The sequence below is a fragment of the Hevea brasiliensis genome, chromosome 13 (genome assembly GCF_030052815.1).
Source record: "Hevea brasiliensis isolate MT/VB/25A 57/8 chromosome 13, ASM3005281v1, whole genome shotgun sequence".
Lineage (NCBI taxonomy): Eukaryota > Viridiplantae > Streptophyta > Magnoliopsida > Malpighiales > Euphorbiaceae > Hevea > Hevea brasiliensis.
The window spans coordinates 8,177,211-8,249,299 of record NC_079505.1 but is presented as its reverse complement, the minus strand read 5'-3'; the positions used below and the strand labels follow the sequence as shown (position 1 = coordinate 8,249,299).

The 72,089-nt window shown below is 31.9% G+C and overlaps 1 protein-coding gene, 3 long non-coding RNA genes and 1 other non-coding gene across 7 annotated transcripts; 3 read left to right on the top strand and 2 right to left on the bottom strand.

Moving 5' to 3' along the window:
• Nucleotides 1-22,398: 22,398 nt before the first annotated feature.
• On the top strand, nucleotides 22,399-23,220 carry LOC110633959 (histone H4). The gene has a single exon (XM_021782809.2). It carries the CDS (start codon nucleotides 22,701-22,703, stop codon nucleotides 23,010-23,012), a length of 312 nt encoding a protein of 103 aa, XP_021638501.1. The 5' UTR covers nucleotides 22,399-22,700; the 3' UTR covers nucleotides 23,013-23,220.
• Nucleotides 23,221-24,536: 1,316 nt separating this feature from the next.
• On the bottom strand, nucleotides 24,537-25,300 carry LOC110633955 (uncharacterized). Of its 2 annotated transcripts, none has more exons than XR_002490914.2 (2): nucleotides 25,096-25,300; nucleotides 24,537-24,991 (listed from the first exon to the last, which is right to left on the bottom strand). It is a non-coding gene; the product is annotated as an uncharacterized LOC110633955 (long non-coding RNA). The 2 variants fall into 2 exon arrangements; XR_002490915.2 differs by having other exon boundaries at nucleotides 24,537-24,979.
• LOC110633954 (uncharacterized) lies at nucleotides 24,970-25,811 on the top strand. The gene is made up of 2 exons (XR_002490913.2): nucleotides 24,970-25,141; nucleotides 25,300-25,811. It is a non-coding gene; the product is annotated as an uncharacterized LOC110633954 (long non-coding RNA).
• Nucleotides 25,812-40,173: 14,362 nt separating this feature from the next.
• LOC131172332 (small nucleolar RNA R71) lies at nucleotides 40,174-40,281 on the top strand. Its single transcript, XR_009142814.1, has one exon. It is a non-coding gene; the product is annotated as a small nucleolar RNA R71 (small nucleolar RNA).
• A 25,328-nt stretch (nucleotides 40,282-65,609) lies between these two features.
• LOC110652005 (uncharacterized) lies at nucleotides 65,610-71,351 on the bottom strand. Of its 2 annotated transcripts, none has more exons than XR_009142451.1 (4): nucleotides 70,828-71,351; nucleotides 70,024-70,144; nucleotides 69,772-69,836; nucleotides 65,610-69,624 (listed from the first exon to the last, which is right to left on the bottom strand). It is a non-coding gene; the product is annotated as an uncharacterized LOC110652005 (long non-coding RNA). The 2 variants fall into 2 exon arrangements; XR_009142450.1 differs by having other exon boundaries at nucleotides 70,028-70,144; nucleotides 70,828-71,342.
• Nucleotides 71,352-72,089: the final 738 nt, after the last annotated feature.

Sequence of the window (72,089 nt, the reverse complement as noted above, 5' to 3'; positions counted from 1 at the left end):
TAGTCACGGCTTGAGTAATTCATTGGGACCCTCGATTTGGTTATTAAGTGGAAGTCCGAGCTTGAGTAATTGGCCGGCACCAAAGTTGGATTTAAGAGAGTCGATAGGGGATCGACTCCCATATGTTATGATTGATACTACAGGTGTGTGAGTGCTCCAAATTATCTTTACGATGCTATGATGTGAATTTATTCGATGTTGCACTTCATTCCACATGTTGCATTAGTTTTAGATAGTTATAGAGATTATGGTTAAAATTGATATTTTACTCTGAGTCGAACGCTCACTCTGTTCAAAAATTTTCTGCCACGGGAGGATACTTTTTTTGAGGTTAACCTGCTTTCTCCCTCGCAGGTCAATTATTACTGTTTGTATAAACTTGTTAAATCTTAGAATTTCCGCATGTGTTAGGAATGTTTATTTGAGTTGGATCTGTAAACTAAATTATTATTTTTGGACCTGTAAACTTAATCTTCTATGCATGTTGGATGGATTGGATGAGGAGCCGAGCTCCCATTTATTTTATCTTGATGAGTATGTGGAGGGTGAGCCGAGCTCCCAATTGAGTATTTATTGTGTTTACAGTCGGTGAGTGAAAACTCCCGTTGGAAAGTCCATTTTATGGCCGGACTTTGTCCGTTTGTTTTCTTGAAATTGGGCCCAAATGGGCCTTAGAATTGGGTAAATGAACAGTTAGGCTTACTACGGGCCTCGGGGGCTTTAGGCTGGCCCAGGTCCTAGTGCCGGTCCGGCCCATAGGTTGGGTCGTGACAGATGTGGTATCAGAGCTTAGGCTCCAGATTCATAGGGAAAAATTATCTAAGTGTTGGGAAGAGTCTACTAGGAGTCACATGTAGAGTATAGTATTCTGTTTCGTCTTTTCTGTAATTCTTTGTTTCTAGATTCTACGTTATACCTCGGAAATATAAGATTACCTCGCTTAGTGTCTTGATTTTCGTGGAGTACACAGAAATGTGAAATAGAGTTAGTAGACATGTGAGATCTATCATGAGGATACGTACTCCAAGAAATATTATATTTTTGTCAGTATGGGTTTAAATGGTGTGCCCATTTCGTGCAAGGCACGAGTACATAAAGGTGAGTCTTGAAAGTACAGTTGCCCTAGATAAGGATGAGGATACCACTGCTAGCAGTCATCAGTGGATGACCCAGTCAGAATGAGTTTATGATAATAGAAGATTCAAGAGAGATAAGAAATCAGGAGGCCTAGTAGGTCTGGACGTATCGTAGTAACTATACAATGTTCTCGATGTCTACTGCGTCGCAGACATTACGATCGACATGAGATTATTGTGTAGAGCTGCGTACTTCCTATAGTGCTTATGATGAGGGTGTTGCGCGATCTGCTTTGGTACATAATACTGAACGAGTTCTATATTTGCAGAGGAGTTGGGAACTCCTGGTTAAGAGTCTAGAGCTAGAATATCGAAAGGTCACAGTTGGGTGGTAACTAGAGTCAGTGACTCAGTTACCCTAGCATGAGCTAGAGTTGCCATCAGACCAGAGGTTTCGGATTAGTTGCAAAGTAAAGGTGACACTTATAGAGTGAGAATAGTATACCTTTTGTGTATCAGTATGGAATAAAGTACAACCCTACTACCTAGAGAAGGTCGAAACTATGAATTGATGATTTTTAGAGCTATGATATGATAAAAGAGTCATTAAGTTGACATGATTCTGGCAATGTGGTAAATGTAGTACCTTTGTTGCTGCAAGTTAGGGTATAGTCCTATCTTTTCAGAAGGGATCGAAGGTTATTATTGATAATGATGACTTGTGGAATAATGTTCTAGATGGGACTGTAGAGTGTGGTAGAGAGTAGTTGGCTCGAGTATCCTGCAGAGGATACAAGTTCCATTATAGGAATCATATGTAATCAGATCACGATGGATGTAAATCCTTTGAATTTGATGACGGGTTTGGATGCCCAGAATCTTAAGTTGTGGCTAATTTAGTAAATATTAAAAATAATAATAACAAATAAATAAAATTACTGCAGAATCAGTTCTCGAGGTAGTAAGGGTATTATGTAAGCTAAAGGATAAGAATAGACATCATACGATAAAAGTATGACTGCAATTTCCTGAGTTCCTTTCTAACTTCATATTGTTCAAAACAATAGTATAATCTAATTATAATAGTGTTAAGAGAAATAAATTAGCAAAGATAAATAATAGAAGGCCAATGGACAGAGAAAGTGCAGGATGAAGGTTTGGACAATTGATTGCAGATGCAATATAATCTAAATGCCAGTGGAAGTACTAGCTAGAGTGGTCAAAGGACCAAATCTGAATAGCACAGATATGTGATAATATGGTATAGACTCTGAAAGATATAGTTAGCAGGTACAGCTGTCATGTTAGGAAGAAGAATGGAACCAGGGATAGAATAGTCAAGTTCTATTTTGGGTAAGACAAAGGAAATAAATGAAAGGACAACCTGAAGGACGCGTAATAAAAGGAACAAGTTAAGATATAGAGTAGGCTAAGTGTTATTATTGGCAAGGTGAATGACAATGATGGAGAACCCAAAATGGGACCACATTAGTGAGAACAGTGATGGAGGTATGGAATACAATAATAATGAGTAAATGCTAGAAGGTGTACGATGGTATTGCGGACTACCTAATTAGGTAGAGAAAGAGAAGTTAGTAAGCAGTAAGTTGAATAAAAGCCAGTCTAAGGGATCAAATAGGTATGATGAGAGGAAAAGAATGATAGATAATGACACATAGGTTTTAGGTTAGACTTTTGAGATAGTGAGAAGGTAGTTAGAGGTTCGTTATGAATGTCAGGCAAACATTTTTAGTGTGATCAACAGAATCACTTTGTAGTGAAGCAATAACGACAGGACAATAGTAGGGGTAGAACGAAAAGTGACAAGTCTGGGTGGTTATAAATCACTAGAAAGTTCAAGGATCAAATTAATGACCATAGATAAGGTGGAATTAGTGTTGGAAGAATTTATTAGTGAGAGAAATCTTTCAGGAATCAACAAAAGTTAAGGGCACAATATAAACGATGATAGATATGAATCATTGGTCGAGTATAAGTAAAGTTAATAAATTATAAAATATTATGTCAGGAAGGACAATGGTACGGTAAAGTGTTCATGCAGATGATATCTTATAGGTAGAGCACAATTGTGCTAAGAGATGATGAAATTTGAAGAGAAAGACCAAGAAACATAGATTAAACGTTATTATATGGACAATCGGGCGTAGTTGAATATAAGAGGATATTTTCTTTCTTTTCAAGTTTAGTTTGTGCTATTGGTTCTAGAGGGTTATATAAGGAGCAGTGAGTCAAGGAGACCTAGTTATTTGAGAGTTTGGTAGGCACCAATTCATATACAATTTCGTGATATGAGAATGACAGTAAGTGCATACCTAATGTTAAGTATGAAAGGACGATCAGAGTAATGGCAGGAGTTAAATTGAGTTAGCTACCAAGGCTTGCGACTGTTTTAAACCATGAGCTAGATGAAGTACAATTTATGGATGAGTTTCAATAGATGAAATTGTTGCTGATGGATAATTTGAGGTTGAAGTTTAGAAAGTTATAGGCAGTATATGTGATTATATTAAGGAGAATGAACACATGAAGTATTTTGTTTAGAATTAAGGCATGACACACATTTCCCACAGCCGTGTTAGTTCAGATGGAACTTATAGTTTCAAAGGCTCCTATCCATCCAGATGAGCAATTTCCCTCGAAATTTGGTAGAGAATGATAATGTTCTGATAGTTAAGTTGGAAAAAGGGGATACAAAAAGAATTTTCTATGGTTAATTATAAGTGTTACAAAGGGTGAAGAATGTGCCGGTAGGAGTAAATTGTAAGGTTAGAATTCTCGAAGTAATAGAACTAGTAATCAAGATAAGACTAAGAAATAAAATGAAAGTTGAAGTTGATGATGGGATGGACATCCTTGAAGGATAAAGTATAAGAATGAGAGAAAACAAAGGTTCAAGAATAAATGCGATGAGGTTGAAAAGATATCGACAATACTAGAAATAGGAAAAAGGAAGTGGATAAGATCCAAAGGACAGGAAGAGAGCTCGATAGAGTCAGTTATAATGATGAGGATAAGGAGTGTCTAACCACTGCCCCTGTGTTAACACTACCTATGAGCGGTGAAGGATACACCGTGTACTGTGACTCCTTCAGAGTTGGCCTAGGGTGTATTTTGATGCGGAATGGAAAAGTAGTGGCTTATGCTTCAAGGCAGCTGAAGAGGCATGAGCAGAACTATCCCACCCATGATTTGGAAATAGCGGCTGTAGTCTTTGCACTAAAAATCTGGAGACACTACCTGTATGGTGAAGTGTGTGGGATATACACCGACTATAAGAGTTTGAAGTACATCTTCCAATAGAGGGATTTAAACTTGAGACAGAGGAGATGGATGGAGCTTCTGGAAGACTATGATTGCACCATCCAGTACCACCCTGGGAAGGCCAATGTAGTAGCAGATGCTTTAAGCAGAAAATCTTCCGCGGTTTGGCGCACATTTGAGAGAAGAGACCGTTGATTCGAGAAAGTACATGAGTTGATGGATCAAAGTTTAATCCTAGATCTTTCGGATGAGGGGTCTTGTTGGCTCATTTTTGGTGAGGCCAGACTTGCGAGATAGAGTTAGAGTTTCCCAACACAGAGACCAACAATTAATGAAGATCATAGAAAGAGTACAGCAGGGTGAAGGTGGTGAGTTTGGATTTGCCAATGATGGCGCCCTAGTGCAAGGTTCTAGGATATGTGTGCCCAATGTGGACAACCTCAGAATGAAATCATGCGAGAGGCACACTATACAGCATGCGGTGTCCACCTGTGTTCCACCAAGATGTACAATGATGTGAGAGATAGCTATTGGTGGAATGGCATGAAGAGAGGCATAGCAGACTTTGTGTCCGAGTGCTTGACTTGTCAGAAGGTGAAGTTTGAACACCAGAGACCGTCAGGGAAGTTGCAAGAGCTCCCTATCCCAGAATGGAAGTGGGAAATGATTTCTATGGATTTTGTGACTGGGTTGCCTCGTACCACGCGAGGATATGATTCGATATGGGTAATTGTAGACCGCCTAACCAAATCAGCTCACTTTTTGCTGTGAAGACTACATATTACGTAGCACAGTACCGGCTCTACATTCGAGAAATAGTCGATTGCATAGAGTTAAACTTCCATAATATCGACAGAGGGCCCCGATTCACTTCTCGGTTTTGGAGAAAATTGCGGGAGGCACTTGGCACACAGTTGAACTTGACGGCTTTCCACCCTCGAGACGGACGGTCGAAAGGACAATCCAAACACTGGAAGACATGCTTCGCATGAGTGTTTTGGATTTTGGAGGTCAATGGGATGAGTAGCTAGCTTTGGTGGAGTTTGCCTACAACAACAGTTATCACTCCAGTATAGGGATGCCACCCTATGAGGCACTATATGGAAGAAAGTATATGTCTCCTCCGTGTTGGGCGGAAATGGGGAAGCGAAGGTGCATGATGTAGACCTAGTGCGGTACACTTGAGGTAGTTCCTTTAATCGAGGAACGACTTGAAACTTTGATGGCGAGAAGAGTTATGCGGACCCAGACGGAGGATGTGGAGTTTGCGATGGGCGACTATGTATTCTGAAGGTTTCTCCAATGAAGGGAGTCGTGAGATTTGGAAAGAAGGGCAAGTTGGCGGCTCGGTATATTGGACCTTTTGAGGTTCCGATAGAGTTGGGCGGTTGCCTCACTGGTTGGAGCTACCACCCAACCTTTCTCACGTTCATCCCATGTTTCACATCTCCATGCTCAGAAATACATTCCCGATCCTTCTCATGTACTACAACCGGATGTAATAGAGCTAAAGAGAACTTGACATTTGAGGAGCAACACAGTAGCCATAGTGGACTACCAAGTGAGGCTAAGATCAAAGCAGATCCCTATGGTTAAGGTTTTGTGGAGGAGCGATCGGTGGAAGAGTGCACTGGAGTCGAGCGGGACATGCGTAGCAAGTACCATATCTGCTCAATGTGCAATCATGTACTTTATTACGCCTTGTGTAAAATTCGAGGGCGAATTTTACGTAAGGGGGAAGAATGTAACACCCACGATTTTTATATATTATTATGGGCTTCGTGTAGGTATCCTCGATTCGGAAATTCGACGATTGGCCAAGATGCAAATTTCGGGCGAACGGACCGTGACCGAAAAGTCTCGAATTGAGCCGAGGTTTTGGCTAGCCCCATTGTCGAGCGTCGAGCGCGTTCAAGTCGGAATCGGCAAAGGTAAACCCGAACCTTGCTTTTCGTAATTTTCTAGTGCTTAAATAGGATTAAAAATCCATAAAATATTCGTGGTAGCTTAGAAAATTACGATTCTTTTTGCAATAGCTTAGTAATATTGCTCAGGACCGCGGGACAAAGTTTTATAATTTTTAGAGCTTGTTTGGGCGGTTTTGCAAAAATGATCAATAATAAGGACTAAATTGAAATTTCACGTATTGTGATGGATGATTGATTTGATGGGCCCGAGGAGGCTGTGTGATATGATTGAGCTGTTGATGTATGGATTGTGAGTATAGAAGTGTGTTTTAGCCCTTTTGCGAGTTGGGTAGGTCCAGGTATAGGAAGATTCAGCCGGATTTTCGCGACTTAGGGCGTATTGGTCTTTTTCTTTGTTTGTATTGAGTCGATTTATTAAATGATTGTAATAAAATTGTCGTGAGGGATGACCTTCTTCCTCCGCCCCACCGCCACGGTGATTGTCGTCAAGTCCGTGAGTAGAATATTAATTTTAATTGTAATTTCGATATTATTATATGTTCAAGCATGCCCATGCATCACTTATATGCATATTTTTTTGTAGTTAAACTCTTGGCACGTTTTTTGTTGCATTAAAAACTGTTGATGTGCCTTGGATGTTGTTGTGGTAATTTGGAGCTGTGTGCGTGCGTTGGCGTGCGTGTGATGTGTTGTGGACTATGGATAGGACGTGGCAGTCAGGGCTTGAGTAATTCGCTGGGACCCGATCATTCGAGGGGTAGTCACGGCTTGAGTAATTATTTGGGACCCTCGATTTGGTTATTAAGTGGAAGTCAGAGCTTGAGTAATTATTGGCACGGTTGGATTTAAGAGAGTCAGATAGGATCGGCTCCCATATGTTATGATTGATACTACAGGTGTGTGAGTGCTCCAAATTACCTTCGATGCTATGATGTGAATTTATTGCTGATGTTGCACTTCATTCCACATGTTGCATTAGTTTTAGATAGTTATAGAGATTATGGTTAAAATTGATATTTTACTCTCTGAGTCGAACTCTCACTCCTGTTCAAAAATTTTTACAGGCCACAGGAGGATACTTTTTTTGAGGTTAACCTGCTTTCTCCCTCGCAGGTCAATTATTACTGTTTGTATAAACTTGTTAAATCTTAGAATTTCCGCATGTGTTAGGAATGTTTATTTGATTTGGGTGCAATAAACTAAATTATTATTTTTGGACCTGTAAACTTAATATTCTATGCATGTTGGATGGATTGGATGAGGGAGCTGAGCTCCCATTTATTTTTATGCTGATGAGTATGTGGAGGGTGAGCTGAGCTCCCCAATTGAGTATTTATTGTGTTTACAGGTCGGGTGAGTCGAAAACTCCCCGTTGGAAAGTCCATTTTATGGCCGGACTCTGTCCGTTTGTTTTCTTGAAATTGGGCCCAAATGGGCCTTAGAATTGGGTAAATGAACAGTTAGGCTTACTACGGGCCTCGGGGGCTTTAGGCTGGCCCAGGTCCTAGTGCAGGTCCGGCCCATAGGTTGGGTCGTGACAATAATTAAAATTAAGATTAAATATAGGTTTGACACTTGGCACAATGTGATTGGGTCACTTAAACCTAGAGCTAATCAAAAGGTGACATGTGACAAGGGTTTAATGTGTTAACCTAGCTATATAAGTGTTGTTATGAGAAAAGCCACACTCCTTTGTCACGCCATTTTGAAGCTCTCCCTCTCTTCCTCTTCATCTCTCATCAATTCAAAGAGATTAGCCATCAATCTCTTGAATTAAAAATACTAGAAATTGTTTCTAGTGTCCTATTTACATCTCTAATCTTTTAAAAGGCAGAACTTGAATTTCTAATTAATAGAAAAAGCTTTAAAAGCTGTTCAAGGGCTGCCATAGGTGTTCTTGGTGTGGATAAGCTAGAGGGACGACATTTAGTGTCCTGAAGATGAATCTCAAAGGCGCAAATACGCTACAGCACATCAAGAGGTTAGTATAATCGTTCTTGATTTAATCTAGGGTTCTAAAATTAATCTGATTAATTTTAAAATATTAAATGGCAAATATATATCTAAAGACATATTAAAAGAGTTTTAATATATTGTTTATCATTGAAATCAAATAGATAAAAATAAATCTTGCATGATGCATGTGACCCTAGGTGAAAATTTTTGAATTCAATGGTATAAACTTGTGTTTTTCACGCTTCCGTTCCTTCAATTGATATCAGAGCCACTATATTTGCCTTTTAGATTGTTGATTATATGATTTAATTGTGTGTTTTGATTATGAGATGATTTATCCATTGCTGGTTGCAATGGAGGTGTGGCAGCATGCTTGAAAAACACCATCAATGGTGCGCATGGTTTGGCTTCCATGGGTGGTTGAAGGTTTGGCTTTTAATTCTACAATTGTTGTATGATCTAAGGCCTATTATTTGACAAATTAAAGTGTTTAATTAGTAGTTTTAATCACACAATTAAATTATGATTCAAATCAGAATTTTAAAAATTGTTTGAATGAGATTCAAATCTGAATTTTAAAAGTTGTTTGAATGTGATTCAAATCTAAATTTTTAAAGTTGTTTGAATAATATTCAGATCTGATTTTTTAAAAAATGTTTGAATGTGATTCAAATATGAATTTATAAGATTGTTTGAATGTGATTCAAATCTAAATTTTTAAATTTGTTTGAATGAGATTCAAATTTGAATTTTTAAATTTGTTTAAATCATATTCAAATCTGGATTTTTAAGTTAAATATGAGATATTCAATTTAATTTAAGTATGTATGTTTTATTTAATTGTTAAATAGTGATATGCATGATGGATGATCATGGACTATAAAAGACCAATGTGATTGGATTTATTTCTTTTATGTTTCTTTAGGATTGTAAATTAATTAATTTATTTTAATTTATTTTGGGCATGTATTATTAAGTTTGTAATAATTTTTGGGTTGTAATTTCATTTATTTAAGTTCTTGTAAATTCGTCTTGGTATGCCAAGGATTACTATGTAATATTGGATTACAACAAGTTCAAGGAGGTCGAGAGTATTGCTACCCAAAACTAAACACAATCACTATTCGCAACCTCACTCAAAGATGAAGAGGGAAACCCATACCCTAAGAATGAGAAGAAACCTTCCCCTACTCAGAGGGCAGGGAATGACTTTGAAGAAACGAGAGAAAAAGGTCTTTGCCTCCAAGAAAAAGAAGAACTTTGGGAGAAAAATCTATTGAGAGAGAAAGTGTTATGCCTTGCATAATCAATCTTCCTTTTTATTTTTTTTTCTTTTTCTAAAAAAAAAACTTAATACTTAATAATATATTTGGAAGTAAGTTTTTAGATGTAATATATGAATTTTTAAAATATTAGGTTCGTTTGGAAGAAAGGTTTTTTTAAAAGATATAAGATTTTTGAAAGTTTTAAAATCTTCACTTCCCAATTTACCAAATTAGAATGTTTGAAATATTTTGTTATTTTAATTTTTATCACCTTATCTTATTATAGAAAATTACCATATGCTGTATCTAAATATATTGTGAAAGTAAAAAAAAAAAAAAAATACTAATCATCTTTGAAAATATTCTCGCAACTATGTCAAGTACTACTAAAACAAACAAATAATGGTCTAAGTTAATGTTATTTATTTTATATATATTTTTAGAAAATTTAGATGGGGAGAGACTCTCTTAGTCAAAGTATGCATTAGCAGGACTCAAACTCTTAATTTACTCTTAATTTATTGAGAGTATTAATTAAGTCTTATCAACTGAATTAATTCTTGTTGATTATTTTTTATTTTCAATATCATTTCTATCACACCAAATTATGTCCAATCTTTTTCTTATACTTTTATTATATTTAGTTTTTTTTTCTTATATTTCATTAACATAATTTTTTAATTTTTATAACTAATTAATTATCAAAATTTTACATGATTCTCAAATTTTTATTACATTTTATAATTAATTCTCAAATATGCAATTTATAAATGAAAATCTACATGTATTTAGCTTTCTATGCAATAAACAGAATAAATTTTAAAACTGAAATAAAGAAGTTATGAATTTTTTATTGAGCATATATCAAGTTGATAGAAACATAACTTAATGAAAGGATCAACTTTAAAAATTTCACAAACTACTAGAACTTGTTTATGAACCTAAAATTTTTATGGCAAATAGTTATATAAGTCTAGTTTCATATGTAAAAAAAGACGATTGATTTAGAGCCTATAAAAGAGAGATATGGTTTATGGAATGAATTTACAATAAATATATTAGCCCTTTTGTTGTGTGGTGTGCAAATTTTTTATTATTTTTTTAATAATAAAATTTAATATCTATATTTTATATTTTCATAATCATATTGTAAATTTTTGTTAATGACATAAATTTCAATTAATTATAATTTTATTTAAGTGTTGATAAATAAATAAATAAGTTGATTAATACATTATTTTTATTTTTTTAAAATTAGTTAACATAGTCATATGCCAATAAAATGATAAACAAGTAAAAAAAAAAACACATATGTCATGTGATAATTTTTAAAGTATCATTATTAAAATTCTTAGACTTTAAATATAAGAAATGTTTTAAAAAATTTATTATTAATTTTTTATTAAATAAATATATATAATTTTAAAAAAAGTTAATTCACCATCATTCTAGTGTAACACCCATCATTTTTCAAAGTTGAAATTTCTATCGTAGATGGAATGTTCTGGCAAATTCAAATATCCCACCGATAAAGGAATGGTGGTAAAAGTGTATGTGTATATATATGTGTATGTGTGTGTGTGTAATGTGTTTAAAATATATTTAAAAATGAAAATATTGTGATGGTTTTGATCAAAGAAAAGTTTTAAGTGTGTTTTGGATGAGAAAAGAAATTCGATGGTGAAATCCCTTTTCTGCTCAAATCCCTTTTTGTGAATGGATTAGCGCAATGGAGATGAGGGTATAAAAAGGGACCAAGGTTTGCTTTCTATCAAAAGAAACTTGTTTCTTCCTTTCCTCTTTTTCTCTCAATTGCTAGAGCATGCAAGGAGGTCCTTAAGGAGATTTCCTTGACATTTTAAGGATTTGAAGGTGGATTCTTCCATTTAGAAGCTTGGGGGAGATAATTCAAGCTTTGGATCTTTGATTTTCTCATTTCCAAGCTCCAAGAAAAGAGGTAACTTTATTTTTTTCTTGATCAAATAGGAAGATCCAGGCATGTTAATGAGGAATTTGGTTTTTATAGCTTCAATTTCATGTGAAGTTGTGGTTAAGATGAGTTTTAGGAAATTTATACATTTTATAGTTAGGGTTTTGTGATTTTACATTGAAAATTCATGTTTTATTGTTAGTTTAGTTATATTTAAATATTATGGACCTTAAATGACTAGTTTCTCTTAATGGATTTGAGGGAATCCTTATTTATGTTACGTTAGTTTTGGGAAAAACCTAGGTTTTTGAGTTTTTGGATGATGTATATTGAATTTGAGTGTCATTCCAACTTGTTTTAGGCCTTAGAGACATATTTATATGTTTGGTTTGTGTTTTGGTACTTTAGGATGAGTTTTGAGGTTTTTGGGAGAAGGATTATGCAAATTTTCGATTTGATAATTCTAGAAATTCCTAAGTTGGGCTACCAAAAGCTATTATTTCGATAGCTGAAGCTTGCAGTGTCAGAGAATCAAAATTTTGAGTTCAACGGCTAAAGTCCAAGACTTCAATAGTTAAAGTTGGTTTTGTCAAGCTTATTCTCCCTTCCCTTCTAAGGTTCCAAAACATAATTTTGTTGTTCCTAAAGGCCTATAATAAAATATTTAAATGTATATAGAGTTTTAGAACCTTGTATAATCCTTTAGGGTCTGATGTTATAGAATCAGGCTTGAGAAACTCAGAAAGTTAAGGATTCGAGGATAGCTTTAGTTCGAGTTAGATGGTTGATAGGCTACAAGAGGTGAGTAATTCTAACCTTAATGAATATAAAATATTTAAATGTAATTCATGATCATCCATATGTATCATTTCTTTTTTTACTAGGTAGATGTATCTAGAGCATGAATATGTTACATTTTTGTATAATCGTTGTTGATGCATGATGGATTCTGGATGACCCATTGTGTCACTACCCAACCTATGGGTCGGACTGGCACTAGGACTTGGGCCAGACTAAAGCCTCCGAGGCCCGTAGTAAGCCTAACTATTCCTCAATCTAACTCTAAGGCCCATTTGGGCTCAATTTCAAGAATTCAACCGGACAGAGTCCTGCCATAAAATGGACCATTTATCGGGGAGTTTTTGACTCGACCGACATGTAAACACCATATATAATAAACTGGAGAGCTCAGCTCACCCTCCATATAATCAAATGTCATAAAAACAAATGGGAGCTCGGCTCCCTCATCCAATCCAACTATACATGCATTTAATAAGTTTACATATCCAACATGACAATTATATTACAGACCCAATCAAATAAATATTTCTAACACATGCGAAAATTCTAGGAGTTAACAGAATTATAGAAACATTATTAGACGACCTGCGAAGAAGAAAAGCAGGTTAACCACAATAATAATCCTCCTGTAGCCTAGAAAAATAAATGAACAGGAGTGAGCGTTCGACTCAGAGAGTAAAATATCAATTTTAACCATAATCTCTATAGCTATCTAAAGCTAATGCACCCTGTAGAGTGAAATGCAACATCATCATAAATTTCATACAAATCACATCAAAAAGGCAATTTGGAGCACTCACACACCCGAGAGTGTCAAACAATACATATATGGGAGCTGATCCCCTATACAGCCCTCTTAATCCAACCTCTGCCAGCGAAGATCTCAAGCCGGACTTTCGCTTAATAAACCAAATACGGGGTCCCAGCGAAGATCTCAAGCCGTGTCTACCCGTCCTGTCCATATCCAACACTATACCACACGCACGCCAACGCACGCACACTGCTCCAAATTACCACAAACAACATCCATGGCACTTTAACAGTTGTGAATGCAACATAAAACGTGCCTAGAGTTTAACTACATAGATATATACATATAAGTGATGCATGGGTGGCTGGGCGGAGGAGGAAGGCTGTCCCGGCTCTCCTAACAATTTTATTATAATTATTTAGTACATTTGACTCAATACAAGCTAAGAAAAGACCAAATATGTCCTAAGTCGTGCCGAAAATCCAGCAGAGTCCCTCCTATACCTAGGACCTACCCAACCTACAAAAGGGCTCAAAACGCACTTCTATATCCACAAATCATATACTCACAACTCAATCACATCACATAGCCCCTCCTGGGCCCATCCAAATAGTCATCAATCACAATATGTAAAATTATAGTTTAGTCCTTATAATTGACCCTTTTGCAAAAACTACCCAAATAAGCTCTAAAAATTCTAAAACTTTGCTCCGCGGTCCTTAGCAATATTACTAAACTAATGCAAAAGGAATTATAATTTTCTAAGCTATCACGAATATTTTATGGATTTTTAATCCTATTCAAGCACTAGATAATTAAGAAAAGTAAGGTTTGGGCTTACATGCCGAGCCTCGAACGCTACGACGTCTGACTACGATGGGGTAGCCAAAATCTCGATCCAATTCAAAGACTTTTTCAGTAGCCTGTCTATCTGGTCGGAAATTTACAGACCCAGACAACTATTGAATTTTTGTGAATCAAAGGTAAATACACGAAGCCCACAACACGATGGATTTTGCTGTTTTTTGTGTCTATGGAAAGCTTTCGAGGTGTAGATGAGTTTAGACACAAGACCCGGCCCAAACTAGGGGTGTGCAAACTGTCGGTTCGGTTCCGAATAGAACCAGAGCAGATAAAATCAAAAGCGAAAATAAAAATTTTAAAAATCGAACCAAATCGATTAATAAGAGAAAATCGAACCAACCAAACCCATAAATATCGATTTGATTCGGTTTTAAACCAATCAAACCGAAATTTATAAATTGAGCATTTGATTTTCAACTGGGTTTGGTTCGATTTTAAACCAATCAAACCAAAATCTTAGATTTCAGTTCGGTTTTCTTTGATTTCCTTGATATATATATATATATTAATAATTTTCGGTTTGGTTTGATTTTTTTTATTTTTTATGAAAATAATCGAACCGAACCGATTAACTGAAATTATAAAAAAAATTATAAATCGAATCGAACCGATTGAATCGAATTGACTGGGTTTTGTTCGATTTTTTGGTTTAAACCGAAATTTGCTCTCTCTTAGCCCAAACAGTGGCCGGATCGGCCAGATTTTGGCCGAAGCAGTGCGCTCGGGCAGGTGGGTCTTCGCGTGCATTTTCCGGTCGCCTAGAGCGTCGGTCGGCCGTGGGGAGGCACTAGGGCGGCTCGCCGGCGAGGTGGAGTGGCGGTGGCGCAGCGTGGGGAGGAGGGAGGAGAGAGAAAATAGGAGAGAGAGGAAGAGGGACGGGAATGCGGAGGTAAGGAAGGAAGAAGAAAAGAAAAGGCCGGTCCGATTTGACCTATTTGATTCGACTGGTTCGATCCAAGATACAAAATTTTGAATTTTTACTCTACCTTGGGATCGAAAATGAGGCCCAAAAATTCCAAAAAAATTCTAGAAAACTCAGAAAAATTCGTAGAGTCCAAATATATTTTTAGTTTTGCCACGTGGTCTTTAAATTAATTTTTAAAAATCATCAAAGTTTTATATTTTGAGAAAATTGAACCTGATTTATAAAAATCAAAAAATTTCAAATAATTTTCTAAAATTTAAATAAAATAAAATATTAATATTTACCCACAAAATAGTAAATTTAAAAATTAGGGGTGTTACATATTGGTTTCCGCTACGTTATGTATATTTTATATTTATGATATGATCATGCATGATCTTTGGTGGTAAGACCAAGCGAGGTCTAATAAGCCCTTAGCACACTGCTTTTAAGCGAAAGTCCTAAGGAGCCTCTGTATGAGCAAGGCAAATTGGATTTAAGGAATCACTAATGACAAGCACATCTTATGTGGAATGTTTTTGATGTGAAAACTCATTAGATGATGCATTGCATATGTATGAATGATATAATTAAATTATATAGGTTAGTTTACTCACTGACTGTAACACCCTCACTGTAGCAATTCTGCACATTCTATTATTCCGGTGATTAGTGTTGGTTCAGACAGCTAGAACATCTGAAAAAATATTTAGACTAGAGTAAGGAATTATAAATAACTCAAATAATAGTAAGAAAAATCTAGGAAAAATTTTACAAAAAAAATACAACCAAGTTAAATGAGCCGGTGCCCTAACGATGGGTAACCCAGTGGGAAGTTGCGGTCTTCGCAGGTAGGAGCCCTAAACCTGGGGGAAAATTCATGAAATAAAATTTGAAACTCTAGAGAAGAGTCATTGAGGTTTCTATGGCATTAGAATGCCAAGAAAAGGCTTAGAAATTTTTTTCGATCGGTACAGACGATTTTGGCTCAATAAGCCAAACGGAGGGCATTTTGGTCATTTTGTCTTCGGAGATGATTTTTGACCTACTTGTCCAGTTAAGTAAATAATTATTATGACATAAAATATGAATAAATATTGTTAAAAATTGAATTGAAAATGAGTAGAAAAGAAAAGGAAAGAAAAATGAAATAAATTGGGAATTATGACATCACATGATGTCATTAACATGCCCCCACCCAATCACAAATTGACAAATTAAATAAAGAGATAAAAATGAGATAAAAACAAAGACCAAACAACCATCTTCCTCATTTTTCTTCTCATTGCTAGAAATCTCTCATCTCTCTCTTCCATGAAAAAAATTTCTTCATCTCTCTTAATTTTCATTAATTTACCTCCACAAAACCCAAAACCTCCTTCATTAAAACTTGTCTACACTACTTGGGAAGGTGTTTGGCTGCTAAGAAAATCAAAGAAAGTGAAGGAAATTGAAGGGAAAATTCTGCCCTCCTAAGGTTAGTGCTAACTCTTAAATTTCTCTTTTTATTCTATGTTAGGAAGTTCAAGTGAATGAGAAATTGTTAAGAAATTGAATAAAACACTTATGTAGGAGTATGTATGAATTGTGGCAGCCAAGAGAGGGTTAGGGTTTTGATGGTTTAGTTGCAATTAAGTTTGTATATCAATGTCAATTAATGTATACATATGAATTGGAGTGGAATGGAGTTGAATCTTTTTGAATTTGTATGAGAATGAGATTTGATCAAGTATGGTTAGTATGAAAATTGGAGATATCGTGTTTGAATGGTTAATTGAAGTTCTAATGGTCAATTAGTGACCATTTGATGAAGTTTGACCCAAAATTGGAAGTAATTGTGGCCTTGAAATTGAAATTGGTATGTTGTCCCCATTCTGCCAGAATACTAGACTTGAGTCCAGTGTATTCCTAGGGTTATAACTTGAACTATGTTACTCCAATTGGTTCAAGGGCAATTGAAAATGAAGCTAGACATAAAATGGCATAATTTTGATGAAGGAAACATGCCCAGAAAATCAAGTTATAATGACCTAGAAATTGCCCCAATCTGGGTGACCAACAAGCTGTCCCTAGAAAATGATCAAATGAACAGTGTTTGTTTATTTGGTCATAACTCACTATAGAAATATCCAATTAACCTGAAATTTATATCAATATAAAGCTTAGACAATTTAGGATAGCTTTCATGGAGGACACAACTCCAAATTTTGACCAGAACTTAATGAAATTGCCCACCAAACTCAGGACACCAAAACTGGCAGAATGGATTCTGCCCAGAAATTTTGGGTATTGCCCTATCCAGCCAATTATGGTATTTAGGCCATAACTTGAGCTATAAAACTCCAATTGGAGTGATTCAAAAAGAAAATTAAAGAAGACACATAAAAGAACAACTTTCATGAAGAAAAATTTATCAAATTGTTACTGTAGCAAGGTCCAATGGAACAGTGAATTTGGACCTCAAATTCTGAAAATTTGAAATAAAACCTAGGAGGCTAGGAATTGACTTTGGTAATCAATGCCAACAAAAATAAAATGCAAAATGTGGTATCTTGGTAAACTTAGGCTTCAAAAATTTATTATAAATCAAAAAGTCAACCTTTGAATGGAAATAGTCAAGTGAATAATAACTTATAGGACATAAGTAAAAGATTAGTTGAAACTTATTGATAAATAGAGCTTTGGGATTTTAGTCTATCATAGTTGTTGAAGAGCTAGAATTTTCTCTAGAAATGTGATATTATGGGCTAGAAGCTCTATATTGAATTAGAAGTGAGTTAATTATTAAATTATTTTAATTAAAGAATGAGTTTAGAATCATACCATATTGATGGTAAATGGAAGTTCTAATAGTCAATTAGTGACCATTTGGCTGAGTATAATGAAGAATTGAAGTGAATGATAGCTTGGGATTTGAGGTTGGGTATGCTGTCTAGTGTGCACTACAGGTCTTGATGTGAGTCCAGCATGTTTGGACAGCTGTAATTTGAGTTGTGTAGGTTCAATTGATACAAGGCCAATTGGACATGAAATTAGACACATAATGACACAACTTTAATGAAGGAAACCTGTCAGAAAATAAACTTAGGATGCCCTAAAAATTGACCAAATCCGGATAGCACCAATATTACCTGGGCAAAATGACTAAATAAACAGTATTCATTCATTTGGTCATAACTCAGTATAGAAAAGTCTAATTGACCTGAATTTTATACCGAAAGAAAGCTGAGACATAGCCCTACAACTTTCATGAAGAAAACAAATACAAATTTTGACCATAACTTATCCAAAAACTCACCTGCAGTCAGTGTACAAAAATTGCAAATATCCAACAATTGCCCAGAAATTCTGGGTAAAGGCAAACCGACCAGTTATGGTGCAATAGCCATAACTTGAGCTAGAAAACTCCAAATGGGGTAATTCAAAAAGTGAAATATAATTAGACACAATAAAGAACAACTTTGATCGAGAACATTTGGTCAAATTCTCACTGTAAGATGGCCTAATGGAACAGTGAACTCTAGCACCCAAAACTGAAATTTTTAATTTATTTTCCATTGGTTAGAAGTATGGATTGGCAACTAATGCCAACACTTTTTGGAACTAAAATGTAGTAAATCTATGTAATTAAAACTCATGTAACTATTATTTATGAGAAAGTCAATATTTTGACTTAAATGATCAAATGAATAGTAACCTTACATGTTAAGTACAAATATTCAAGAAATAACTTTGTAATATGCCCTAGTAGGCCTAATGTGATTGGTTTGGATAGGTTACCATGCCAATAGAGTTCTGATAGCAGTATTGCGTATGGCTTCATACCATTCTGTGATATGATAGCCTATGGCTATACTGATTATGATGTTATACTTGGCTTTATGCCTTATTGCTTTTATGGCTTATTAGCCATTCTGTCTGCACACCGGGGGACACATTATGACCGATGGTGTGACGGCCAGAGGTACCTGGTACCCAGTGCTAGTTTACCTGTTTATCCAGTCCGATCAATTTGTATAGGTTACTTGGGCATGGAGAAGTATAAATGTAATTGAATTGATTATTAAAGGAAGTAAGGAAATTAAATATCAAGATAAAGAACAAGTATGATTACAGTAAAAAAAAAAGGCTCAAAATCATCAAGAAAACGATTAATAAAATGCTAGAAAGAGTTAATATCATAAGATGTATTAGCCTTCGACTAAACAATAAGTTAAGAATATTAGCAACTGAAAATATTAGCAATTAAATAAATGAGTAAGAATATTTAAAATAAATTAGATTAGTTATTTAGCCGAAAAAAAAATTTGAAATGAATTGGAACAATATTAATATTTATTTATTATGAAAGAATTGAGCTTTTGAAGAGGAATAAATTAGAATAAATGATAGTTAATACTAGAAGTGTTATATGAAATTAAATTAAATTCTAGAGTATCCAATATTTGATCAATTTCTTTCTTTATTTGTATATTATTTTTTTGTTATATTATTGCACTACTAAGCAGAAATACTTAGCGCGATGGATTTGTTTCCTTCGCGCAGGTACTGAAGGTGAAGCCCAGCGAATATTAAACAAGGATTTTGGAGTTCGATCTACGTATATCTAAAGTATCTGTGGTTGTCACCTCCTTAGCAATGCATGTAGATAGGGCTCATATTAGTCATATTATGTAATTTGTGCATTATAATTATTTATTATATTATATTAAAAATCAGGAAATTGTATGTAATAAGCACCTGATGTAAATTATGAATTTATGCAATCAGTTTTTAAATTATATAAATTAATGGAAATTTGAAAATTTTGATATATGAAATGAGCATGAATGAATATGCATGGTAATGAACAAGAATCGAAATGTATGGACACTATCAGAAATGATGAGCATGAATGAGATATTTATTTGAAAATATTATTGTAAATTTTAAACATGTGAATAGTAAATCACGTCAATATTTAATAAAATAGGAGAAACTCCGTTAGTTTCTCCGTCAAAAAATAATTGATATTAAAATATAACGAAATCAAATTATTAAATGAATAAAGTAAGATAAGATAGAGTGCTCCGACACCGAATATAGTACACCTCGCTCGGTTACACTGTAGACGGGTGAGGGGTGTTACACTGACCTTGTGTGAGCTCACCCCTTTCCCCTAACTCTAGATGCTAGTGTGCAAAAGTATAAGAGTCTTTTAGAGTTTGAGCAACAGGAGCAGCTGTAGAGTGTTTACATGTATGTTGTATTTGTTAGCAGACATGTAATATGTAAAATAATAGTTATTGTGTTGATATTCAATATTATGATAGATGTTATATCTTAAGTATAAGTAATGTAATTATCAATGGTTGAAATCTAAGTTAGCTCCTTATGTGAGAATATATGTATGAACTAATCACACTTTAGTAATTTTATATATGTGAATGTTTAAATTTTGAGTCAACCTTATATTAATTATGAATGAGAAAATTAAAGTGTAATAATTTAGAGTATGCTTAAATTGTGAAATACAAGAATGTATTTATGTTTAATAGGTTTTTATGCTTGCTTTGAGTTTCGACAGTTTTAAGCTGATTCGATTCTTAGTGTTAGTAATAGCCCCTGATTTGAGTCGTTACATCTAATATGATTGAAAATTTAATTAAAAAAGATTAATTTTGGGAGTGTATAATCTGATGAATAAATATTTACACTATCCAAAATTATAAACTAAAATTTTTAAAAATTTTAAGAGATATAATAAAAAAAATTAAGATAATAATTTTTTATAAGATTAGCGATTATTAGTTGAAAATTAAAAATATATAAATAAAAAATTTAATATTTAATAAGATAAATTTTTTTTTATATAAAAATATATATAAAAAAAAAGTGATTATACCACATATAACAGACTTCATATATATATATATATATATATATATATATATATATATATATATAGCCCTTTTATAAGAGAACAAAACATGCATTATTTATAGCAGTGGTCTCTCATGATCGATTCTTCCCTTCCCTATTTTTAGTAATTAAAAATTATTAATAAACGAGCTTTGTTTTTACTTTTTCACTTAAAGAATTAAAAAAATTAATGTAATACTTAAAAAATAAATCCTAATTCTACAAACAATTATTATTTTAATTCAAACAAAAGAATAATTCTAATGTTATAAGAATTATTAAACTATTTAACCCTGTATATAATTTTCTATTATTTAAACTGACATTAAAACTATATTTTAATTCAAATAATTAAATTAATTTTTTATATATTATAAATAAAAATAATTCTAAAATATTCAATATATATCTTATATAAGCAAATTAAACATATTTTCTTTAAAATGAAAACATATAACTTGAGCGAATTTAATACCATAAGAAAAGTTGCATGTAATATTAATTTATTAATTAATATTATCATTAGAGTTATTGTCAAGAAAAGTATATTAGAACTTAATTTAAATTTAAAAAATTTTAATTATAAAAATTTTAAAATAATTATATAATTTCTTAGATTAATTTTTTAAACAACATTTAAAATAATATTTTTTAAAATACCCAAGCAGACCTTGTTAGAGTTGTAAAATGAAGGTAACCAAACTAAAGTTTCTTATTCCTCTTGCTTGAAAACTATAATTTTACAATAATTAAATTTAATTATTTTTTTTATTAATTAATATTTTTTTAAATAAATTATTTATAAGGAAAAAAAATTAATTTATTCTTACACAATCATACTTAATTTTATTTTTTTTAAATTAAAATTTGTAAATCAAAAAGAAAAAATTTGAAAATTAATTAAAAAATTTATTGAATTAAATTTTTATAAAATTATACTTTTTAAAGAGAAAAATATATTTAAAATGAATTTTTTTAATTTAAAAAAATTATTAAAAAAATATAAATTAAATATAATTATATAAAAATTTAATTAATTTTTTTTATCGCAAATAATTTATTTAAAATGAAGTCATTATAAAGATCTAAATTGTAGTTCAATTTCACAATAAGAAAAAAGCCATAGAATCAGAAATGCCACAGCATCAATCCGCATTGCCTAAAGAGCCCCAATCTCAACCGTCCGACAGAAAACAACGGTCCAAATTTCTCCTAGAAAACATGCGGCACGGATCGACACCAAGGTACCCTCTTCAGGTCTTTGCATAAATACCCCCAGTTGACATTGTCTGGTTTTCCCACCGAGAAAAGCAGTCTCTCATCCTCTCTTCTTCTCAAATTTTTACGCATCAGGTCCTTAATCTTTTCCTTTTTCTCTACTTATGCAGTAATTTATATGTTTCTTCATTTTCACTTTGATTTCATGCTCGATTTCTGCTTATGTTCTTTGCCTGATTTTTTTTTTTTTTGGGAAATTTGTTTGCTTGGATGAAAATGAAACTTGGGGTTCTTTGGATTTCTGATGGTTTAGCTTAGTTATGGTTAGAATTGCTCAGATTTCGTTAGCTTAGTCTGATTTAACTAGATTTCGTTGGGCGATTTTTGTTTATTTTGATTTGAGCATTTTGTGCATTTGATTTTTAGGTTTGATTTAGATTAGGATTTCATTTACATCGAAAATTTTCTTACTATTTTTGTTAAATTTTTCTTTTTCTTCTTGCTGCTGCTTGTTTCGCGTCAGTCGAACTAACGATTTGGTGTTTTAGAAAATCTCAGAACCCATAAGTAGCTGTTAGCTTTTCCTTTTTTAAAAAAAAAAATAATTTTTATTACCCCTCCTACCGTGGTGGCTGTTTGGTTGAGGAGAAAGTGCGGGAAAAGGAAAGAAAAATTAGCATATATAGTGTATACATTTAAGCTATTAGTGCCCTCATTTGTTTATATTTTTATTGTTAAAGTTTATAGCTCAGCTAAACAATTCTATTCTCTTGGCCCTAATTTATCAATTAAATCAAATTTACAGATCCTGCTTGTGAAGAAAAATGTCTGGGCGCGGCAAGGGAGGCAAGGGGCTTGGAAAGGGAGGAGCCAAGCGTCACCGCAAGGTCCTTCGCGATAATATCCAAGGCATTACAAAGCCAGCAATTCGCCGTTTGGCTCGCAGAGGTGGTGTGAAGCGTATCAGTGGTTTAATCTATGAGGAGACCCGTGGTGTCCTCAAGATCTTCCTTGAGAATGTGATCAGAGATGCTGTGACGTACACCGAACACGCTCGCCGTAAGACTGTTACAGCCATGGATGTGGTGTATGCACTGAAGAGACAGGGTAGAACCCTTTATGGATTTGGTGGTTAGAGCTTTTGATTCTGATTTTAAGTCTTGCTGTCAAGAAATTGTATGGTTTTGGATAGATGTTTAGATAGGGAAGTTATTGTAAGTAATCTGATGGGTTTGGCTAATGGGTATGCTAGTTTTGCTTATTGGTGTTTTGGGTTCTTTTTGTAACTATGGTGAATTTGTAATGGAATGAAATGAAATGAAATGGTGGTGTTTGATTTATTGATTTCTGGTGGTTTTCTGTGTTTGTTGTTTGTGTGTGCGCTGTGGATCGCTTCAGCTTTAGCTTTTGCTTTTCTTTTTAAGGTAATGGATAACAGGTGATAAAAGCTTTTCAAACATGTTATTCGACTTCAATTAAATTTGTAGGCAATTTTTTTTTTAGTTTTTTGTCAATAGTCTTAGTTGATTAGTCAATTATGTCTTGGGTTCTAGCAATAACTTGAAAAATAACTTGAAAATTATGGGGGTTACTAAATAAGTTGTAACATATTGAATCAAATAAATAATTTTCAGGTTTAAAGTTAGCATGTCTCTTGAATTTATTTTATTACAAGCTAATGATATATGCATAATAATTTGGCAATTCATTGTCCCAAAAGCGCTAATAAAATTATAAGTGTATATATATAAAGTGATTTAATAAAATTTTATAATTTATCTTATAATATTTTTTAAAATGATATTTTTATATAAAATAGTTAATTGTAAAATTTTTTATTAATTTAAAGATAATTTTTTTAACATCTTAAATTAGTTTTTTGGTAATATTTTAAATTTTTTTAAAAAAATTATTTTTTTATTAAATAAATAAATTTTTCATAATTGATTATTTTACATGAAAAATTATTTTGTAAAAGTTTAATAAGATAAATTGTAAAATTATGTTAAATACCATTATTTTTCATAATAGAATAATATTTTCTTTATTTTGAATAAGTAATAATAAAATTCGCCTAAATTGTACTTCAATGAATTTGTAAAATTAATATTATTTTTATTGATTTAGATTAAAAAGTTTTGGTTTTATTTAATATTTATAATTTTTAAATATTATTATTATTTTAATTTATTATACTTTTAATATTAATATATTTTATTGCTAGTGAGAAAAAGAATAGAAAGATAATTTCCTTAATTTATTGAAAAGAAAAAAAATAAAAAATTAAATTTTCTTATTGTGTAAAAAAAAGAAAAAAATTATGAAGATTTATGTGAAATTTTATTTTTATTCAAATTAAATAAAAAAGTGAAAAATATGTTTTTTCTCTTCTATTTATTTTTTCTATAATAATTATTTTTTAAATATAATTTTATTTATTTGAAATAAATTTATCTACTTTATATTAGAGAGATTTGAATTAATGTTGAATATTGATTTTCCTTTACTTTCATTAAAAGTAAAAAAAAAATTATTGATAAATTCATATATTAATTTAAAAAAAAATAAAAAGGTGTTTTTATTTGGCGTTCAAGTCCGACAACTGGTTAAGACTATTTGGTTTCTAGTCTAACTCACTCCTTGGGAAATAGGGGCAGTAGTTCATGATGTTTCAATATATATATATATATATTTGCCAAATCAGAGCCAAAGAGTATTAAAAAAAAAAAAAATTCCCTTCCCCGCAATGGGAGATCAAGTGCCTATGACTGGTAGGTAATATTGTATTATTCAAAAAAGAAAAAATATTTTGGCCTTAACTTGTCTTGCTTTATGTTGATGGAAGAGAGGTCGGTTCAGATGTAGCTACCACTTCCTTTCTTCGTTCCCTTGACTCGAAGGCTATGAGAGCCATTAGAGTGTAGCCATGTGTCAGTTGCTAGCCTTCTCAAAACGAAATTCTTTGATGCACCGATAGACCTCATGTCTTCGGGTCGGTTCCTTTTCGACACCAGGAGAGACGAACGGAAGGCGGTATCACAAAAATCCAGTTTGAGTCCCCTCTAAAAGCAAGTTCGAGCTAAATCACAACCAAACCCCCATGCTACAAGCCAGCCTCAACCATCGATTAAGATTCAAAACCCATATACAAAAAGCCAATCAAAGGCAGAACAGAGCATGGAAACTGGGAACATTAAAGGGATTATCGGATCGACTTACCTGTGATGCCATCGCCGCATCGCTGATCTAGTGCCGTCGTTGCCAAGTAAGTCCTCTTTTTCTTCTTCTTCCTCTTCTTCTTGTGAAGCAGTGTTGATCAGTGCTCTCACCTCTCTCTGCCAGCCTAAGCCATTTCTTTTTTTTTCTTAAAAAAAAAACGTGTTTCCGACATCGAAAACGCATTCTCGACTTTCTCAATTTCAGGAAATGGGCCCGAAACGTTTCGTTGGCGTGTCTCTTCATTTCCGACGTGAAAACGTTTCTAAAATGGGGAAACGGCATGACTCAGCATTTTCGTGCAACGTAGGTGATAGGTCAAGTTCATTCCTAGAACAACTAATGGATGTGCTTACTACGTTGTTGGAAAAGTGAGGATTGGCTCCTTAATCCTCCCCCAGTTAGCTGATCTATGGGTTAAAGATAGGCTGTACTTTTCTCATAAATCATGAATGAAGTTCTCACCTTTCAGATTAAAAAAGGTAAAAGGCCATTTTTCACCCTAAATTATGGTCAATAGTCGTTTAAGCTCTTAAAATCTTTGTAGATTCATATAAGCCCCTCTCAAGTATTTAAAATAGTATAAATAGCTCTAAATTTAACATATGTTATGTCTAGAAGAGTGGCCCATATGTTAGTCATTTCCTGCTATTAACATATTGTAACTTATCCACCCATTGTAAAATCTATTGTGTTGAATAAAATTCTCAAATTCTACGCATCTTTCCAAAATTGTCAAGGCATCTGTTATTAACAAATGTTTCATTCGATTGTTGAGAAGGAAGAAAAGGAAGAATACGATATTCAGGTGAAGAAGTTGAAACAGTGAAAGGTGAAATAGTGAGGCAACTATTGTTACAACCTAATTCTAAGGGTTGGATCAGTATTAAGACTTGGACTAGCAAAAAGTCTTCAAAACTCGTAATAAGTCTTATTGCTTTAAAACTCATGATCATAATAAATTTAATACTCAACATGTAATAAAATAAAATAAAATATTATAAATTTATTTGGATCAATTCAATCCGATAATTATCAAAATTCACCATTAGGGAGCTTAGATCTTGATGCCAACATATATAAATCATTTAATTTTTTATTAATTAATACTATATATTCATAAAATAGTGTCACAGTAGAGTTTTAAGAATAAAATAAATAATTAAATAAATTAATAAATAAAATATAAATTACTAGTTATCAATATTGTACCCTACAGGAAAATAGTATAGGTTAGACTTTGAAAATAAATAATTAAATAAATTAATAAATAAAATATAAATTCCTATTTATCAATATTGTACCCTGTGGGAAAATGGTATAGGTTAGACTTTAAAGAAAATTACTTCTCCTACAACCTAGGGAAAAATTATTGAACAGGAGTGAGCGTTCAACTCAGTGAGTTTAGATATTGATTACAGATGCAATTTCTATAACTACTTAAAACTAATACAATTTTACCATCAAATACACATCAAACACATAATAATTTCAATATTCGCACGAGAAGATAACTTGGAGCTACTCATGCATCCAGTGTATCACATCAATGCATAAGTATGGGAGCTAATATTCTATACAACTCTCTTAATCCAAATCCTACCAGCAAGTTCAATTCAAGCCGAATTTTCACTTAAATCCAAGTGCGGAGGCTAGTGAGATCAACTTAAAACTGTGCCTCACCCTAACTTTTTATATCCATAATGTGGGGAGAAGGAGAGCGTGAGGTGAAATATCATCCACTAGAATTATATAAAATGCACCAGGTAATGCCCAGGAAAGATAGTGGAGTCACAATGGTCTCACTTAATTACTATCTCCTTAGACAACATTTTCTAGACATGCACTTCATACAATCCTAATAGAATCAAACCACTGGTAAGTATCATCTTCCCATAATACTACCACGGTACTAAGGATTTATGTCACGAAGGCATAGATAGACAGGAGTCGCCACATAGGTAATAATCGGGACATATTCAGTATTTTTTTCGAGGGTCATAAATGGCAACTTACTCGTTGCAGAGTTTCCACAACCGTTATTACAGTAGCCCAATGTCTAGGTTCGGGATAGTGGGTACGTAAGGGGAAGGTGTTAGGCATCCCTTACGCCTGGTCTAACCTTATTAATTAGAGTGTCAGTCCTCTACTAATGTTTTTAGAAGTCTTGTTTATTATTCATTTATTAAACTTTATCCTAAAAATGCAATTTTAATCCTACACACGCAAGTAATTCACAAAAGGATTGTTATTTACAAACAATTTTCATGCACAAGTAATTCCTATCTATGAGGTTGCTAATTATTTAAATGATATTTACCAGATGACTAAAATTAATTTATTATTGAGAATTTAATTTACAAATAAATTCAATGTCAAATAACTCTAAGTTTCTATTTAACCTAATTAATTAATTTTCACCCAGTTATCCTAAGGATAATTAAACTAAATTAATTATGTACATATGTAATTTATTCTAATATCACATAAGGTCCAAACAATCACAAACTAATAAAGATTTCTAACATGCAGATTTATTTTATAATTACCAAGTATTAAATTAAATTTATTTTACATGCCAATGTTAGTTTAATTTACAAATAAGATTAATTTTTATTTATAAAGTATTTTTTTAAATTAATTACATGCAAAAGTCAGCTAAATTAAAAATAAAATTAATTTTAATATACCAAATAAAAATTATATTATTACTACAATTTCATGCCAATAGTTATTATAGGAATTTAGGATTACTTACTTGTTAGTAATTGCAGTCGCTATTGGGGCAAGTTACTCTTAAAAAATTGTATTATCTTCTAGTATGACAATGATATCCCTGGCTTACTCCTGTTTAGTTCTATATAAATGATGCGTCCCAACCGCAAGTGCACGGGTCGTACAAGTAGTATAGAAAAATATCGATCCCACGAGGAGTTGTGTTAATGATTGAATTTTCGATATAAAAGTTGACTAAATTGAAGTATTTATGAAATTAAAATAATGAATTAATGGGTAATGGAGTATGAAATCTAAATGTGCAAAATTAATATTCTATTCAACAATGTATTAATTAAACTAAAATTGCATCAAATTGAAATAAGCAAGTTCAAATATGGCAAGATTTAAAATGGCAAGTAATTAAATTCGATTAGAAATTAACAATGGTAAAAAGGTGATTTCGGAGTTCGGGATTTCATATTCGAGCTATTTTGGGATTTTAAATTGGTTATCCAATCTTATGAAACTAATGGGTTTTAAGGAGATTAATTCTTAAATCCTTTGAATTCCCTTTCGAGTGAGACAAAGAGTGCCTTAATCAAACTAATCCTACTTTCGTGGAGTTAGAATTAATTAAGACCCATTAAGTTCTTTAATTAATCTGTGAATCCTCTTAATCCTTAGCCTATTTCTAGGTCTAAGTTAATTAAGTCCAATTTCTTGATTATCTATCACAAGGCCTTCTCCTTTCGGTGCTTCAACCATGGATTAAGAACATCACTTAATGGGATCCTACACTAAGCATGTCATTAAGTATACAAGAAATGAATAAAACTCATTAAGACCACAAAATATGGATTACCCAATCAAGATCCACAAAATATCTCAAATATTACAACCCTTACTCCAGAATCAAAAGTAAACTACTCACTATCCATAATGCTTACAAGATATGATGAGTTTAAATGGAAATAAAGCTTTAATCTAAGCTAAGAAGTAAGGAATTAAACACTAGAAATGTAGAAAAGTGTAAAGAAAGAAAGAAATCTGCAAATCTTAGTTGAAAATGGTGTGGAAGGTGAAGATGGCTCTTCAAATTCTGCTCAGCCCCTCTCCTTTTCTTCTTTGCTCCTTGTCTTCTTTAAAATGGGAAAATGAGACTATTTATAGCATTTTTCTGACATGGAGCCCTAAAATGGTATGTTCTAGGAGGAATTATTTGAGAGAATCTCCACACTCATTAATGAACTCTTCATGGGATCGCATAAGTGGATCGCATAAGTTATGCAATCCCTTATGCGCTTACGGTTCTGGGTCACTTATGCGAAGTCGCATGACTTGGTGCATAGGTTATGCACAATTCCGTGAAGGTGCATAAGGGAGGCGAGAATGTGCATAAGCTATGCGCTCCTTATGCACATTTCACTGGTTCTGGAACAGTGATCTTTCTCCTTATGCAGATCTGCATAGCTTATGCGGCAAGTTATGCACAGTTTGGTCAATGCATATTTCAGCTTGAAAACTTGTTTTTGACATCTTTGGCTGTAGAAGACACTCCTCAATGGCAAAATTCTCTTCAGTCCTTCAAAAACACCATTTTTCCTACAAAACAAAGTAAAAATTACAAATTAATCCAAAATCGACAATTATGAAAAACTAACTAACTTACTAATGAAATTAGCTAAAAATAACTAATAATAGAATAAAATGGCTATAAAATTAGACCTAAATGACTATGCAAAATGTATGCATCAAATACCCCCAAACTCAAGCTTTTGCTTGTCCTCAAGCAAACTTTAAAATGTGGTGCAAAGTTTTTAGGGGTGCCTTATCCAAAGAGCTATGAAAATTACCTATTAAAGTAACTAAACACACCTTTAGCCATACCAACAATCCATATACCCATCCTTCAAAATGCAAAGAATTTTATGCTTATCCAAGCTTTCACCGCTTAGCCATCAAGTCAATTATCATTCAAAATCCCCAAACCAACCAATCAAAAGAGAGGGTCATGCTCAAAAGGAATTCTAGAACAATCAATAGTCAAAGTGTCTCTATATGGAATGATGGAATTGAATGAATGAATGAATAGTTCTCCAATCCCATAGGCAAATTCCCCACTCCTATCTCCACTAATGTAGCAAGTACTTTCAAGAGATCAAAGGTCTTTTAGGGATGTAATGGGGCCATGGGGTTCAAAATGAGGCTAAGAAGAAGAATGGGTAAAAAGTATTCAAAGCATGAGAATATGTTGCAATTTTGAAACATAAGGTACATTTTATTATATATTTTTTTTCTCTTTTTTTTTTTATATGAGAGAGAGAAATACACAATGAGGATTGTCAAGTGCTAGCATAGTTTACAAAACATATAAAAATAGAGGGACATTTTGATACTTTAACTTGTATTTTGCATTTTCTTTTGATGATTGTCCCTAAAAGTGTCACCCACAAACTCATTTCTTTTAATACATTGTGTGCATTTCTTTCATTTTGAATGGCAATAATGAAAAGCACATATACTAGCACTTTTACAAGATGACAAGCACTTCTTCTCCCTTTTATTGTATTTTTTTCTTTTTTTTATTTTATTTATTTATTTTTTTATGTACCTAATATTATGAATAATTATCCTCATGAAAAGGGTTGGAGTGTTTGGTTCATTGGCTAGGTAGCAATAAGGGTTTCAAGAAAAATTAGGAATAAAAAGGCTCAAAGGGGTTTGCAAGGGTCAATTTTAATTAGGAAAAAGGCCAAAGGTTTAAAATGAGAAGGTTTAAATCAAAGAATGCCTAATCATCTCTCTTTTCAAGTACAAGCTGGTATTTCGCCTTGAAAGGTTTAGAAAATTTGTTCTAGGATTGGTGAGACATCATTTGACTATCTTATATCCAATAACTCCCTCTAAACACTTCCATCTCCAAATGACTAGTTGGGTGGCTTTTTGGCTAAGAAGATATAGGCAAGGGATAGACACTTCAAAACCTTGCACCTTTTAGGAAACTTTCAATCCACAAACCCAACTAAAAGGTGAGTCAAATCACTCTCATAGGCACATTTTCAATACTCAAGGGATTTGGCAAAAGATTTTAATGCATGGTGCATGATTCCTAAAATGAGTAATGCATGAACTAAATGGAGGAAGTCTATTTGTATGCAATTTGTACAATTTCTAAGTGATGTATAATGTGTGTGTAAATGTGTAATGAATATGTATGTATGGATGTATATGTAAAATATTTACAATATATGTAAATGAAATGGAATGAGATGCTCCTATACTCAAAATGTGAAAAATGAAGCAAAAATTAAGCAAAAATCAGAATGTGCACCCCCAAACTCAAAATTGGACATTGTCCTCAATGTCTCATGCAATGTATTATCAAAAGTCAAAGCAAATAGTAATTACCAGGAATTGTAAAGATTAAGAGCAAAAAGAAAGAGTTACCTGGTATGTAGCAGATGAGAATTCAAGATAAAGGGATGCATAAGAAACTGCACAGGTTATGCAGAGTTAAGTGCTGTCCAGAGTATGTGCATAGGTAAGGTGCATAAGCCATGCGGTCGCATAAGAGGCAATATATGTTGCATAGGCTATGCAGATGCTTGCATAAGGGGAATACAACCTGTGCGCAAGTAGCAGAAAGGGTTGCACAGGCTATGCAAAACAGTTGCATGAGGAAATTCATAGCTGTGCAGTGTATACAAAAGTTGCTGCATGGGAATTGGCAAGGGGAAATGTACAACCAGCAGTAGAAGTATTGAAATATATACAGAGTATGGGCAAATATGTACAAAAGGGCAATAAGTACAATAAAAATCAAAGAAGACTAATGTAATAGCTATCCAATAAAACTTCAAGAAAAACAGAATTTAAAACAAACTAATTCAGAACTAACAAACATAATCCAAAACAAACTATAAATGTTTGAACATATTTACAAAGGAAAAGTCCTACAAGTTGGAACAAAAGTAAAACAAACACTAATCTAGTTCTATTGTCTTGCCCTTGTCCAAGGATGGTGCTATAAGGTGGTCGCCGCTACCGTCGAAATGATGGTGCCGGAGGAGGTGATGGAGGTGGGGTGGCATGCCCAAAAGATCATGAGTTGCTTCACCATCTCCTTCAGCTTCTTTCTCGCTTGTCCCCGGTTTCCATGACAAGGTCAAATAGGTGATCATGACGATCCTTGAGTGTATCAAGACTGGTCAAGCTTCCTATCCACAAAGAAGATATCATCACTAAGCCTTTCAAGATAGGTGAATAAGGTTTTAGTGTTGAATGCAGGAGGTGTGGATGAGGAAGGTTCATCAGTAGGAGGTATGGGCCGATCGAGGTCGGGATGTCCTGTGTAGGCCGAGGGGTGGGGTAGGTGTAGTAGGGTGCCGTGGGACCGTGTGAAAGGTTGGGTTTCGGTTGTGCAATAGGCCTGGGCTGCAGGTGGACAAGATCAAAACATGACAAATTGAACCCTGCTTTGGTTAAGTGTGCAGATCAAAATATGAAGTGTCCTCAAGTGTCGGGTATTGAGTGCTCGCAGGATTAAAACCAAAATGCTTGGCTATGACAGTTGATGAGCCCACCCAAAACAATGTCACCTATGGATTTGGTGGCAATATGCAGACATGTTCACAAAAGAAGTAACCAGAGATACCTTAACTTTGTGAAATGCACACCATAACATAAATAGTTCAGATTTTCCCACAAAGACTGTAACTAGTCCTTCTGCCCAATATGGTGCTAGCCATCAGCCTATGAATAAACCTAAGTGCAGGGTCAAGGATTTGGGATGTTGTGGATCTTCCAGCAGAGAAATGTTGAGGTTGGTTTGTTATGATTCTCCAAAATTGGGCAGATTCCAAATGCCCTTGTTGGCTACCTCTACTCCAAGATGTGGTACTCTAAATAACCCATCAATTGCAAAACCAAAAATGCTATGAAATTGGTCTAATGATGCTTCTCTATTTTGCCCCAAGCATCTAAATTTCATAATTGGCTTATGGTCTACATCATGCAAATTGAGGGTAGCAGAGAATGAAGAAATAAACTCCAAAACTAGAATTGGATAAACTACCTCTTGCTTATGCACAAATTCTGTCCAACCCATACCATCAAGAAATGTAACTACATTGTCAAATAAGCCAAGAGATTGTAAAGCATCAGCAGATATATACCTAGTGGGTTGTACCTTCCTATCCTTAAGGCGCTTAAAAGCTGCTTTTTGAATTGTATCAGGGAGAGGCCAGGGTAGCTTTGATACAAATGAGGTTGCCGAAATTGTCTTTTTGCTGGAAGAGGGTGTAGAGGCTGGAGCTTTTGGCTTTTTGGGAGGCGGTTCCGACAATGGGGTGGGTGGGTCTTTGCGTTTGGACAGAGGAGGAGCAGAGGACATGGGTCGCACAGATTTGGACCGGATTTTGCGTTTGTATGTGGTTGGGGGAGGTGGTGGGGGTGTCGTTTGTGGTGGAGGATTGGAAGTGGGGTGTATCGATGACAATGGAGAGACTTCGAGAGGAGAGGCGGGACTGTGGAGGGGAATCCATTGCCGATGGAGAAGAGATAGGGGGAAATGAAAATGTAAGGGGGAATTTAGGGTTTTCGTGATGAGAGTGCTAGTGGAGAAGATGGGAGAGAGACGGCGAGAATGCCGGAAGGAATGGAGGTTGAAGGGCGGTCGTGGGGTGAAGAGTCGGGAAGTGGAGGTGGGAAGTTTTGTTTGCCGAAAATAAATTTGAATCGGGTTTGTAAGAGACTGCATAAGGGGAAAATGATTTATGCATAACCTGTGCACTCTTTTGTACATGTTTCAGAATGATTTAAACTTCAGAGAAATGCTTATGCACAAGTGCATAGGTCATGCACTGTCCTTATGCATGTTTCGTGACCCTTGAAATGTTGAGGAGCGAAGTCATGCGGAGTGCATAAGTTATGCACTCCTTATGCATCTCTCGGCGAAGTGGTGTTTCGTAAAATCGGTCATGCGTATGCATAGGTTATGCACTCGCTCATGCAATCGCTCGCAATTTTTGGAATTTTGGTTGGTGGTCATGCAGATGTGCATAAGCTATGCACTCGCTTATGCACTCGCGTGGGTTTTGAAATTCGAGAATGAGGTTATGCGTATGCATAGGCTATGCACATTGCTTATGCAGTCTCGCAACTTTGGTTTTTCGATTGGTCATGCGTATGCATAGGTTATGCACTCGCTTATGCACCCTCGGCAAGTTTGAATTTTTGGAGTTCTTGGTTATGCGGAAGTGCATAACTTATGCACCTTCCTTATGCACCCTCGGCAAGTTTGATTTTTCTGGTTTCGGTCATGCGTATGCATAGGTTATGCACTCGCTTATGCACCCTCGCAAATTGGAAATTCGAGTTTTTGGTTATGCGTATGCATAGGTTATGCACTCGCTTATGCACTTTGGCAGAGAGAAAATGAAGAATTTGAGGTTATGCAAATGTGCATAAGTCATGCACTCACCTTATGCAAGTTTTGACAGATATGAAATTTGACAAAATGAGGTTATGCAGAGTTGCATAAGCTATGCACTCTCCTTATGCACTTGCAATAAAGGTGGAAAATGGCAAGAATTGTGGTTATGCAGGATTACATAAGCTATGCAGTTGCTTATGCACAATTTAACAAGATCAAGAATGCAATAGAACATGGATTGCAAGTGTGAAAAATACCCTAAAATGAAGAAATATAATTCCATGAAGCATAAACCATAAGAAATTTTCACTAAAAACACATCAATATATACAAAGTGTATCAAAAAGGCATCACACAAGCATGTAGACATTGATCCTACATAAAAGACCTTTGAGAGCTATGCCATTTTGACTCAAATTCTGCAAATCAACATTCAGCACATAAAACTCCATAAAAATCTGCATAAAGTTGCATCTAACCACAAATGAGAAATGAACTCTCCAAGATTTGCCAAGAAAATGCAGCATTTCTACTTAGAATTCTACAACCCAAATAAGCTCAAAACTGCAAAAATAACTCACTTACCACCATATTAACATTATAAGCACAAGTATTAAAAAGTTACACACCCAACCTCACCAAAAGCACAAGTCATTAGCTGCAGACACTCTTTTTGCTGCAGAATGTACTTAGTTTTCCTCTGCAATAACCAGATTGCAGCTTTCAGCAGTTCACCAACCTTCCTCCATTTAAATACATCCAACCTCATCAAAAACATGAGCCATTTGCTGCAGACACCCTTTTTGCTGCAGAATGTACTTTTCCTCTGCATAAACCAGATTGCAGCTCCTGCACAGGTTATGCAGCAAAAACCAATCAGTTTTTGGGAAAATTTGAAGGACAAAATTTTCAAGTTAAGAATCACTTCTCCATCAGTTTACCAGCCTTTCTTCATTGAATTACATCTACAAGGGACAAGATTTAACAATGTCAAAAATTTAATTTGGGGAGATTTAAGATAAAAACAAAATTAATGAAAATGAAAGTAAATCAACAAAAGCAAAATAAAAGGACTTGGGATGCCTCCCAAGAGGGCTATTTTATAGTCCTTAGCTGGACTCTTCATGAATTTCACTGAAAAGAGGTGAGGGATTGGAGAGCTTGTAACAGCTTGCTCCTATTATTGGGTCTCCAGTTATGTAATGCTTCAATCTATGCCCATTGACCTTAAAATTCCCAGATTTTTCACTCCAAATTTCAATTGCTCCATAAGGGAAAACCTTAGAAATTCTATATGGACCAGTCCACCTTGACTTGAGTTTTCCAGGGAACAATTTCAATCTTGAGTTGAACAACAAAACTAAATCACCTTCTTTGAATTCCTTTTTCCTCAGATGCTTATCATGCCAAACTTTAGTTCTTTCTTTGTAAATACGGGCACTTTCATAAGCATCCATCCTCAATTCCTCAAGCTCATTAAGTTGTAACAACCTTTTTTCACCAAATTTGCTTAAGATCAAAATTCAAGGTCCGAATGGCCCAATATGCTCTATGTTCTAGCTCCATTGTAAATGACAAGACTTACCATACACCAACCTAAAGGGAGTAGTTCCTATAGGGGTTTTGTAGGCAGTCCTATATGCCCATAAAGCATCATCTAGTTTGATAGACCAATCTTTCCGAGAATTGTTCACTGTTTTCTCCAAAATATGCTTGAGCTCTCTGTTAGAAATTTCAACTTGTCCTGAAGTTTGAGGATGGTATGGGGTAGCTATCTTGTGCACTACACCATACTTCCTCATTAAGCTCTCAAATTGCTTATTACAAAAATGGGAACCCCCATCACTAATTATAGCTCTAGGAGCTCCAAATCGCCAAGACAAATTTCTTCAAAAATTTCACTACCACTCTAGCATCATTAGTTGGAGTTGCAATAGCTTCCACCCACTTTGACACATAGTCAACCCCAACTAAGATGTATCTATTACCATATGAAGGAGGGAATGGCCCCATAAAATCTATTCCTCAAACATCAAATAATTCCACTTCAAGAATATTATTTAGGGCATTTGATCTCTTTTGACAAATTTCCACTCCTTTGACATTTATCACAATCCAACACAAATTTCTCACATCCTTAAAAGATTTGGCCAAAAGAAACCAGCTTGCAAAATTTTACTAGCTGCCTTAGAGATGCCAAAATGACCTCCATAATCGTAAGCATGGCAATGATGCAAAATACTCAGACCTCCTCTTCAGAATACATCTTCTAATTAGACCATCACAACATCTCCTAAAGAGTAAAGGATCATCCCATCTATAAAACTTCACCTCATGCAAAAACTTTTTCTTTTGTTGCCATGTCATACCTAGAGGTAAAACTCCACAAGATAGATAATTCACAAAGTCTCAGATACCAAGGTAGTTTAGCAACAAGAGAGAAAAGTTGTTCATCCAAGAAAAACTCATCAATAGGATTTCATCCAATTCTTCACCATCCAATTTCAACCTACTAAGATTATCAAGAACTACATTTTCAGCCTCCTTTCTTATCTCTAATCTCCAAATCAAACTCTTGTAGCATCGAATCCACCTAATGAGCCTAGGTTTGGCCTCCTTTTACTGAGCAAATACCGATGGTCGCATGATCTGAAAATATAACCACCTTTGAGTCAATAATGTAAGGTCCGAACTTTTCCAATGCAAAGACAATTGCCAAAAATTCCTTTTCGCTTGTTGCATAATTTGTTTGAGCCTCATCCAAAGTGTTCTACTAGCATAATAAATAGCATAAGCCTTTTGTCCTTTCTTTGACCAAGAACAGCCCCAATTGCATAGTTGCTAGCATCACACATAATTTCAAAAGGTAGGCTCCAATCGTGTGGTTGCATGATTGGTGCAAAGGATAAGAGCTTGCTTCAACTCGCAAAAGGCATCCAAACACTCTTGGTCAAATACAAATGGTGTATCATTACTTAACAAATTAGACAAAGGTTTAGCTATTTTAGAAAAATCCTTGATAAAGCGCTCAGAGAACCCGGCGTGTCCTAGGAAACTTCGAATTCCCTTGACATTGGTAGGAGGAGCCATCTTCTCTATCACTTCAACTTTGGCTTTATCAACCTCTATTCCTCTATTAGACACCAAATGTCCTAGCACTATCCCTTCCTGAACCATGAAACGACACTTTTCCCGCTTTAACACAAGGTCAAGATTCGCACATCGCCGCAAAATTTTAGAAAGGTTAGCCAAGCATATATCAAATGAAGATCCATAAATGTAAAAATCGCCCATAAAAACCTCCATTATGTCTTCAATGAAACTGAGAAGATTGCCATCATGCACCTTTGAAAAGTGGCCAGTGCATTACACAACCCAAATGGCATCCTTCTATAAGCAAAGGTTCCATATGGACAAGTAAAAGTGGTTTTCTCTTGATCATTTGGATGGATAGGGATTTGAAAAAAACCTGAATATCCATCTAAATAGCAAAAGTAAGAATGCCTAGCTAGTCTTTCCAACATCTGATCAATGAAGGGAAGTGGGAAGTGATCTTTTCTAGTGGCAACATTTAATTTTCTGTAATCTATGCACATTCGCCAACTAGTCACTGTTCTGGTGGGAATTAATTCATTATTTTCATTTTTGACAACTGTCATTCCATCTTTTTTTGGAACAACATGTACTGGGCTCACCTAAGTACTATCTGAGATAGGGTAAATGATCCCTGCATCAAGCAACTTCAAAATTTCCTTTTTAACAACTTCTTTCATATTTGGGTTCAACCTCCTCTGATGTTCAATAGATGGTTTACAATTTTCTTCCAAAATGATTCTATGCATGCAAAAGTGTGGGCTTATTCCCTTAATGTCATCTATGGTGTATCCTAAGACTTTCCTAAATTGTCTCAACACTCTTAACAACTTATCAGCTTCTAAAGTACTCAAATTTGCATTTACAATTACTGGATAAGTGTTATTAGTGCCAAGAAATTCATACCTGAGCTGAGAAGGAAGTTGCTTAAGTTCTACCTTAGGTGCATCTTCTTCCTTGAATGATGGTTGCTTAAATTCGACTTTTTCCTTTTGTGTGAGTTGAAAAACTGGAGCGTAAATGAATGGTGGACTTCCTCTAAGTGTTGAGCATATGCACTACATGAGGGTTGTCATAATCTATGCCTCCTCCATGAACCAAACAATTTTCAAGTGGATCTTCTGGATATTTCTTTCTGAAGTGTTCTTCAACCAGCTCATCAATGATATCAACTCTCAAGCAAGTATCAGCTTCAGAATGATGCTTTTTCATAGTGTTATTAATATTGAAAACCAATTGCTCTTCACCAACTCTAAGAGTAAGCTTTTCTCCCTTAACATCAATCAATGCTCCTGCTGTAGCTAGAAAGGGTCTCCCCAAGATAATTGGAATATTAGAATCTTCCTCCATGTCCAAGATGACAAAGTCAACAGGTATATAGAACTTTCCAACCTTCAGAGGCACATTCTCCAAAATCCCTTCAGGATACTTGATTGTTCTGTCAGCTAACTGAAGAGAAATGTGGGTTGGCTTTAGATCTCCCATGTTGAGCTTCTCATAGATGGAAAGAGGCATAAGGCTAACACTAGCCCCTAAATCACATAGAGCTTTTGTAGAACAAGACTCTCCAATGTGGCATGGAATTGAAAAACTCCCTGGATCCTTAAGCTTTGGAGGAAGTTTCCTTTGGAGGATAGCACTACATTCTTCCTCACAAAGCTACAGCTTTCATCATCTTCAAGTTTCCTCTTGTTTGAGAGAATTTCTTTAAAGAATTTTGCATAAGAGGGAATTTGTGAAAGAGCATCAACAAAAGGCACATTTATGTTAAGTTTCTTCAAAACCTCTAAGAACTTCCCAAATTGCCTATCAAGCTTGGCTTTGTGAAATCTTTGTGGAAAGGGAAGTGTGGCTTGTAGGGTCTGTGGAGGTATATATTTCTCTTCTTTTTCTTCAAATTTCTCCTTACATTTTTCTCGCACTCTCTGTTTTTCACTCTCATCCCTTTTTCATTTTCTCTCTTCTCACTGCTTTTCACTCTTCTCATCATTTATAACTTTTCCACTTCTTAAAGTAATAGCTTGACAATGCTCTCTTGGATTTTCTCGGTTGACTTGGAAGCTTTCCAAAAGACTTAGCACTTGAGGAGGATGCTTGTTGTGCAACTGATTTTCCAAAGATTCTGTTGTGTGTTTGCATCTGCTCCACCTTGCTTTCACCTCTCTCATCTCCTCATCATGCTTATTTTGGTTAGCAAGTATCTGTTGCAATAAAGCTTCAGTGGTGGAATTTCGTTCTTTGCTTTTGGTGGAGGGTTCATATTTTTCTCACGAAAATTAGGCAATGGTTGCCTATTTTGTCGATATGGAACTCCTTGTTGTTGTGGTTGAAAATTTGATTTTGAACTTGATTTTGCTGATTTCCCATGAAAAGTTGGGATGATTCCTCCAATTTGGATTGTAAGTTTGAGAATAAGGATTCCCATTTGCTTGTTTCCATAATTACCAACATATCGCTTGTTCTCCATAATCTACTCCACACCGGTAGTTTCTCCGCATAAGCCACTTATTGTGAACTTCCAGCTGATGATGATGAACTAACCAACATACTCAAATCTTCCATCTTCTTAGCAAGGACATTTGTAAGTGCATCAAACTTTGCATTAATCATGTTGAATGGATCAAGATCATACATTCCAAAGAAATTTGCCTTTTTGAGTTGGAGCTGGTCCTCTTGGACTACTCCAAAGATGAGTATTCTTTGCAATTTTCTCCAATAGCTCATAAGCTTCATCTTCATGCTTAATAATAAATTCTCCTCCTGTTTGAGCATCAATAATTCCTCTGATTGCAGGAGTGACATTTGTGTAAAAATTCTGATTTATCATCCATTTTGGAATGGCATGATGTGGGCATAATCTCTCTAATTCCTTCCATCTCATCCATGACTCATAAAGAGTTTCATCTTCTCTTGGTCTGAAAGCTGTCATTTGATTCCTCAACTCTTGAGTTTTTCCAGGTGGAAAATATTGTGCAAGAAATGCATCAGTGAGTTGCTCCCAATTTGTAATGGAGTTGTGAGGTAAAGAATCAAGCCAATCCAATGCTCTATCTTTCAAAGAGAATGGAAATAGCTTCAATCTTGCTGCATCATCAGACACTCCAGGTTGTTTTTGCATGTCACAAATCATAGCAAACTTCTTCAGGTGTGTGTGTGGATTTTCAGAAGGATGTCCTCCAAATTGAGAATTTTGAATCATTTGAAGAACTCCAAAATCCATCTTGTAACTATTTGCATCAATCCTTGGTCTTGCTATGCTCTCTCTCAAGTCATCAAAACGTGGAAAAGCATGATCCATCATACTTCCCCTAGGCACGTTTGCATTAACAACTTCTTCCCCTTGGGCTTCATTTTCATTGTTTTGACCATTTCCAGCATTACCAACACCAATTCTAATTCTTTCATCAGCCATGTCTGCTTCAATTTCGGTTTCTCTCAAAGCTTCTTTCCTTTTTCTGGTTTCTTTCTTGTTGGCCTTACAAAATTTCTCTATTTCAGGATTGAACAATAAGGATGTGTCACTTGAGCTTCTAGCTCTTCTCATAAAAGATTAAAAGTACCTGAAAAAGAACAAACAAACACAAAATGAAAAGATAACAAAGATAAAACTAAAAACAACTAAAATGATCAAGAATTCAATCTTAAACAAACAACTCCCCGGCAACGGCGCCAAAAACTTGATGCGTCCCAACCGCAAGTGCACGGGTCGTACAAGTAGTATAGAAAAATATCGATCCCACGAGGAGTTGTGTTAATGATTGAATTTTCGATATAAAAGTTGACTAAATTGAAGTATTTATGAAATTAAAATAATGAATTAATGGGTAATGGAGTATGAAATCTAAATGTGCAAAATTAATATTCTATTCAACAATGTATTAATTAAACTAAAATTGCATCAAATTGAAATAAGCGAGTTCAAATATGGCAATATTGAAAATGGCAAGCAATTAAATTCAATTGAAAATTAACAATGGTAAAAAGGTGATTCCGGAGTTCGGGATTTCATATTCGAGCTATTTTGGGATTTTAAATTGGTTATCCAATCTTATGAAACTAATGGGTTTTAAGGAGATTAATTCTTAAATCCTTTGAATTCCCTTTCGAGTGAGACAAAGAGTGCCTTAATCAAACTAATCCTACTTTCGTGGAGTTAGAATTAATTAAGACCCATTAAGTTCTTTAATTAATCTGTGAATCCTCTTAATCCTTAGCCTATTTCTAGTTCTAAGTTAATTAAGTCCAATTTCTTGATTATCTATCACAAGGCCTTCTCCTTTCGGTGCTTCAACCATGGATTAAGAACATCACTTAATGGGATCCTACACTAAGCATGTCATTAAGCATACAAGAAATGAATAAAACTCATTAAGACCACAAAATATGGATTACCCAATCAAAATCCACAAAATATCTCAAATATTACAACCCTTACTCCAGAATCAAAAGTAAACTACTCACTATCCATAATGCTTACAAGATATGATGAGTTTAAATGGAAATAAAGATTTAATCTAAGCTAAGAAGTAAGAAATTAAACACTAGAAATGTAGAAAAGTGTAAAGAAAGAAAGAAATCTGCAAATCTTAGTTGAAAATGGTGTGGAAGGTGAAGATGACTCTTCAAATTCTGCTCACTCTCTCCTTTTCTTCTTTGCTCCTTGTCTCCCTAAAATGGGAAAATGAGACTATTTATAGCATTTTTCTGACATGGAGCCCTAAAATGGTATGTTCTAGGAGGAATTATTTGAGGGAATCTTCCACATTTCATTAATGAACTCTTTATGGATCAGATAAGTGGATCGCATAAGTTATGCGCCTCTTATGCGCTACTGGTTCTCGAGTCACTTATGCGGTCGCATGACTTGGTGCATAGGTTATGCACAATTCCGTGAAGGTGCATAAGGGAGGCGGAATGTGCATAAGCTATGCCGTCTCCTTATGCACATTTCGCCGGTTCTGGAATGTTGATCTTTCTCCTTATGCAGACCGCATAGCTTATGCGCAAGTTATGCACAGTTTGGTCAATGCATATTTCAACTTGAAAACTTGTTTTTGACATCTTTGGCTGTAGAAGACACTCCTCAATGGCAAAATTCTCTTCAGTCCTTCAAAAACACCATTTTTCCTACAAAACAAAGTAAAAATTACAAATTAATCCAAAATCGACAATTATGAAAAACTAACTAACTTACTAATGAAATTAGCTAAAAATAACTAATAATAGAATAAAATGGCTATAAAATTAGACCTAAATGACTATGCAAAATGTATGCATCAGGAAATTGTGGCTAAACAACCAGACGAAATTGATATCTGTCAGGTTAATCTTAGACATGCAAAGGACTAAATTTCTAGAGATGATGCGGGTTTGGATGTAAATTCTAAAGCAGCAACCTTGGAGATTGAGAAGCAGCTGGGTTTGACGAATTCTGAATCGGATGAGGCAACATTGTTATTTTTCTCAAATCACATTAAATCTGATTAGTTTCGTCTCTCCAATGCCGCAATTTGATTTGCTCTCTTTGTCATTGGTTGTCATTGGGTCTTTTTTTCTATTTTGATTCTCTGGGTGTTGCTGTTCTCTAGTGTTTTTTTATATTATTGAAGCATCTGACACGGAGTCACCCTTCTGATTGCACGTAGACTGTTAGGTGTTTTAGCAAGTGCTGGAACTGGCTTAGTAGAATGTGTTGTGGATTTTTTTTTTTTTTACTCAATGGTGACTGGTGATTCTTTTCCTCAAGTTTCCTCAATTTTATTTACTCTATTTCTTCTTTTTTGAGACATGTCTGTTGGAATATCTAGTTCTGATTTGAGGTGAGCTTGAACAGAGGGTTTATGGTTGAGGAGGTATTTATTTAGGATGGATTTTCTGCCATAGGATCATCATGGTGGTGTTAAGATGAGCTTGAATGTTTGTTGTGCATTTTCACTCATGTTCTCTGGTTTTTAGAGCCTTGGGGAGTTCTGTTGTTTGATTGTCCTCTTGCTTTGTGGGTTTCGCTTCTCTTTCGGCATCGTTCTGAGCACTAATTTTCAATACATAATTGTAGACCCAAAAGCAAAGGCAGATTTACTGTGTATATTGAGTGGAGTCAATTGAATCCACTCAATTTTTTTTTAAGAAAATTATATATATAATATTACTTATATAATAATTAAAATAATTTTATTCCATTAAAATATTTAAAATATTATTATATTTATTAAATTTAGACTTGTTTTTTTGATAATTATTATATAATAATTAGTATTTAAATTAATTTAAATTAATAATAATTATACTTATTGTTTTAATAGTTGACATATAATATATAAAAAATTTAGTGTATCCATTAGTTTGTTGGCTTGTGAAATTAGCATCAATATTATCTAGACAACTACAAGTGTTAAAGAGTACATTTTGCAATGAGAATTATAAAGACTCAATTTTGAACTCAAGCGAAAGATTAATTATTAAATAATTATTTGATTACATATATTGAAAAATGTTAAAAACAAAACTTGTTAGAAACAATCATAAATTTAGATTTATGAAAATTTTTTTACTTGATTGTTGTTATATATTTATCATATATTATTTTTTTTGGTAAATAATTTATCATTGTATATAATATTTTCTTTCCTTTAAATCAAACAAAATAATTTTTTTTTGAGTTCATTGACTCAATTTGCTGACTCTGCCCCTATCCAAAAGGAATTAATCACTAGTGAATTTTTTTGTATTATACCTTATTTGATTCAAATAAACTATTTCTTGATAACTCTACTTTTCAGGAAGTAAGTTACTTATGATAGTTTGATATTAGTAATTTACTTTTTGAGAAATGGAGAAAAAAAAATAGCATTTAACTTTTCAAAAAGTTAATTTTTTACTTAAAGTTCTCTAACTCATTTACCTCAACCAATCAAACAAGTCCTTAGAATAATGGTTCAATTTTGATTCATAATACAATTATATAATCTTATTAAATAAATTCTTATTTAATTTCGAAGAAAAGTTTATAGTATTTTAATTCTTATTAAATTAAACAAAACCCTTTAGCAAATTCATTTCATTTCTTTTGCCTTCTGATCATGAATTCGGCCATCACACCATTTAACAATTTTTTTAATATTTCTCATAATCCCATTGGTTTTTGTTTTTTTTTTTCCAAAAATATTAAATTCATTGCAAAGATATTAAGATTTAAATTAATTATAATTCAGTAATTTTTTTTTGAAATTTATAATACATATTGTAGGTGATGAATATAAAAATATATTAAAATTTAAAAAGAAAATTGTATATTTTGCTTAAAAAATAAAACTCTCTCTCAATAATATATATAATAAAAGCCATTGATTTGAGCAATCAGATGAGTGATCTGCTTCATTTCCTTTTGAATCAGGCTTTTTAACTAAAATGACCATACGTTGAAGTGGAGGATTAGGAGACATGGGTGTTTTTGTCTTTCTACAAATTAAGATTAAACAATTCTACATGTGTAAAAAGAAAAGAGGTTCTTCTTTGTCCCATTTAGAGCCCACCACACCATTTAATAAATTTTTAATATTTCTGATGACTTTATTAATCTCATGGGTTAGCAACTATGGAAATTTTGACAAGACTCATTTGGCAATGTGAAAGGAAAAAAGGAAATTAAGGAACTACGGAAAGCAGCTAATGGCATATCTATTTCCTCCATGAGTTTCTTTAGCTATTAAGGTTCCAGGAAGGATGCTTTCATTTCTTTTGCTTTCTGATAATGAAATTTAGCTTCCAATAATAATTAAAATTATATTTTTGTAGTGACTAGAACTTTTAATTTATACAAATTCATTTTTTTTTCAAAGTGTCAAAATGATAACTATATTTATATATTTATTTATAACTGTATAGAATTACTTATGTTGCATATCAAAAATAAAATTTAAATGGTGACTCTTATTTTTTGTCAGTTGGACCCAATGGAAAGAGCTCTATGAAGCATTCCAAGGTTTAAGAGATTATGAAGAATCCATGTGACAAATTCCATAGCAACCGTAAAACTATAAATACAAATAAACAATAATTAAATCTTAATTTTAAATTAATTGAGTCGATTAAATATCAAATCGGCATCAATATTCAAAATTTATAAATCCTTTTATACAATAAAATTATTGAGATTAACAAATCTAATAAGTTATGAAGACATCTCAAAATCTATAAACAGCTAATGTGGAATAAGAGTTTCAAGAATAATTTGTTCTAATAATTACTTATTAATTGTTGCAACCAGCAGGCTCAATATTAGTTTTTGTATTCTATAATTTTCTGTTGCCGCAGAATTGAAACAAAATCTATTTGAGAGTTATTATAAGAGAAAGTTGTACATGTCATATGTCTGTCACCAATTGTGATTCCATTGAACTAAATAAAAAAAGGAAAAAAAAAAAAAAAACAAAGTAAACCCAAAAATAAACAATAGCAGTAGCTCCCACTCAAGCTGCAGAACCAGAGATCCAAAGCTAAGATTCAAGAGCAAATAAACTCTTTACAAGCAGCTTTGCTAATTACCCTGCTACAATCCAAGACCCAAGATATCTGAACTGACAGCGAGAGAGCTTCTAAGTTACAACAAGAAGCTCAACTTTGTTGATTTCATGGACAGTGCAGGGCAAGAAAAGATATAAAGAAATTAATCACCAATTTGGTCAGAGTTAGTAGTAAGCAATATGAACAAAGTCATTTGAATAATATTAATGAATAAGCAATAATTAAGACAAAGCAATATTTAACAGACGAAGAAGATTGATGATTTTGTTCTTGCATTATGCTGTTTTCCCCACCTCTAGTCAACCTCCACCTTAGTGCTTGAAATGCACTTCCTGAAAGCCTCTTCAACTCATCAAATGCTTGGAGCAGCAAATGGTAGAGATCTTGATATGAGTTCTCAGCCACCCATTTAAATATGCAGGTCCTAAGCCTAAAAGAAACCATCTGAAGATTGGGACTAAGATCAACACCATTTGATTTACAAGCTTTGAGTATGGATTCAATAGCCAATGCTAAACTCAAACACATCCTGGGAATGAGATGGGTATTTTGATGTGATGAGAGAGACGAGTATTTGTATTATTTCTACGACTCAGATACTGTAATAAAATGTTTCAAAATTGGACTTAACGCTGTTAAAAAAATTTTAATAAAAATTCTCCCCCTCTCCTTATCTCTTCCTCTACAAAGAACACATGAATTAAAACTTTGATAAGTGCATAATTTATTAATTTTACTCCCATTACATTTAGTGTTTTTAGTATGTTTTTATGTTTAATTCAGTTGGTTAAAATATATTTATCATTTAGGCATATTTTTAGATAGTTGTGGAATAATTGTGTTAAATGGAGAAATTTTCAGCATTTGACATTTGCTATATTTTTCAGGTGTTTCTAAAGTTGCGGGTCTCCAAATTGAGTGCTGTTTAATCCATTGAAAAGCTAAGATAGAGCACTTCAAATGACAAATAGGGACTAAAGCCCAAATCAGTCTCCAAGGTTGACAAAATGAGCTATGGATCTATTGCAAAAGCCCAGACTTGATGTGTCATGACCAGTTTTGGTATTTATTTTGTATCTGGAGTTTCAGAGGTCCAAATGAAGCAAGCCCTAGCCCAATTGAACCTCAAGAGCCACCTCTACAACTTCTATGAAGGGCTGGACGCCCATTTTAATTGTCAAAAACGGCAATAAAGTCGTCACTATGGGCTGGACCATCTGTCTGAACCAGTCTCGATTTTTGGGCCATAACTTGGGCTGTAGACCTCGAATTTGAGCAAATGAGTACCCGTTGGAAAGCTAAGAAATAGGGCTACAACTTTCCTGAAGAGGGCAGAGGCAGATTCGGAAAGAAAGTCGTTGAAAATTGGCCTTGATTCCAGAGACGTGAATGCAGGCTGAAAATCTGTCTTTTGAATTTCAAAACATTTCCTAGTTTGGTTCCTATCTTTGGGGTTAGGTTTTTTACTATAAATACGTCTTTGGTCAGCAGCTAAGAGCATCCCAATTCAGACCTTCATTCTCCATAGAACACCTTCATTCTCTATTCTTTCTTTTTATCTTTCTTCTTTATCTTTCTTTATTTTTTCTGTAAGCCATGAACATGAGTGGCTAAGTTTTTAATTTAGTTCAAGAGATTCAAGTTCTTATGTATGATTGTGAGACCAGGTTCTTAATTTAATTTATGTCTTTTTGAATATCTATTGTTTTCTGATTTAATTGTTTTTGATCTGTTGAATGATTTGCTAAAAAGACCTATTAGTTAATTGTTTGATTTGATCAATTGCTAGTTCATCTTCATAATCTGTAATTGTTGTGTAAGATTGAACATGAGTAGCAATTAGGTTTTATTGATTATGATCCAAGTTTTCGATAATAACCTAAGGAAACAATAGGGTGGATTAAATGATTTATGCTTCATAAATTGTTGTTCAGCTTAACTACTTCCTTTTCTTGAAGCAGTTATTAATTTGATGAGGATTGCTTAATACTAACTCAGTTAATAATTAGAGTCAATAAGAGTGCTGGGCTCGAATTGATGAGTCTAGGGAAGTCAGGGGTTTACCTTACTGTTTAGTAAATCTACGTTAAGTATTCAATAAGATATAATTGTATTTCTTTTATCTATGATCAAATCAATGCATTGAAATGCGAATTACCTTGGACTGAAGTTTGTTTAATTGGAGAGTTTCTTATTTTTAAATCTTAATTTTGGATTTTTGATTTCTTCTTTGGATTGTGAATTAACCCCCCCAACCTTTGTTTCTTTTTTTTCCATTACACAAGTGCACGAAATTTAACAATTCAGTCTCTACGGTTTGACCTGGATTCACCACTTACTGCAGAAAATATTTCATACTTGGTGATTTCAGTTAATGTAATTTATGGTGGATTCGACACCCATCAAACCTCTCTTTGCTTCAAAAATTACAAATGAGAGAGAGAGATTTAACAATGCAATGAACAAATATTGTAACATGCTCAATCATGAAATACATAAATTTCAAAATTTCAATGAACACCCTTTCAAAATTCTACAATTATGTATTATTTCTATAACTTAGATACATTAATATGGTCTAAACTATCACATTTAAACCTTTAAAATTATTGCTAAAATCAAGTTTACTAGAATGATATACTTAACTAGACAATTGATTTAGTGGCTCACTCCTGTCTACCAAATAGCCATTGGATTGCATCTTCAACTAGCTCTTTTAAGTGTTCCAAATCTACGCCTACTAATAGATATAAGTTTTGACATGGGTTGCGTGCTACTCTTATAACCAAGTAGAGCCATAAGCTCAGAAGTAACAGACCATAGATGAGAAAATGAATCAAAGCAAATTGCACAATTGCCATATAACCCAATAAGAGACAAATATTTCTAGCACATATTTTGTAATTTGAGTTTGAATGGGTTTGGAGTTCATGTTCAATTGCCATTGCTATTGCATAGTTGATTAGAGTAACCACCAACATCTTCATTTGCCAAGAGAGCTGTTCTTCGAGGGAAAACAATATTTGAAGGACAGATAACATTTCATTACGCGTCCTGTTTTAAATTTATATAGAAAAGAAGAGAGAGGAGGAGGTTATTAAAAATAGTTAGTTCAAAGAGTAAATATGACACATTCAGCATCAAGGTTCAAGCATCACAAGGCATAGATTTACGGCAATGGTATAAACAAAAAAAGAAAATAATAATGTATTTTGCTAAATGCCAAAAATGCAATATCATCAATTACAAACCTAACAAATTAATAAGCCCTTTAAGTAGCACAGATTTAAACATAAAAGATTTTTTTGTTTGGGCTAATAAGAGAGAGGAACTCCCAAAAATCGCAAAGGAGAATTGTTAACCTCTCTACCACCTGTGACTTCCCTATGCAAAAGGTTGTTGCTGATACTAGGGCCATATAAACTCCCAAAATCATAGAGTAGAGCTTCAGCTAATGAGAAGAGAAAGGACAAGCAGATGAGAAGAGAGTGGTGGTCGATGGAAAGGATATTGAGAGCTACATAAATAAAAAAAAAATAAAAAAAAATAGAGGAAAGAATTAAAGAAATCTAGAGATGGGGAAGAAATCGAAAGGGATTAAAGTGCTTGTTGGAGACAAGAGAATAGGAAGGAGGTTGGAGGGAAGATATCCATAATCGGCAAAAAGTGTGGCTCACATTAGAAGCTCCTGACCACTAAGCCATGTAAAGCCTGGGTAATTTTTATAGTCGGTCATTAAACTTTGTCCTGTGCTCCACTTTTATCCCTTAATTTTAATTTATTACTAAAAAATCTCTAAATTTTAATTTTGTTTACAAAAAATCCTTTAACCTGCAATAGTAGGTTTTCATATTAAAAAATTTCTTTAAACTACAGTGTGATATCTATCAATACAGTTTCAGCACTTTCTGGTGAAGGGTCAATCTTTTTTTTTTTTTTTTTTCTGAAAATAGATCATTGTGGTGGCATTGATATTTTTTTTAATAAGTCCAAATAGTAGTTGAAATGGCCAATGTTTTTTTGAGTGTGAGAGGAAAAAGGGTAAAAAGATAATTTCATTATTTTTTAACCTGGAAATTTGCTATAGTAGGTTAGAGGGATTTTTGTGAAACAAAATCAAACTTCAGAGATTTTTTAGTAACAAATTGAAATTAAGGGACGAAAGTAAAACATAGAATAAAGTTCAGTAATAGACTATAAAAATTACTCCATAAAGCCTTGTATGGTTTTAACATATGTAATTTTATATATTGTGGTTTGGTCGATTTTTTTATTCAAAAATCGAACCATACCAAATAAATAAAAAATTATAAAAATTTAAATTGAACCTAATTTTTAAAATAATTTGGTTCATCAGTTTATTCAATGTAAACCAAATATTGTTCACCCCATAAATGTGTTATGTTACTGCCTAGCCTAGCTTGATTAAGACATATTACTTATCTTGCAGATTTAAGTTCGAATCCCTACTCCTCTAACCTATCTATTAAGAAAAAAGTTATGTTACCTATTTAAAAATATTTTATTATATAAGTATAGTGATATGACAAATTTCAGTTACGCTTGAATCTGATTAAAATTAACTTTTATTTCTAATGGGAAATTTGTAGCGTGATAGGATTAAATACCTGTTTAACATTGTGTTTAGAGGACTGAAACTATTTTTCTGAATAAAAGTACTATTTCAGATGCTGTTAAAAAAATAGTTTAGAAAAAATTATTTTATTATTTTAGTATTCTTATAATTAAAATTTATCAAATTTAATTTTAAATTATTTTTTAATACTTTTTAACTAATATATTTAAAAAAGTGATTTTCTTAACAACGATTTTAATAGTAATGCCAAACAGACTTTAAGCCTCCGGCCTCATTTTCATCTCAAATTTTGTGTTGATGCAAAAATATTTATATATTATACTTTTAAATTATATAAATGTAAAAAAAATAATATTTTTCTTTAAAAACACACCATTTATTTCTTTTATTTACTACAACTTATATATATATATATATATATATATATATATATATATATATATATATATATATAACAAGTCCTTTTTTTTATCCTGTCTTGTTAACTAATGGGGTAGGATGGGATTGGCAAAACCTGGTCTCACGTGGCCTCGTTGCCCATACATAAAATTTGAAATAACATGAGTTTGAATAATCTCTAAATTGAGAGTTAATTTAATAACTTATATGACTCAACATGATGATAATTTATTTAGATTAGTCCAATTAACTCGAATTTTATTTAAAAAAAATTAAATGAATAAAATTAATACAATACTCTTAAATTGATTATAAATCCTTTATGTATAGTAATTTTATAGTAATTTAAATCAACTTATAATTTGAAATGATTTGATTTGAACATACTTATTTGAACAAGGTGAATTCAAAATGATTCATAACTCAAAACAATCCAATCAAACACATTTATCAGGTCTAATATAAGCAGTTATATATATATCAGATCTAATATGAGTGGTTACGTAAAAAATATTTAAAATAAAATATGTAAAGTTTCAAACTAGTTGATGGAAGGAATTGAGTTTATTTTGAATTACGGTTTATATGTATCGCATATTTTAATATATAAATAAGATTGTTCACACAATGTTTTATATATATATATATATATATATATATATTGATTTTGAGCCCAAAAATTAAAAAAAAAAATTATAGAAAGAAAAACAGATGACACTGTCCTTACATACATACTTTGCTTACAACAAAGAATTGTAACCTGAGAATTGAATTAATTGAAAAAAAAAAAAAAAAACCTGAGAATTGAATTGATAGCCCATTGAAAGACAACCGAAAAGATAAAAGTTGTTTAAGTCACCCGTGTGGGAGAGGGAAGAAAATTGGGGGAGAGGGAAAATGGGAAAACAAGGAAGTGAAATTGCAAGAGAAATTAAAGAAAGAAAGAGGAAAGAGATCATTACACACATTTGGGTTGCCAAGGAGATGCTGAAGCTGATGAACTAACTATGTAAGCTGTTGTGGTGGTGGCAGTGGATATGCTACTGAACTACGAACAGAGAAGATTTGCATTTGAATAACAGAATCATAGAGAAAATAATTAAAATAGGAAATGTGATGTGGGAAACTGAGTACCTGCAAAACACAAACTCTTGCTCAATAGTAGGAGACGTGACTGGAGGAATCCTCTAGAAGTCTCTTCTCTTGCACAAAAGTTTTTTTTTTTTTTTTTCCCAAAGATAATTGGAAATTCATTGATTTGGAGTGCCTGCACAGACTTGGTGAGGATATATAATATTGGGTGATTTTTGTATTAGAATAGTGATTGAATTTAAAGGTAAGAGTGAATTATATTAATCCTTTTTCATTTCTTACATATAGACAATATGGGCTTTAAATTAAATCAAATTCGTCTAACTACAAATATATCCAATCTTTAAATCTCTCCAAAATAAAAATTATAGATTTAAATATTTTATTTCTTCAATAAAAATGAAAGCCATTCATAGCACAACTATATAATCTTATTTAATTTTGAAGAAATGTTGAACAATAAAAGAATGAGTTTAAGGAGAACTATATTTTTAGATAAAAATATAAAATTTTTATTTGTAGGCATAAGATTAAAAAAATGAAAAAGGGAAATGGGAGAGGGAAGGGTAATTTTAATTTTTTTTTTTTAATTTTCTTTAACTTTCCTAATCCTTGTAATTGTATACCCTATCCAAAAAAAGCCTCTGTAAATCTATATAATATATGTAAAATTTAAAGATTAATATTAATGCACATAATTTGTCAAATATCATATGATAAAGTGTATGATATGGCATTAATAAATAAAAATGAAAGCAAAATTTTAGTTATTATTTAAAAAAAGTTAATTATTATGCAATCAAATAAAAGCTTTATTTCATTAAAAAAAAAATAATAATTTATTATAATAAATTTATAGAGACAAAAAAAATTTATATTAGTAAATTTATTTTTTCTTTTTAATAGTGAAAATGACATAGAATTTTTTGCATTCTATTATTATATACATTTTTATGATATAAATTTATATAATAGAGATTAATTTTATAATTTTCATGTAATTTTGGGTGTCAAATTATATAAGATTTTTGATAAAGTGGCAAAAGTAAAGAAAAGGTGATAAAAGTATAACAATACTACTTCCAGGAGATTTCGTCTAGGAAATCCATAGTCAAGGGAGACTGAATTGATTTAATATTACTTGAAAAAAAATTAATATTATAAAAATATATTTAAATTACGATTTAATCTCTAAATATTTTAGAAATTAAACGATTTATTATCTCATTTTTCTTTCTTATTAGCCTCTAAATATCTATATGTATTTAAGATGAACATTACATAAAAATGAAAGCAAATTTTTTTTATTTCTTAAATAATAAATAAATGTAATTATTATAAAAATTTTGTGAAAACATAACATCAATATTTATTATAATATCTAATAAGAGCTTTATTTGATTTTAAAAATTAAAATAATTATTATAATAAATTTTTAGAGATATAAAAAATTATATTAATAAATTAATTTTTCATTTTAATAGCGAAAATGACATGAATTTTTGTATTTTATTATTATATACATTTTTATGATATAAATTTATAGAATAAAGATTAATTTTGTAATTTTCATGTAATTTTGAGTGTCAAATTATATAAGATTCTTAAAAAAGTGATAAGAGTAAAGAAAAAGTGAAAAGTACAACTAAGTGGACGGTTGGGGATTTGAGTACAGCTTCCTGGAGATTTCGTGTAGGAAATCCAGTCAATGGAGACTGAATTGATTTAATATTATAAAAATAGATTTGAATTATTTAATAAAAGAACCGAATTAAACTATGCTAAATATTTTAATAAAACTGAATTAAAAATAATAAAAAAAATTTTAAAAATCAATATAAAATCGAACAGAATATCATTAAAATTGAATAAAAAATTAAAATTAATCGATTCTGTGAATTTTTTTCATTTTAAACCATATATCTGTATAAATACATTAAAAAAGAGTCTAGGATACAGTACCCAATTGAAATAAGAAACTTTTTTTATTTATAATTCTGTTCTTAATTATTTGATGCCATATATTTATAATTACTGTCTCTTTTTAGCTTTTCCAAACAGCATAAAACAAAAAAGTAAAATGTAAAGCATGTCCCAATCTTTCTTCCTCCTTTTTTTTTTCTTTTTTTTTTTTTTTAAATCCTAGCTTGATACCTAACAGTGCAGGATGGGAATGGCAAAACCTGGTCTCACCTCACCTCACCTCACCTCATTACCCATACATAAAATTTGAAATAACATGAGCTTGAATAATCTCTAAATTTAGAGTTAATTTAATAACTTATATGACTCAACATGATGATAATTTATTTAGATTAATCACATTAATTAGAATTTTAATTTAAAATTAAATGAATAAAATTAATTTTTTAAAACATAATTTTTTAATTTAAAATAATTCGTAATTCTCAAATTGATTATAAATCCTTTATATATGGCAATTTTATAATAATTTGAATCAACTTGTAACTCAAAATGATTTGATTTGAACCTACTTACTTGAATAAGGAGAACTCAAAATGATTTGTAATTCAAACCAGACTTATTTACTAGGTGTGAATGGTTACATGAAAAGTTTTTGGAAAAATTACTATTTAGTCTTTGTATTTAATGAAATTAACCGCTTGATCTCCATATTTTGAAAAACATACTATTAAGTTTCTGTATTTATTTCGTTAAACTATTTAGTCCTTTCATCAAATTTTCTATTATTCATAATATTCAAACTATCATTTAGTCCTTCTATTTTAAGGAAACTAATTAGTTGATCTATTGAAAAATACTATTATTTAGTCCTTTTATATTAGTAAAATTAATTAGTTGGTCTATATATTTTGAAAAATATAATATTTTAAAAAATATATATTTTTCAATAAAAATAGAAATTTTGCTATGTAAAAATTAAATTTAAATTTAAATTTTTTAAAAAATTATGAATTCCTTGGATATCATTTTTGTGTTTCCTCTATCAGGAAATAATTTTCCTTAATTACTTAGAAATTTAAAGAAATGATTCACTCTTTTGTGTAGACAGCTTGTATAATTTCTATCAACAAATAAAACAAAGAAAGAATGAGTGGAAGAAGAGTGTGGGTGTAGAGGAGAAGAAACATGAAGAGAGAGAGAAAAAAGAGAGGATTAGGGTAGTTTAGGTATAAAATAAATTATGGGACTAAATAGTTAAAGAAATCAAATTGCATGGAATAACTAATTTGTTTTTTCAAAATATAAGGACTAATTAATTTGTTTCACTAAAATAGAAGGATTAAATAGTAATTTGACCATTATTAACTAATGAACAAATTAATAGAGAGACTACATAGTTTAAAGGAAGCAAAATATAGGAACTAAATAATATGTTTTCAAAATACAGATATTAAATAGTTAATTTTATTTGAATATAAAGACCAAATAGTAATTTATTCAAAGCATTTTTAAATAAAATATGTAGAGTTTTCAAACTAGGTGAGTGAAAGGAGTTGAGTGTATTTTAAGTTACGATTTATATATATCTCATATATTTTTTTAATGGATTTAATCATTTCTAGTTGTTCAAATTACCCATTAAATTTCCATGACAAAAAATTCATATTATTATATAATTTACAGATTGTGTATATAATTGATAAAATTAAAATGATTAGTCACATAATTGTCATTTTAAGTAAATGTTAGGATTAATTTAATCAACAACCTAAAAAAAAAAATTATATCATTATATTAATCAACGAAAAACTCATACTTACAACAAAGGATTGCAACTTGAGAAATGAATAACTCATTGAAAGACAAATTAAACCGAAAAGATACAAGTATTTGTTAAGTTATCAAAACAAGAAGTGAAATTGCAAGAGAAATTAAATAAGAAAGAGGAAAGAGATTATTTTATTACACACATTTGGCTTCCAAGGAGATGGTGAAGCTGCTCAACTAACTATAAAAGATGCTGTGAACTCTGTGATAGCGAAGGATATACTACTGAACTACAAAGAGAAATGATTTGCATTTGAAATTATGAATAACAAAATCTAAAGAATGGAAAACCAGAGAGTAACGCTGCAAAACACTCATTTTTTTTGTAGAGTTGGGAGAGGGATGCCCCATTGGACTGAATGATGTCATGACATCAAGCATCGAACAAGAAGACTTAGTTTCAGTCAGCGATTGATGTTCTTTTTGGTGACACATTTGGAATTCTGATATTTGATGGTGAATACACTTTTCAATTTTTGGTAAATAATTTGTTAATCTTTAGCCTTCTTGATTTCTTTTTTTTTTTTAAGCAAATTATAATAATAATCCTTAAACTAACCACTCAATTTTATGATAATAAAAATTAATTTATTATAAATAAATTAATAATTTAATTAAAAAATTACAACCAATCAATAAATCTGAATTCATTATAAACATTTTATATTATTCTCTTAAATTTATTTTAAACAATAATTTGATATGTACAAAATTAATTTATAATATTTTATACTCACCTAATAAACTAAAATCTAAAAGAAAATCATTATAAATTACTCTTATAAATCTCAAATGATTTAAATTTAAAAGAGTTATATTTATGTTAGCTTTATGTCAAATGACAGATTAAAATTTATTAAAAAATAAAATATTGTTCTAACCATCAAAACTTTTAAATATACTTTTAAATAAAATTGTTATTTAAACATTATTTAATAATATCTTTCTTTTTATCTTATATTTTAAATTTCAATAATTATATATTTTAAGATAAAATTATTCAATTAAACATTATCTAATAGTATTAATTATAATTATAATTATAATTAAAAAATGAATTAAAGTAAAATTTAAAATCATTATTTGTTAATTATGCCAAGTGTCAATTAATGGTGAAACCGAGTGTCAAATTTTGATTAAAAGTTTTGAATCCTTAATTTTCACACACATATATATAACTGGTATCTAATCTTTTAAATCTCTCCAAAATAAAAATTATAGATTTAAATATTTTATTTCTTTAAAAAAATAAAGCCATTCAAAACACAATTATATAATCTTATTAAAAAAATTCTTATTTAATTTTGAAGAAAAGATGATAATATTCTTCCAATGTTGAAGAATAAAAAAATGGAGTTTAAGGAAAACTATTTTTTTTAGAGAAAATTACTGTAACACCCCAATTTTTAAAGAAATATTAAATATGTTTATTATTTGAATGGAAATATAATTTATAAAGTTTGGGAAGAAAAGTTTAATTTAATTTTAGACTTAAAAGTAAAGTTTTAGAAGTTTTGAGATAGAAAATATGATTTTTGGAGAATTCAAGGACTAAAATGAAATTTATTTAAAAAGAGGGATAGCTGGCAATCCCTTCTCTAGAATTATTAAAAAAATGGAGAGTAGAATAATTGAGAAAGAGAAAAGGAAAGGAAAAAGAGAGAAAGAGAGAAGGAGAAGAAGAAGAAGCGAAGGAGGGAGATGGTGACTGGATTTTTTAGATTTCGCCGGCAAAGATAGACACCGGTAAGGGGAAAAGAGGGAGAGTAGTTTGAAAACCAAGAAATTAGAGAGAGAAGAGGAGAAATATGATGAATAGGAGCAAAAACATGGGTTAAGCAAGGGCAACAACTTTGTCTTCTGTCCAGGTGAGTTTGGTGCATCTTTCACTGTTGATTTTTGATATGTTTGAGGTCTATATGTGTAGAAGTTATGATTAAAATTTAGTAATTTTTCAACTGTTCAATTTGAAGAAATTAATTGTTGAACATAGGTTGTTTGCATTTGGAATTTTGAATTTTGGCTACTAAAATTTAAGGAAAATAAATAGTTAGGATACTTATAAAATTATAGAAATTATATTTATAATCAATATCTTACTCTCTGAGTTGAATACTCACTCATGTTCAATTATTTTTCCTCAGGTGATAGGTGGCTTTATTTGTGATTAACCTTTTTTTTTTTTTTCACAGGTTTAAACAGAAAATATTTTAATTTGCTTTTATTGTCTTTTATTTAAATCTAAAACTTTGCATGAATCAATAGTTGTATTTTTATTTAGGTTGTTATAGCTTAGTTTTGAAGTTGTAAGATTAATTATGTGAGATTGTATGGATGTACGAGATGCTTATTACTGATGATGGAGGGAGTTAAGTTTCCAAATATTGATATATGTGATTTGAGGGTTGTGAGAGTGAGTTAAGCTCCCCACATTATTGATACAGGTCGGGTGAGTTAATGCTCCATGTTGGATAGTTCAATTTATGGCCGGACTCTGTCCATTTGTTTTCTTGAAATTTGGCTACCTTAATGAGCTTTATAAATAGATTAGAAATAGTTAAAGTTACTATGAGCTTCGGAGACCTTATGCTGATCGATGTCCTAGTATCGGTCTGGTTCAGTCCAGAAATCGAATCGTGATAAATACAAATTTTTATTTGTAGATATAAGATAAAAAAAAAAAAAAAAAACAATAAAAAGAAAGGAGAAAGGAGATTGGAGGGTAATTTTATTTTATTTTTATTACCTTTTACTTTCCTATTCGCTTGTAGTTGTATTCCCTATGCAAGAAAATATATGTAAAATTTAAGGATTAACATTAATGCACATAATTTGCATGTATAATATGACAAAGTGGATGATATGCCATCAATAAGTAAAAATAATTATCATAAAAAATTTTGTAAAAACATAACATCAATTATTATAAAATCAAATAAAAGCTTTATTTAATTTTAAAAAAATTAAAATAATTATTATATTAAATGTTTAGAGAAAATTATATTAATAAATTACCTTTTCTTTTTAATAGCAAAAATGACATGAATTTTTGAATTTATTATTATATACATTTTTATGATATAAAATTATAAAATAAAGAGTAAATTTATAATTTCCATGTAATTTTGAGTATCAAATTATATAAGATGATTGATAAAGTGGTAAAAGTAAGGAAAAGCGTCATCAAGTATAATCTTAATTAATGAATTAATAGGAGGAACCAAGTGAACACATGAGGATTGGAATTCAACTTCCAGGAGATTTCGCGTAGAAACCCATTGCCATGGAAAAACGCAGTCAATGGAGACTTAGTGAGATTTCTTTTAAATGGTTTTTATTAAAATTTAAATTTGAGTTTTCATAAAATAATTTATATATTATCAGATTAAAATTATTTATTATTATTATTATTATTATTATTATTATTATTATTATTTGATAATGAGACAGAGAGAATGGAATTGTTGCTCTTTCATGCAATATGCGCTGCTAAGGGGAAAAATGCATTTGTATTCATTTCTTTGTATTTTGTAGACCAAACATATATAATTAGGGTCGGCGTTGGGTTTGTTAGATTTTAAATCAAATTGAAATTGAATAAAAAAATAAAAAATTGAATTATTAATATTATTATAAAAATCAAATCGAAATTAATTTTATAAAATAATTAAATTAAATTGAAATTTTTGAAATTTTTTTTAAATTGAATTGAAAATTTTATAAAATATCGATTCAATTCTTTTATTTTTTTAAAAAAAAAATAAATTGATAAAATTGTAAATTTTAAAAATTAAAATAAAATTAAACATATTCTTATTAAAATTGATTAAAAAACTTAAATTAAAAAAAATGCACGGACAAAAAAGAAACTAATTTAATTTAAATTTTAAACTTCGCCCCACAGGCTACCAGGTGCCAAGGCACTAGCTTTGACAACGATACTGGGCCTAAGCCTAGAAGATCAACTCATCAAATGCTTGGAGTAGCAAACGGTAAAAAAGTTGATATGAGTTCCATTTAAACATGCAGGTCCTAGACCCGGAAGAAGTAAGATCAACACAAGTAAAATGGTGGCAAGGAAGAAGGTTGTCTGGTAATTTGATTTACAAGCTTTGAATATTGATGCGCCTTGGTGATTGAGGAAATAACTCAATTGAATTGAACAAAAAAGGAAATTCAAATTAAGAGAAAGAAATAAGAAAACTAATATTAAACAAATAAGAAATAAATAAAAATCAAGGAACAACACTCAAAACACAAGAATTCAATTCTGTCATATTTTAACTCTTTTGGTATTTTCTTGTTTTACTTGCAACAAAGTAAAAAAAAAAAAGAAAGGATAAAAAAAAAATCTTTTTGTGGTTTTGATGTATATGAATTGAAACTAAAAACAAAACAAGAAAGATAACATGATAAGTAGAAGACAGAAATTCTTTAATAAGTTCAGAACGTCACAGGACGCTACACAAGGAACCTTATGATAAGTTAAGCAATTCGCTATAATCAAACTAGATTGATAAGAATTGAAATTTGGTAGCACTTATGCCAAACTTTTCTCTTCTTCTCTGAAGTGTCTGAAATCTCTTCATTGTGTTAAAGCATTACATATGTGAGCCTATTTATAGGCAAAGATAAAAAACTAAAGAGAAAAATTACAAAGAAACTAATTAGGAAATAAAGAAATACATATCTGGAATAAATCCTAATAAAAATAGGAAAAGAGAAGTAAAAGATTCCTAATTAATAAAGTGCTAGCCAAGATATTCCAAGATAGGAATAATCTCCCATGATTGTATTCTGAGTTGACAAGTCAAAATTCGTCCATATTGTTACTGGCCATAATCTTTAAAGATCTTGGAGAATATTTGGTAGTCAAATATGTCAAATTGACTCCCAACCCAAATAGGAACATGAAAGGCATCAGAAACACTAAAATCTTCTCAATATGAGCTTCCAAAAGTGAATAAATAATAACATATTATGGACCCACGAATTTTGAAGAATAAATACCTACTACAAGTCAACCCAATATATGCCCCAATAGCATGCTCCATTTGGGCCTAATTTTCTTAAGTCCAAATAGGCTTAATTCTTTTGTTTTCACTAAGCCCATGCAATCATAATGAAAAGATTTCTCATGTTCTTTCCATTTTACATGCTTGTGAAGAACATGCTTCAGGGTTCTAAAATTGATGACAATTCTTGACCCTCTTGTGGGCACATCAAATATGGATTCAATAGCCAATGCTATTCCACAAAAAAACAGGGCAACCAAAAACATTAATTGGCATTATGACCCTGTGTTCCTCAAATGCATCGGTATGGGTATTTTGCTGTGATGAGGGAGATGAGTATTGTAATGACAAAGAACTCTACAACTCTCTGATCACTGGAAAAATAAGAATGCTTCATAATCTTCAAAAAAGTATATTTGTTTTTCATTCCCTTATAAATTATCAAGCAAATTTTTTATAAGAAAATTTGACAAAAAAAATTATGTAGTAGTATTGAGGTCGTCCCTAAATTATGAGGTTTCGAGTTGAATCTCAATTGGAGCAAATTGTATAAAAAAAGAAAAAAAATTGTGTCAATGTTTCTTGCCAATTTAACAAGGTGGCTTTTGCTCCTCAAAATGGCATGCATCTACTTATTGAATTTCTATAATTTTATCTATTACACTCTCTCTGAATTTTTATTATTTTTTGTATATTTACTTTGAATATATATAATTCTTTAAATCGAATTCTTTTTTTCATTGAAATTAATAAAATGTTTTAAAATTCGACACAATGTTGTTAAAAAATTAAAAAAATTAAAAAAAACTCTCTCTCTTCAACTCTTCCTCTTGCAACAAAACCTAAATAAAAATCTCTCTTTGCATCAAAAATTGCAAATGAGAAAGGGAGATTTAACTATGCAATAAACAAATTTTCTAACATGTTCAATCATGAATTACATAAATAAATTTCAAAATTTCAACACCCTTTCAAAATTCAACAACTCAAATACATTAATATGGTCTAAATTATCACATTTAAACATTTCACCTTATTGCTAAAGCCATTAAACATTTTATAGAAATATTTAAAATTAAAAAGATAAATCTAGTTTACTTGAATGATATACTTAACTAGACAATTGATTTTGTGACTCATTCTTACAATATCTAACTACTGCAGCTAGCCTTTCTAATCCGTGGATTGCACCTTAAGCTAGGTTCTTTAAGTGCCGCAATTCTTCGCCTAGTAATAGACATAAGTCTTGATATGAGTTGCATGCTACTTGTATAAACATGTAGACCCATAAACTCAGAAGTAACATACTAAAGATGGGAAAAAGAATCCAAACAAGTTGCACCATTGCCAGAGAGCCCATCAGGAGACGAGTATTAGTAATAATTATTTTGTAATTTGCATTGGGATGAGTTTGGAGTTTATCTTCAATTGCTATTGCTATTGCATAGATGATTAGAGTGATCACGAACATCTTCATGTCCCAAGATAATTGTTTTTCTGAGCTGAGGGAGCTCAATATTTGAAGGATAGATGTCATCTCATTAAGTGTCCTGTCATAATATATATATATATATAGAGAGAGAGAGAGAGAGAGAGAGAGAGAGAGAGAGATTTAAAAATAGTTGAGTTAAAGGGGAGGGGGAATGGGCAAGTGCCTAATATGTTAAATCCGACCCCTTGTTTAGAATTTTACATTTCTTTTTAATCAATTCTCATGTTTGAAATGCAACAATGAATTTCTTTTTAATTTAAAAAAATTAATTTTAAAAAAATAGAAATTAAGTGGAATTGAATAAAAATGCAATTAAATTATTTTCATGCAAATGATTTATTACAAAGGAAGCTAGAAAGTGAAAACGGCAAAGTTAATTGCAAGAGAAATTAAATAAAGAAAGAATAAATAGATTATTACACACATTTTGGCTTGCCAAGGAGATGCTGAAGCTGAACTAACAACATAAGTTGTTGTGAACTCTGTGATAGCGAAAGTTATACTACTGAACTCCAAAGAGAGATGATTTGTATCTGAATAAAGAAATTATAGAGCTAATAATTAAAATAGGAAATGTGATAGCAAAACCGAAACATGTGGTAACAAATCCAAAGAGTGAAAACCAAAGAGTACCTGCAAAACACACGAACTCTTGCTCAATAGAGAGACTTAACTCATTTTGGTGAACAAGGGTGATGATGCCTGCTTTGTCTATGCTGTGGGTGTATATATACCACTGTCATTGACTGGTTTTGTGAATTTGGGTACTAATTTTTTGTGGCTTTTAGGTACCAAATTTCTGTCAGACTGATAGCGATGTTTCTGTTATGGTTGGGGTATTAATTTTTCTTGACTCTGGATAGCAATGGTCCTCTTTTGGGTTGGGTTACTAATTCTCTTGTCTCTGGATAGTGATGGTTCTCTTTTGGGTTTGGGCACTAATTTTCCTGTCACACAATTAGGGATCGCAATTGATTGGGTGTAATTGGGAAATTAATCCAATCAAACTCTATTAAAATAGGTTCAAGTAATCTATATAATCAAGTTTTGGATGTCTTCGAATTTCAAAAATAATATTAATGTCGGATTCAAATTGAATTCGAGTTTTATCTGTTGATTGCTTATCATCCAAATCACTAATATAAATAATTAATTAAGTATAAAATATATATTTTTATAATAATATTTATAAATTTATTTATATTATATTTTAAGGAAAAATAATTTAAATATTTTTATAGAATTATCACGTTTTAAAAAAAATAACTAATAAAAAATATCTTTTATATAAATTATTAATTAAAATATATAAAATTAAATGGTTTGGAATATTATTCAGAATAATACTAATTTTGGATTTGGATCCAATTTGAATAATTTATAATAAATTTAATCGAGTTTAAAATAAGTTCAAATATTGAAAATATTTATTAAATTTAGATATAATAATTTTCATAAATACCTATTATTTGTCATCCCTAATCACAAGCAAAGGTTCTCTTTTGGATTGCGGCGATAATTTTTCTATCACAATGAAAGCAAAGGTTCTCTTTCGGGTTCCAGTGATAATTTTCCAATCACAACGAAAGTGATGGCTCTCCTTTGGGTTGAGATGCTAATTTTTTTTGTGGTTTTTGGGCACTAAATTTCTTCACGCTGAAAAGCGATGTTTCTGTTATGGTTGGGGTATTAATTTTTCTTGACTCTGGATAGCAATGTTCCTCTTTTGGGTTGGGTTACTAATTCTCTTGTCTCTGGATAGTGATAGTTCTCTTTTGGGTTTGGGTACTAATTTTCCTATTACACAATCAGGGATTGCAATTGATCAGGTGTTTTTGGATAATCAATTCAACGAAATTTTATTATGACATATTCGAATAATATATAATCGAGTTTTAAATAGATTTAGGTTTAAAAAATAATATTCACGTCAGATTCAAATTGGATTCAATAATTAATTAAATATAAATAAATATTTATAATAATATTTATAAATTTTTTATGTATTATATTTTAAATAAATAAAATTTAAATATTTTATAAAATTATTATGTTTTTAAAATATAAATTATTAATAAAAATATCCTTTATATAAATTATTAATTAAAACATATAAAGTTGACTAGATCTAAATATAATTCAAAGTATACTAGTTGGATTTGGAGTGAATTTATATAGTTTATGATGAATTTTAATCAAGCTCAAAATAGGTTCAAATATTGAAAATATTAATCGAGTTTAAATATAATAATTTTCATGAATACCTTACTCGTTGTCATACCCAATCACAATGAAAGTGATGACTTTCTTTTTGATTTTGGTGGTAGTTCCCTTTTGGGTTGGGTATTAATTTTGCAGTCACAATGGAAGTGAATATGATTCTCTTATGAGTTTGGGTATTAATTTTTCAGTCACAATGGTAGTGAATATGGTTCTCTTTTGGGGTTCTCTTTTGAGTTTGGGTACTAATTTTCTAATCACAATGTATAATATGATTCTCTTTTGGGTTTAGGCACTAATTTTCTTTTGGTAACCAAAGAAAATTACTACTTACGCAAACCCAAAAGAGAACCATCCTTGTGACAGGAGGAAATTAGTACCCAAACCCAAAAGAGAACCATCCTTGTGACAGGAGGAAATTAGTACCCAAACCCAAAAGATACTTGAAAAAATGAAAGCCATTCATAACACAATTATATAATATTATTAAAAAAAAAAATTCTTACTTAATTTTGAAGAAAAGATGGTGGCACTCTTTCAATGTTGAAGAATTAAAAAGTGGAGTTTGGATAACTATTTTTTGAGAAAAATATAAATTTTTATCCGTAGAGATAAGATTAAAAAAATAAAAAGGAGAGAAGGAGATGGAGAGAGTCAGCCTTAGAGTCAGCCTTTTTGAACATCCATATAAGGGTAATTTTTTTAAAAAAAATTTCTTTTACTTTCCAATTCCCTTGTATACCCTATCCAAGAAAGGCCTCTGTATATATATGTAAAATTCTACATTAATGCACATATTTTGCAAATATCATTTGACAAAGCAATATAAGAAATATTAGGTTTAGTAATAAAAATTTTTACTGCTAAAAGTATACAATTTTTTATTATAAATTTATGGTAACAATATATGAATTATTTCATGTTGTCGTTTCAAAATTGACTGTAGATATCTTACAACAAAATTGTAATTATTGAAAAAATAAAGGTTTTTGGCAATAATATTTATTACTGCAAAAAAATTATCAATGGTAACAACAATTGCTGTTATATTTTCTTTTCATGTACCATTAGCGTAACAACCAAAATCTAAGACTGTTACCTACACTGAGACTTAGGCCAGCACAAGGCTTCGTAGGTCTGTAGCAAGTCTAACATGCATAACTTTTTCATTTAAGGCTCATGTTATTCATGAAAATACTTTCATTAACATAAAACAATATTTACATTTTAATTTTACAAAATACTGGGTGGCAAAATATAGTACTACAATAGCAAAATTACATGTCATTACAAAAGAAGTTCCACAAAATGTACAGTAAAATTGAGGCAATAACCTCTAGAACTCAGCTAGCAAAACCATTTATTGTATCTTCTATACTCGTCTCTAAAGGTGGAGACAAAAAAAGGGGAGTCAGTTGAGAGCTCGGTGAGTAAAAGTCTACTTAAGGAATAAAACATACATGTAAACAATTATATACAAGTACATGAATATGCAGTAGTCACATAAGTTTTCACAGCATAAACAATTCACAGCAAGGCAATTCATGTCATCAGTGATTCTTCAGCCATTTCATAAACATATCATATCAAATAAATAGGGTTAGAAACACGTAATTACTTTACCAGGTTCCCCATCTTTTCTAGGCCTTCTGTCTTTGGATAAACACTAGATTATTTCCCTCAAGGAGCCTTGTGGATCTCACCACCTCATCTTGGAATATACACCGGATCATTTCCCTCAAGGAGTTTGTGAGTCCATTTAGCATGCATGTATTTCTTTTTTTCTTTTGGCATCACTTTGTAATCCATGAACTACCAGAACAACATAAGCAATTATACAGCGTAATTGTGAACGTAAAATATTTACATAATTAAACGTAAAATATTTACATAATTAACCAAAGGATGCATTTATATCTGATAAAATAGGTCAGGATGCATGAATGCACGTGTATGCATAGAGGAGCATTTATTTTAATAGAGTTTCACCTTATGGTGTCAACTCTTACACTTTCATCTGATGACTCTTAGATTCTTGATTTTTGGCCCTTCATGTCCTAACTCTTGTTTACAAGAAAAGGTTTGATTTGATAAGACATTTAGTTTTAGATTTAAACAATTTTAATTAAAAACACATTTGCATTGGCAAAGCAAGTTTGGGGGCCAAAATTTGAATGTCTGGCGACCTAACTTTCTATACACTATTTACGTTACTGTTTACATGTTTCGGCAACCAAACTTCCATGTTTTAGCCACTGAACCTGAAATTTCTCACAATTCGTCTAAAATCTAAAACTTATGGTTTAAACACCCAAATATCAACACTTGCTCCTAAAGTTCTCTTCCTAGGTCCATTATCCCATTCTAGAATTTAAACAACTAAAACTATTCTCGACAACTTAAATCTAACTTTAAACTTTAGATTTTATTAATCTTTACATTAACTTTAAAACAACCCTAAAAATTAAGAGAAAGAAGATTAAAACTTAACTACTGTGGTTAGGATTTCCAAGCACTACCAAACATATATAATTATGGGTAAGCAATTCTGTTATTGAATCAAAATTAAATTAAAAAAATAAAACAATAAATAATTAATATTACAAAAATTAAATCAAACTGATTCAATAAAAGAATTGAATTAACAAAAACACATTACCACAAAAAGTAATATTCCAGACGAATAAATGTGCCAACTAAAATTATATCGATTCGATTTGGGTTTTTTAATTTTTTTAATAATTAAAAAGTTAAAAAAATAAAAATCAAACTGAACAGATAAATATCAAAATCGGAAAATAAAATAAAATTAATCAGTATGGTCAACTTTTGCATTTTGAGCCAAATTCTCTCCACCACTCTATATATGATCCCTGACACTGTTCATAGTTTTTCATTTTTTTAAAAACCTTTTTTCATATAATTAAATTTATTCAATATTTGCATAAAAAATATATTATTACTTAAATATTTACGTCTAATTCAAATAAATTCTAATTAAATTATAAATTCAATGTAAAAGATATTTTTATTTTTTATAAATACTTTAACAACATAAATTCATAAAATACAAACTCTTAATTGATAATATGCTAAAAACAATCTATACTACTGTCATTAAAGAATATATATATATATATATATCCGTGCCACGAAATATAAATATTTTTGCTCTTTAAACTAATGTACTATAGTTTATATAATCATTATAAATAAGATTAAGAAAACATAAACATAAACTAATGTATAATTAATTTCCATGGAGCAGAATTGAACAGCAGCAAAATTGAATGCCAAAGTAGCTCCAATGTTTACAAATTCTGGTCTTTTATTAGCCCCACTTACAACAACTCAATTACTTAAAATCATCAACACCAGAGTCCAAAATACTCTCATGGTGACTTTGCCCGATGAACACACTCTTTCTTAAACTTGCTCTTGGAAGAAACACAAAAACGCAAAAGTGGACACCTACTTATCATAATAAAAAGGGGAACTAATTGGTGGGAAATTTTATATTTAAACACCGAAAGAATCTAGAGAATGTGCTAGAATTCATTCTTTGGACACACTGAATTAAATTTTAGCAATAAACGAATAATCAGTGTACAACAGCAAAAAGCCATGAGCGATAAACGATATTCTAACATGCAGATAAATTAAACAATAGATATGAAGTACGAAGTGAAGGTATAATTGTGAGCATTTAGATCTACACTAATTAAATCCCGGCAAACCCTCATATGTGTGTGTATATATATATATATATATGTACACACAGGTGCTTTGTGCCCAGAAAATTGAACGTATTGAAACCCATAAAGATAAAGGATGAACAGAACTGTTAAGCACAAAAAAAGGCAATTGACTGAAAAAATGTAGTATGTCCATTTAAAGCAGGTTGCAGGTGGCTGAGAGAACTAGAAGTGGCTATATTTGGTGCCATTCTAAGATGTCCTAACAAAGAATGGGAACTGAAGTGAAGAAGGAATTGGGTCCATAGCTGAATATGATAATAGAGGCAGTCAAAGCTCAATTTCAATAAAGGTTACCATGGAGGACTGAGGACCAACCATGAGCACAATATCAGTTTCCATAAACCTTAATGTTGCAATCAGCAATAAAATGGAAGGGTAACAATGATTGGTTAAAATTTTTGGCACTTGAAATCAGACTTTATTTGAATCCTAAAATGTTATTATTCTGAATAAGAATTAAGAAATGGACATATAGGAATCATTTAAATATCATATCAAAAACAACGTGGATCATTCAGTTTCCAAAGTGCAATAGAATATTACATGAAAGCAAGTATAAAAGATGCAGTTTGGACTTTTAAATCAGGTACAAATTCCTATTTCTTATTCAACAAAAGATCATCCCAAATGTCTTAATCAAATAACTGATGCCAACATTGACTAAGTCCAAAAGATCAAAAGTTTGAGAGAGAGAGAGAGAGAGAGAGGAAAGGGGGAGGGGGCATTCTACTTAGGTGTTAGTTCTTTATCCACTACGCTCTATTCACCTAACATTGATAAAACTCAAAGAGAGGAGCACAGGATATGAATGATAAGCAGCACAAGTCACTAATATATCAGACATGAAGAAAGCAATGGTAAAGTAATGTTACCTTGATCCATTATCACCTAAACCATGTAGCCATACAACAGTAGCTTGGCGTTTACCTTTGCATAGGTCCTTCCAAATTCAAATGCCCTTCTAGCATTTTTACCACTTGAAATGATGTTAAAGTAGAATTTAATGAGGGAGGAGAAGTGTGAGCACATGTGTATATATATGCACATAAATTATTTTGGAATGCATTACAGTTATAAATTTGCCTAACTTTTGCATAGCTACACATACAAACCAAGAAGCTTCTTTTATTAAGTAATGGAAAATGATGCAAGAGGAAATAAACTAATCAGAACCCATGGAAGGACCAGTGGAACTCATATTGGCTCCACAAAAATAACCCAGCAAAACTGCTAATTCAATGACAGAAAAAAGAAAGAACCTGCAACAAAAGAATAAATTTAACTTCCACAATCTAGTTGAATCACAGGGATTACTAAATTTATTCTCAGATGCAAAACACAGCCTCTCCAGTTTCCACCATTAAATTCCTACACTGGACCTGATCTTAGGGTTGAGACAACAACCAGAAGTCTATAGCAGTTAGTTCTCCATGGCTGTCCTGTTAATTTGAATATAAGATCAAGTTAAGCATAGAAGCGCTATAATTAGAAAAAAAAATTATAGAAACTGGAGTAAGAGAAGCATCATCGAAAATGAGCAATAAAATAGAGAAACTAGAGGAAGAGAAGGAAGGGAAGCAACTCACTTTTCAAGAATTTACCATGATAAGGAATTGCACGTAAAACTGAGGAACTTCAAAAACTTGTTCTCCTGCATAAATAATAATATATACCCATTAATATGCTAATAAATTTCACCCTCCCAGAACCAACTGCTCATTTCTATTGTTTCTGAATGGTTAGCTTTTATCAAGATTAGTCCATAGAGAAAATGCTTTTCTAATTTATCAAGAACAAACAGAAAGCTCACAGTATAAGATACTCAAAAATAGTAGTACTTACTAGATTCTCTTCAAGTTTGTTCAGGCCAAAAATCTTCAATCGAACTTCAGCATCTTCAGTTGAAAGTCAGTTCTTACTTCTTAGTTGCCCAAAAACTTACTCCAGTGGCAAGCGTTCCTGTAAAATGAAGTTTCCAAAGAAGAATCGAAAGTAAAAGAGAAGCCTAGAGCCAATAATCCTGACATTAAGCAAACGGAAAAGCTTTAGGTTTGATATGAAATCTCACTCCTCTCACCCTTTCACTTGCCCTCACTCTCTCATCACAATTTAAACCTCCTCTATCAAGCAAAATATCTACCAAATCTTATCGTATCCATATATGTCTCTCACCCTTCAATCGAGTGTAACTATATATCTACAGTGAAAACAGAAAAGGAAGCACCTGCACAACCTACAATGGCAAAATAAAGTAGGGAAACTGATTTGAAAAAACAAAATGTGACAGCAATTTGAAAAAGTAATCAAAACCAGGTAAGTCATCAACAACCATGAAAGCCATAACCACGTAATTGCCTGAAATTTCCCGAGTGGAAATTTCATCACCGAAAGCGATGTATTTTTATGTATTTCTAAGACAAATACCAATATCTTAAGAAATTTGATCCTAACAAAATTAAGCAAGGAAGAAGGCATGATTAACTCCAGCAACAAAATCATACAAACGAAGAACCAAAGATCACGAAGCAGAACCAAAATCCAAGAGCACCCATCTCTCTAAAGTTTATACACAATCACAGCAAAATCCCATGAATCTACCAAAAATTCAGCTCCTTTCAAACAAATCAAAACCCTAAGCTTACCTCAACATTTCCATGCGACTGGTTTTGAAACCAATTGATATTCAATATCTGCAGCTCACTTTTAAAGCTGATGCTTGACACCGCACCCGCTTTCAGCCAGATGCCCAAGCTCCAACACCTCAGCAGCAAGGTATCGAGGACAGCAGAGAGATATATAGGAGCTCCAGCACCAAAATGCTCGGTATACTTTCCCTCCTTAAGAAATCTGGGGATCCTCTCGACGGGAAACTGCAACCCACCCTTCTGCGCAAGTTGCTTCTCACCCAATTGATAATCCTCATCCACCCAAATCTCACCGAATTCATGCAAATCTCTGACCCTTTGTTTGGATTTACGGAGATTGAGAGAAGAGAAAAATAGAGTATAGAATTAAAGAGAAAAGAAGAAGGCGGAGAAATATTAACTAAAATATTTCCTTTTTTACTTTAATAATTTATTTAAATAAAATATAGAATAAATTAAAACTTTTTTTCTTAATTCCCTTTTTTAATTTCCTGCCAATAGGATCCAAATAAAGGGTGAAAGATTTAAAGTGGCAAGGAAAAAAAAAGGGAATAAAATAGGAAGAACAATGTAAGGCGAAGAGGCAAGAGAGCTAGCTTAGTAGGACAAAGGCAAAGAACATGACGTCGTTTGAATATGCACAACGATCAACGATGCTAAAAAAGCAGGGCTAAACGCCAAAGTGGAAAATAGAAAATTAAAAGGAGAAGCCCACATGAAAAGACAAAAAAAGCCTTGAAAAGGAGAGACTTAAAGCACCCAGGCAGAGGACATAAATGTTATTTCAAAATAATTGCGGTCTAATGTTCATTGCAATGTCACTTTTTTATATGTACTAGATTAATGCCCGTGGAATGCTGTGGAACATAAATATTATTGTTCATAATACCACCACAGTTGAAATTTAAAATATTATATAATAGATATGCTAACGATGTTATAGGCTTGATGTTGTGCTTGTTTTATGTGTCAAGATTTCTGCCCAATTTGACAAACCGGCTTTCTGTGGCCTTTGCTCCTCAAAATGACAAGGTTTCTGCCCTTGGAGTGAAAAACACACATAGGTTTGCATGGATTAAATTGCAAAGTATACGATTATCGCTTTGCTACACAGGTTTTTTTTTATGGATTTGCTCCTTTCTGGGTGATTTTATTTCATTTGACAAAAGCACGTCTAGGAAGCATAGACTAGATATCGCAAGAGTGCTTATATCAACCTCATCTCTGAATTTCATTCACAAAATTATAGCAACTGATGT

What these genes read in the sequence shown, in the direction of transcription:
- LOC110633959 (XM_021782809.2), top strand. Translation starts at nt 22,701, where the DNA reads ATGTCTGGGCGCGGCAAGGGAGGCAAGGGGCTTGGAAAGGGAGGAGCC.